The 72,089-nt window shown below is 33.9% G+C and overlaps 5 protein-coding genes across 6 annotated transcripts; 3 read left to right on the top strand and 2 right to left on the bottom strand.

Annotated features, from left to right (window-relative positions):
• Positions 1-4,629: 4,629 nt before the first annotated feature.
• LOC115710593 (uncharacterized) lies at positions 4,630-6,114 on the top strand. The gene has a single exon (XM_030638952.2). The coding sequence runs from the start codon at positions 4,630-4,632 to the stop codon at positions 6,112-6,114; it is 1,485 nt and encodes a 494-aa protein (XP_030494812.2).
• Positions 6,115-21,249: 15,135 nt separating this feature from the next.
• LOC115709697 (uncharacterized) lies at positions 21,250-23,294 on the top strand. 2 transcript variants are annotated; one of them, XM_030637865.2, is made up of 4 exons: positions 21,250-21,460; positions 21,927-21,968; positions 22,064-22,148; positions 22,414-23,294. In XM_030637865.2, exon 4 carries the CDS (start codon positions 22,486-22,488, stop codon positions 23,065-23,067), a length of 582 nt encoding a protein of 193 aa, XP_030493725.1. In that variant the 5' UTR covers positions 21,250-21,460; positions 21,927-21,968; positions 22,064-22,148; positions 22,414-22,485; the 3' UTR covers positions 23,068-23,294. The 2 variants fall into 2 exon arrangements, with proteins under 2 accessions (XP_030493725.1, XP_030493726.1); XM_030637866.2 differs by lacking the exon at positions 21,927-21,968 and having other exon boundaries at positions 21,258-21,460.
• A 15,057-nt stretch (positions 23,295-38,351) lies between these two features.
• Positions 38,352-42,995, top strand: LOC115709687 (serine/threonine-protein kinase ATM). Its single transcript, XM_030637854.2, has 2 exons — positions 38,352-38,701; positions 38,887-42,995. Exon 2 carries the CDS (start codon positions 38,953-38,955, stop codon positions 42,718-42,720), a length of 3,768 nt encoding a protein of 1,255 aa, XP_030493714.2. The 5' UTR covers positions 38,352-38,701; positions 38,887-38,952; the 3' UTR covers positions 42,721-42,995.
• Positions 42,996-43,974: 979 nt separating this feature from the next.
• On the bottom strand, positions 43,975-44,823 carry LOC115709696 (uncharacterized). The gene has a single exon (XM_030637864.2). It carries the CDS (start codon positions 44,698-44,700, stop codon positions 44,080-44,082), a length of 621 nt encoding a protein of 206 aa, XP_030493724.2. The 5' UTR covers positions 44,701-44,823; the 3' UTR covers positions 43,975-44,079.
• Positions 44,824-51,317: 6,494 nt separating this feature from the next.
• LOC115709689 (pantothenate kinase 2) lies at positions 51,318-60,356 on the bottom strand. Its single transcript, XM_030637855.2, has 22 exons — positions 59,583-60,356; positions 58,925-59,137; positions 58,664-58,722; positions 58,026-58,142; positions 57,552-57,671; positions 57,220-57,314; positions 57,041-57,134; positions 56,758-56,889; positions 56,409-56,521; positions 56,086-56,278; positions 54,949-55,157; positions 54,785-54,829; positions 54,594-54,642; positions 54,135-54,217; positions 53,754-53,870; positions 53,412-53,475; positions 53,079-53,225; positions 52,831-52,989; positions 52,409-52,492; positions 51,957-52,154; positions 51,753-51,824; positions 51,318-51,669 (listed from the first exon to the last, which is right to left on the bottom strand). The coding sequence occupies exons 1-22, from the start codon at positions 59,869-59,871 to the stop codon at positions 51,580-51,582; spliced, it is 2,742 nt and encodes a 913-aa protein (XP_030493715.2). The 5' UTR covers positions 59,872-60,356; the 3' UTR covers positions 51,318-51,579.
• Positions 60,357-72,089: the final 11,733 nt, after the last annotated feature.

The following is a 72,089-nucleotide window of genomic DNA, read 5'->3' as shown; positions in this document are numbered from 1 at the left end:
TATTCGAAAAGATATTAACCTAAAAAATATCTAAAATATTCCATTTTAAGTTAATATTCGAAAAGATATTAACTTAAAAAATATCTTAAGAATCTTTAATAACTAATGCCTAGGATTCCTCAACTTAATTTAAAATTTAAATCAAATATTCAAATTTAAGTTAGATAAGAAAAATCAGTTGTTACAACTAATTTATAACTTAAATAGGAATATTTAATTAAATAAGCTCCAGAAAGAATCTTAGTTAGTTAAAATTCTATATTTAATTAAATACAAAAAAAATACAAATAGTTTGTCTAGAAATAATATCTAAAACTAAAAGTGTTTTTCTTAAAATTAACTTTAAAATATTAAAATGAAAATAAATTTTCATATATTTTAAAAGTTAATTATGTTGCTAATTCAATTTTATTAGGTCAAACTAATATAATTAACCTAGTACAGTTATTCAAATCAGGCAAATGGGCCTTCACAATTGGGGTAGTTCATGTGAGGGGGTGTTGGGTTCAGTATGTCGTACCCACTTCTATGGCTCCCAACTCTCACACAAGGCCCAAAAGAGAGGAATTTAACCTTAAAATGAATAACTGTTATTAATTGAATAGGTCCAATAACTAAATGGACCTAAATAAAATCTATCATGGTGTGACATTTTATTTAGCAACAACCTATATGCATCTATATTAAAACAAAATAAACATATAGGCTCACACAGGCACACTTTGGATGGATCCTATCATGTTGCTAGGTCATACACAGATGAAAGAAGATTGTAAAATTTACCTGTTACAAATTATTAACATGACCAAGGGAGCCATCAGATCATTAGATCTGGCAAAAAGTAACCATGGCTATTTGCAATCAAGTAATAATAGGTTTTGAAAACTTACACACAAGCTAAAACCACATACTCCTACAACAAGGTTAGCTGGATAGTTGGAAGTAGGATTTATTTAATTTTAAATAAATAAATTTCGAAATAATTAAATAAAAAAATTTAATTAAAAAAAAATTAATTTTCGAAAATAAAAAAAATAAAATAAATATTTATTTCCGAAATTAAAAAAAATTAATTTAAATTTCGAAATTATTTTTAAAAAAAATATTTAAAATTAAACCTACGATTTTGAAAAATTAAGTTTCAACCAACCTAAATATCATTTCAAAATTTGCTAACTACTTTTAAAATTTAAATGTTATTTTATAAATAAAAATTAAATAAAAATTAGAAAAGATAAATTAAATATCTTTTTCAGATTTTAAATTTAATTTGAATAAATAAAGTAACAAAATTTAAAAGTTAGCAAAATATCTTACATCTATTTAAAATTACATGATTATAATTATCTTATTTTAAATTTAAATAAGGTCAAAATATTTAAAAAAGATTTAATTTAAAAATATTTAAAATCTGACCTTAAATTTAAAAATAAGATAAGATATCATCAAATTTAAAAATAAGATAGATTATTAAGCAAAAAGATAGATATTTACTAATTTTCAATTCAAATTACATTAATATCTTGAATTAAATTTAAAAAATATTATGTTAATTCATAATGATAATTAGAATTGAATTAGGAATAGTAAATCTATTTATACAAAACTACACAAAAAATCGGAAGTTAATTCCATGAAAAAGCATGAAAAAACGAAGAAAAACGAAAAAATTGTGAGTTGTACGGATAGTTTTCGCGATCGCAGGAAAATTTTAGCACAACTCCGATTTTGTCGAATCTTCAAAAAATCATAACTAATTCAAATTAAATCGAAATTGAGTTCGGTAAAAGGGTAACTTCCTTAATTTTTTCCATACTATCCAATAAAAATAATTTCAGAAACAGAATCGCAATTATTTTTCAAGAAAATTTACAAACATCAATCAATCATCAAATAACACTCAATACAACATGATACCATCCAAAAACAAACAAACAATCGTTTTAAAGTCCAAATTTCTTGCAAGTAAATCAATTACCATGGCTCTGATACCAGTTGTTGGAAATTTATTTTACCAGGATCTTAAATCTACTCACAAGTATGTTGTTTAAACACCCTAAATATGAACTTTCTAAAACGATAAATTAAACACATATAAAGTTAAGAAAACCTTACATTGATGCAGCGGAATTAATGTCTCCTTCCACTCAGATCTCTAACCCTTGTATCCTTTCTGTAGCAGAGTATAATCAAGATTTGAGCCCGAATGTCCTTCTTCTTCAAGTTTAATCCTTCACAGTCTTCCAATCTATGATTGAGTTACTGCTTGCTGTGTGTGGGCACTTACTCTCTCACTAGGGTCGAAATTGATGAAGGGAAAAGAAGAGAGAGGGTTTCGGCCAGGTATAGAAAGTGGGGAAGGCTCAGTTTTTCTGAAGAGAGAAATTTCTGTCAGAAGATGATATTCAAAGATGTGTTTTTGACTGAGCCATCACTTTCTATTTATAGGCAACTACTAGGTTTAGGTTAAGAATTATTTGGCATTAAAATAATAAAAATATTAATTTGAAAAACCAACTTAAGTGGCCGGCCATGGTGTTATAGTGGGCCTCACTTGATTTTGCAGTTTTATCAAATTTTATCTCTATTTTCTCAAAAACGCCAATTTTCCAATTCTAACCTTTTAAATGCCAAAACTAATTATTTAATAACTAAAATAGATTATTAAATAATATTGTCATTTAATTTAATTATTAATTAGACATACAAAGTCCATTAATAAATAAATAAACCTAGAAACTCTTTTCTTTACAATTTCACCCCTGCTTAGTGAAAATTCATAAAATTAGACATAGTCTAACTTTAGAATTATAATTGATCAATCACGAATCAATTAACGAGTCTTACAAGGAGAATGTTCTCAACTAGAATGGGGACCATGGATCTATATACTGAGCTTCCAATAAGTGAACCAAATTTACCAAGTAAATTACTACTTATTAATTCTTCGTTGAATCCACTTTTAGAACTTAGAATTGCACTCTCAGACTTATATAGAGCATATTGTATGTTCCACGATATCAATATGCTATCTCATTTAACCATTGTTATAATCTTATTGTGATTTAAAGATCCTCTATATAGATGATCTACATCGAGATGGGATTTCTTTACCGTTCTCACCCCTCAATGTATTTTGCCCCTTAAAACACTTAGCTACCTGTAAATGGTGTTTAGTGATCTAATGATTAGTCAGTTAAATAAGAGCTCATCCATTTACTTCTATTTGCTAAGCTCGAAGGGAATCATCACTTGACTTCTATACACCAGTAGAAGCTATAGATTCCATATTTATGTTCAGCACTCCCACTCAATCATACTATCATGTTCCCAAAATATACGTATCACCCTGACCCAAAAGTAGGCTTAACTAATAAATCTAAGAACATGAATAGCACTCCTGAGTTGAGCCTAAGCATATCAAGATTTAGATTCTTTTAATCTTAAGATCAACTACTGATATTGACTTGGAAAGATATGTATAACGGTAAGTTTGTAATATCTTAACTTAGTTGCAATATCGGTCCAGTCCAATGTATACTCCATACATTCGAAACTAGTATACTTTACTAATGTCCTGGAAAGAACATAACACTTACTCCAAGTGTAAGTACACATCATCGCTGATTATCACATTAGTGTAAACCCAATAACACTGATGAAACAGGGACCAAGTCTTTTGATTCATATGATCACAATCACATTCCACTGTGTTGACGATACTGTAATTGTGAATAAACATATGATCTGGATTTAACTGATTTTGGGTGTGAACATAATAAACATATTAAACCATTAGCATGTCAAATTCATGCAAACATCAATCACTTATAATTTCTTATATTGATAACTAATCAAATTGTAAAGAGTTTTATTTAGGGTATAAAACCCAACACATGAAAGGCACTAAGTTTCCACCTGAGGTTTTAGTGAAAGATAGTCAACTACGAGTGTTCTTGAGCATGAAGGCAATAATGAGTGTGGACAACTTGTTGCCACTATTTGTGACTAAGGTGAAGAAGAATGTGAATTTGGAGCAGACTCCCCGAAATGTAACCCCTAGAAGTGTTGTTGGGACCTTTGTCCCATAAATTGATCTGGGGGTTGGTTTGGACGAGCAAGTTGCCACTAATGTAGATGATGAGAGAGTGGGTATCGAATTTCATCATTCAGATGAGTTCGATGCTCCCTTTTACAACAATGATCCTGTGGTTGATTTGGGTGTGGATGATGATGTGGCTACAGATGTACCTCCCCGGAGGATGGAACTAACTCCAAGCAACCAAGTAGAGCAACAAAGAAGACCCCCCCGTAGTGAGAATCGCCAAACACCAGGAACTAGTAGCAGTCGGCCAGGTCCTTCTGATAGTGCTCCTGTATCTGAATTTGAAGTTTCTACTAAATTCAAACCTCTTGTGTGGACAAGGGAATACATAGAGGAAAATAATGTGTATACAACATCTCTTAGTGGTACGCCTTCAGGGGAGATATATCTTGGCAAGTTGTACAAAAACAAGGAAGAATTGAAGAATGTAGTGGAAAGGTATGCACTGAAAAATAATTTTGAGTGGATGTTAAGTAAGTCTGGCACTGATGTGTTTTACGTTACTTGTAAGATGAAAATTGTAAATGGAGATTAAGGGGAAGAAAGAGGCACTTTGTGACATGTTTGAGGTTACTGTGTTTCACAACGAACACAGATGTAACTTGGATTCTAGACATTCTGATCACCGGCAAGCAGCACCGTGGGTCATTGGTCACATTATTAAGAACAAGTACACATCAGATGGATCTAACTACAAGGCAAAAGACATACAGAGGGATATGTTTGATGAATATGGCATCAAGATGAGTTATGAGAAAGCTTGGAGATGCAGAGAGAAGACAGTTATGTACAAGAGGGGTACTCCAGCAGAATCTTATACGAAGTTATATGGTTACTTCTACATCCTGGAACAGAAGAATCCAGGCACTATTACTGACATCGTCAGCAAGGATAACCGGTTCAAGTACTGTTTCTGGTCACTCGATGCTTGTAGGAAGGGATTTAAGTTTTGTCGTCCTGTGATTAGTATCGACGGAACATTCATGAAGACAAAGTATGGAGGAACATTGTTAGTTGCTGTTGCGTACGATGCAAACAACCAATTGTTTCCGGTAGCCTTTGCAATTGTTGACAGTGAGAATCATGACTCTTGGAAGTATTTCTTGCGAAAGTTGAAGGAAGCCATTGGTGAGGTTGAAAATCTTATGTTCATATCGGATAGGCATCAAAGCATTGAACATGTTGTTGATGTTATTTTCCTAGAAGCATGCCACTGTGCATGCTTCAAGCATATTACTATGAATGTCGTTCACAAGTTTAAGACTGATGTATGCAACCAGCAAATATGGCTTGCAGCTTACGCATGGAACAAGACGGAATGTGATAGGCATTTTAAGGTGCTGAAACAGATGGACCCTGCCATTGCTACATACGTCGAGCAAATAGGGTTTGAAAAGTGGGCTCGTCTTTTTTGTCGAGGCGATCGGTACAACATAATGACAAGCAATGCTGCCGAAAGCTTCAACAAGGTGACAAAAGAATTCAGAAAATATCCAGTAACTATTTTGGCTGACGTCATCAGGTTCACACTTCAAAATTGGTTTGCTTCTTGTCTCGAAAAGGCTAGTAAGTGCGCTACTCCTTTGGCTACTACTTTTGAAAATGATTTAAAGGATCAACACAAAGATGGTATGTTCAGGAGTGTCCTTTGTAATGGTGCCCAATTATTCAACGTCGGTACGAGTCCTCAAGGTGAGAGAGGTGGTGATGTGAACTTAGTGGAGAGAACATGCACTTGCGGACTTTTCCAAACGCTCAAAATCCCTTGTCCCCATGCATGTACCGCAACAGTTAGTCAGAATGTGAGCGTGTACACACTTTGCTCTCCATATTACACTAAAGAAACGTGGAAAAAGATCTACGATGCCACAATTAATATTGTTGGCGAGGAGGATGAGTGGGTACTACCGGAACATATCAAGAACATAAGAATCGGGGTACCAGTGGAGAAAAAACCAGTAGGTCGGCCTAGGAAGAGCAATGCAGGTAGAAGACCGACGAAATTTTGACCGTCTAGTGGTCAGGTGGTAGTGGAACCTCGTCATTGTTTGCTATGTCACAGTTCAGGGCACAGCAGAGCTACATGCAAAGCTCGAGTTTGAACTGTTTCTCTAATATTTAAATGAATATGTGTTGTATTGCTGGTTGTTGTTTAACAGGACTATGGCATGAATATTTAACAATATGTGACATTGTGCGATTTATATGCGATATTGTGCGATTTTCTCCTAGATTAATACTTGTTGGTATGTTTAGCGACTTCTATGCGACATTATGCGATGTTTGTGCGATGTATGACATATGGTATTTTTAGTGCGATTTTAACAATATTATGCGATTACTATGCGATTTTAGTGCGATGTCAACTGACAAGATCTTGATTTTTTAGTTTGTTTTGTTCTGTATTTTTTTGGCGATATTATGCAATTAATGAGCGATTTTTATGCGATTCTTACCAGAATCGTTTTTCAAGATGTAATCATTTCCCATAGTTACCGTTATAACAATAAGACAGTATTTATCAAAAATAAAAAAAAAATAAAGAAATTGATACAAGGAACAATTTAAATAGCTTTAAATTTACTTGATATATATAATTTTGGTGAGATTATAATACAATTACAAAAGTTTGTGTGTATAAGAATAACATTACAAAAACCTACAAAAAAACTACCATGTTAAGTTCTGGTAAAATAAGTCCACACACCACCTATGTCTAAAGGTGAGCATGTTACCATCATTAACATGCTCTAATGACCGGTCCAGCATGCAGTGCTCAATGTACTCCATGGCATACACTCCACAATTGCCACTACAAATAAAAAAATTACTAAATATTAGCAACAGTTAAGTTAAGTAATTCATAATGGAGTGCAAAATTAAATAAATTACTTAAAATAAAAAAAAAAAAGAGATTCACCTGCTCTCCGTTTGTGGTGCAACCTCAAAGGTAGCTCGTCTATAATGCAGGGGTAGCAGCTGACTGAGATCGCCCAAGTCCACCGGATGTACATAATTATTGTATGGAAAATAACTGCTAGCTCGAATTAGATTCCCAAATAGCTCGCTGTAAGGCTTCAAATATGACTTCATGGCTTCCTCAGGGGTGGCACCGATATCAGAATCATATACAATGATCTCCCAGTTGTCAACTACCACCCAGTGGCGCTCTTTGGGAAGGTGCAAGACAAAGTATATGTAATCCTGGTTCTCCCAACATGGCAAGTAGCTGTGCGGTATCCCCTGCACGTAATTCATAACGGCCTCATCCCATTTCATCTTGCTCTTGTCACCCTCATAGAAATTCCAATACATGTCAAATATCTGTGGAGCAGATGTGTCCAAAACTACACCTTTTCGAGTGTAGACTTCTGGGTACAGGGTCCGTCTTCTTCTCAATAAGTGCGCCATGGCATCAAGTTGCTGTGTTCCAAAAGAAAACAGTAAGACAGATATCGCATAAAATTCGCACAAATGTCGCAGGAAATCGCACAAGAAATTACCAAAATTGTTTCAACAATCGCACAAAAATCGCATGTTAATCGCACATAAGTCGCAAAAATAATACATAAATTAATGAATAATCGCACAAACATCGCATATAAATCGCATAAAAGTCGCATATACAGATTTAACAGAAAGTGCAAACATCGCATATAAATCGCATATAAGTCGCACAAACATTTAAAAACACAATAAATTAATTCTGTTAAGAAATAACTTACAGCATCGTCGAGCCATTCGTTCAACACCATCAATTTCACGAACCAGGATCGAGTGGCTACGCCAATGTGAACATCCCTAGGACGGTCGTTGTCCTTAGCATAAGTGATCCACTTCTGGAAAAATTTTAACAGCCGGGAGTCCGCCGGTTTCACTGTGTCTACTACCACGGGCCCACGTCGTTGTTTCTTCTTCCCAGCTGTGTAGTCATTCAAGAAAACTGGCTTCTGCTTTCGCCTAACCCTGCAGAAGTCCACCCCAGCTGGTGGCCCCTGTAACTCTTCCACATCTTGAGATTCTGTATCACCCAGCAAAATGACTGGCTCTGCCGTGTCTGATGGATGTGTCGGTCTGATTGATGTGCCGGCCTTGATGGTTGTGTCGGCTCCGAAGGCTGCTTCTGTAACAAACTTATCACGGTCGCAATTTGATCCATGATAAGATTCTTCATCTCTTTCTGACTTCTCTTGAAGTCAACCTTCATCTCAGTCTGGGCAGTGAGAATCGCAAGTTGTTGCGCTTCTACCTTCTCCAATCTCTTAGCCAACAAGAGGTAGTCGGAGTCATTGGGTGGAGCAGAGCTTGGGGGCACAGTGGCAGATGCTGGGGGCACAGTGGTAGATGTGGATGTTGGAATTTATTTTACCAGGATCTTAGATCTACTCACAAGTATGTTTATTAACATCCTAAATATGAACTATCTAAAACGATGAAATAAACACATATAAAGTTAAAGAAACCTTACATTGGTTGCAGCGGAATTAAATGACTCCTTCCGTTCAGATATCTAGCCCTTGATTCCTTTCTATAGCAGAGCATTATCAATATCTGAACCTGGATCTCTTTCTCTGAATCTTTGATGCTGAAACTCCTTTGCTGATGATCTTTCTTCACGATCTTCCTCACTATGATTGAGGTATCACTTGATGTGTGTGGGCACTACTCATACACTAAGGATTTTGAAATTATCAAGGAAGAAGAGAGAGAGTGGTCAACTAAAGATAGGGAGAGAGAAGGCTCAGTTTTTCTGAATCAGAAGAAGTGTAGAAATTTTAGTGTCAATTTTCTGAAGCCTTCACTATCTATTTATAGCATTCCACTAGGGTTAGGTTTGAATTATTTGGCATTAAAATAATGAAAAAATCAGTTTAAATTTCCTACAAAAGTGGCCAGCCCTATACAAGTGGATTTGGGCCTTACTTTTTGCAATTTTGCAGTTTTATCTTTTACGCATACCGATTTTCTCAAAAACGCCAATTTTCAAATTCAACCATTTAAATGCCAATTCTAACTATTTAATAACTATAAATAATTATTAAATAATATTGTCATTTATCATATTTATTAATTGAACCATACAAAGTATCATAATTAACAAATATGCCCCTATAAACTCTTTCTTTACAATTTCGCCCTTACTTAGTGAAAAATTCACAAATAGACATAGTCTAATTTGAGAATTATAATTGATTAATCAAAACCAATTACATGAGTCTTACAAGCAATATTATCTCAACTAGTGGGGGGACCATGGGTCTATATAACCGAGCTTCCAATAAGTAGATCAAGAATTTAGCACTAAAATTCACTAACTTATTAATTCTTCGTTGAATCCACGCATAGAACTTAGAATTGCACTCTCAGTATATAGAATGCTCTATATGTTCCACCATATAGACACATCATTAGTTATCCATTGTTATAATCCTAATGTGATCAATGATCCTCTATATGAATGATCTACACTGTAAAAGGGATTAAATTACCGTTACACCCTACAATGTATTTATTCCTTAAAACACTTGACCCCGTATAAATGATATTTCAGCTTATGTGAAATGAGTACTCCACCATTTATGTTCGTTTGGTCAAGCTCGAAGGAGATCATCCTTTGCTTACTATTCGCCAGATAGAAGCTATAGATTCCATGTTTATGATAGCACTCCCACTCAATTGCACTACCGTGTTCCCAAAATGTACGTATCACCCTGACCTAAAAGTAGGCTTAACTAACAAATCAAAGAACACGAATAGCCTTTCAAGATTGAGCCTAATCATATTAGGATTAAGATCATTTGATCTAGGATCAACTAGGCGATATTGACTTGAATAGATATTACGGTAAGTTTAATAAATCTAAGTCAAAGTTCAATATCGGTCCCTTCCGATGCATACTCCATGCATCCAACCTGAGCTTTACTTTAACCAATGCTGCGGAAAGAACATAGTATTTCTCCAAATACAAGTAAACTCTTGTTGTAGATTATCATATCAGTAAAACCCTATGTCTGATAAATCTAGGAAACTTTATTCACATAGTCATGTTTACTTTCCAATGTGTTGACGACACAATAAACAGGATCAAGTATGTGAAAAGGGTTTCAGATGAATTTATACATTATGTACATATAATCATGAAATAAATCATGTGAACCATGCAACATTAAATGTTATTTCTGATCTATATTAATAAGTAAATCAGATTATATTGAAATGAGTTTTATTTAGGGCATAAAACCCAACAAACTCCCACTTGCACCAATATAAAACAAAAGGTGCGTTTCAAATAATCTCAACACCTTGATATACAAATCAAGGGTAGTAGTAGTAAACTCCTCGTAATAGGATCTGAAAGGTTAAATTAACCACAACCTTTTCTCCACTATTACTCTTCCTTTAATCACAAAATCATTGATAATGTGAAATTCCTCTCTATATGTCTACTCTCTTGGGATACTGGATTCTATACCTTTGGCAACTACTTTTGGTTAATCAGGAAATTAACACTAGTAGTTTAAGGCAATTTGGAATGGTGCCAAAGATGTATAGAACTTTCCTTAGACTGAATAAGTAACTTTCCTGCTGACTTTAACATTCGGTCTCTCTCGGTAGACTTAGAGAATTCAGATAGGTTTTTACACTTCTCCAAAATCACTATTCCACCCCCAGAGTAACCACCATCTTATCAGAAAGATTTACTAGCACATAGGCAAATTTCGAAATCTGATATGGTGTAGTCTAAGAATTTTAAACACACCCTTATAGACTAACATATAGTTCCTCTTCTTAATCTTAAAATTTACTTGATTGTCTTCCAATGTTCTTCTCCCCGGATTAATCGATACCTACTCATTACTCCCACTCAACGGCGAGATGTCCGGTCTAAGGCATACAAAAGCATATCTAAGACCTCTCACTTTGTTGATATAAGAAATTCTTTCATGGCTTTATCTTTTGGAATAGTTAAGACTTTTCCTTAGATAAATAAAATCTATACCTAAGAAGTTGTGAAGCTTCTATAGATTTCCATTAGAAAGAAAATGCTTGACATTTTACTAAAGTAAGTTGCTTGCATTAGAGTAAGTAATTACCAGGTATACCACAAGCCATAGGTTTAGATAAACTCAAACCTGTAATACTAGGAACAGGAAGTTTTGTTAAGTCCATTGAATAGACTTATAAACGAAAATTTCCTTTTATGTCCTTGTAATAGAAAACTTTAGGTTATTCCATGTGAATGGATTAAACCATAGTTCTATAGGCTTTCTTCTTAGTTTCTTATCTTGACAATCCATTACTTGTTTAAACTCACAATGAATTTTAATCACTAGTGTCTCCCAAGTCATAAGAAGGTGAGTTCCTAGAAACTCTCCCACTACGACAAGGTACCGCGAATTATGTCGAAGAAAACTAAATGGTATTAACCTCTTTGGTTGTGACAAGACAACAGAGGCAGTGGGATCATCATATGTCATATAAGATGATAGAACATTTTTGGAATCAAGAATTAAATATCTCCTTTATTTGCTACTTGTTTTCAGACTTAGTCATTTTCTTAGAAAAGTAGTATTTGTTTGAACAAACACTTTCTTATCTATTGACAATGGGATGGTCCACCCCTAATCACTTAGAAAAGCTAACAAACCATGGTTAACAGTTCTAGCCTTTCTTAAGATTTTGATTAGGTCATCCATGAATCTAGTAATGATTTACATTAAGTATACAACCATTACATCATTCTGAAATTGTATTACCATAGAAGGATTTAGGCAACGACTAGTAACTAATCATCAATATGCAACTCGAAATTTCTGGGGAGGTAAGTTTGGATATAATTCAAAAAATCAATTTAATGATCTTTGAACTGCATATCTACTAACTATTTCTCCACCCCTATCAGTTCGCAAGATCTTTAACCACTTACCTTAATGGTGTTTAACCATTGCTAGAAATTAATGAAATTTTTCAAACATTTCAAATTTCTTTGCATAAGGTATAATCTAGAGTTATCGTTTTAAGAATACAACGAAAAACTCATATCCACCCCTGAATGTACATCCATCTGCGAATGAGATGAACTTACTTTCACTGGATATAGGCATATTAACTCTTTGCAGAGATTGATATTGTCAAATCCACTATGAACAAGATACAAATGCCATAGATTAAAAAAAATGCGGTTATGTCTTTTGATGACATAGGTTTAGTTACATCAAAGAGTTCTTAGAATACTGCAAGTGGATCCTGGTCACAGAATACCTAACTCATATTCCATACAGTTTGAATCCATTAATAGAAGATGGATATTAAACACTTGAGAAAGTGTAACTGTATTGTATCTGGAATTAGAAATATAAAGTAATTTCTGTTTGGATTCTAAAATTAAAGTCAAAGACTTAAATTTATACCAAATATTATGAGTAATTCTATCTTGGACCAGCACTACTAATACAAACTCTAAGTCAGATTTGCCCATACAAGTAGGAGATTTCTAAGATTGAGGATTTATATCAATTGGGAATAGAATTTCGGGATTATAATCATATGCGTCATATAAAATGACATGAAATGATTTATAGACCATTCATCCAATGATATGTTTTTAAAGCTAATTCGAAATGAATAAGCTAAGAGGAATTAGGATAATTTCGTTTAAAATAAGAATCCAACGATGCTTCGATTAGCGAAAGTCAAAGTAATCTTATTTATACAATCTTCTTGTTTCATATCGTAAAAATACTAGTCTAAGGTGTCATCAATTGATGAACAGCTAGATGTCGCATATACAATATTTATCTTTCGAGATCTAACACTATTATGTATGTCTAATGGTGAAAATCCACTAGGGATTTATCTCATTAGATAAACAAGCCAAGTTAGACCAACAATGAAGATTCGAAATTAAACTACAGCTTAATAACAGAAAATAACATGGTTCAATATAAATTCATACACAATTCAGAAATTATAAACATATAGCAAGTAGGAATGACAAGTGAAAATACTAAAACTTACAATCCTAAATAATTTCCAAGGTTTTCAACAAACTGATATCAGTGTCCCGTTTAGGCGAGAGTCAAAGCTACCATTCATTGAATAGAGTTGTCAGCTTGTCTAAAATGTTAAACATTCTAGCAACCTTTTATTCGATCAAGATTGGAATTCAGCGTTGTCCCGTTTAGGCGAGAGTCAAGGCAATTCTATCTTATGAGCTTCCACCATTGTTTCATAATTTGCAAGTCAAGTATGGTCGCCACCATTAGGGTGATCCATACCATACAAAACACTTACAAACTACTTATCATGCGAGGTTAAACGGTGCGAAATTGCTAATGAACGTTCCTCCATTAGGGAGGATTACTCACTAAAACAAACGCGGTGTAAAACCCATAATGGAGATCGAATGTCTCTTGATAATAAAGCTCATTATTTAAAAAGAGTTGTATTTTCTTTTATTCTCTTTATTTATTCTATTTATTTTAAATATATATTTATTTAATTAAAATTTCCAATTTAGAATGAAAAATTCTAAATATAAATTTTAATTTAATATTTATAAATTTTACTTAGATGGATATGAAATAATATGAATTATTTCCATCTTAGTAATAATTTCCAATAAATATTTAGAAAAATATTCAATTTAAGTTGTTACAAAATTAATATAAATTAATTTACAACTCAAATTTAATTTTCTATAAATATATATTGCATTTCGAAAAATTAAAGTATTTAAGAATACAATTTTCGAAAAAATGCATATTAAAATAAAGAATAAATCCTGGAAAAATTATTCTAATTTAATGTTGGCCCAAAATTAATTAATAAAATTAATTTACAACAAAAAATATAATTTTCCTATTTAATTAAATATATAAGAAAAATTACAAATATTTAAGTATGATGATGAAAATCAACTTAAATATTAATTTTCTATTTAATTAAATACACTAGAAAAATACTTCAAGCAAAAATATCACCTATCTAGATTTTCCTTTGACTAATTAATTCAATTTCTAATAATATACTTTAATTCAATTTATTTTAAATTAATCAATAAATGAAAAAATCATTGATTTAAGTTGATCCAAGAATTAATTAAAATAATTAATTTACAACTTAATCTATTTTTCAAGATAAAATTCGAAATTCCAGCATTTAAGAAATGCAATTTCGAAAATTGATTAATAAAATAAAGAAAAAATATATTTTGAAAATTATTTAAATTTAGTTGAAAAAATAAATTTCAACTAAAAATAATTTTCTATTTAATTAAATGTCATGAAAAAGAAATATTTAAGTATGATGATAAAAATCAACTTAGATATTTAATTTTCAAATTAATTAAATGTATTAAATTCAAGAAATAAATAATTAAGTGTAGAGAAGGCTTAATTATTAATCTCTAGTTTAATACTAGGAAAAATATACTTAAAATAAATTGTACCAAAATTAATAATATAAATAATTAATTTCACAATTTATAATATTTTCCTATTTAATATTAGAAATAATAAGTAGTCTAGAAATAACTATCTAGAAAATATCTTATTTGACTAAGTATCTTTTCCACAAAATTTGAAAAAAAAATATCTAATTTAAGTTGTACTAGAAAAAATCTAGAACTTAAATATTTTCAAATTTAAATTTAATTAAATATCAAAAAAATTAAGTTGTAACCACTTAATTTGAAAATATTCCATTTTAAGTTAATATTCGAAAAGATATTAACTTAAAAAATATCTAAAGAATCTTAATAACCAATGCCTAAAATTCCTCAACTTAATTTTAAAATTTTGAAATTCAAAAGATATTCAGATTTAAGTTGGTTAGTTGTAGATAACTAAATATCAACTTAAATAGGAATATTTAATGAAAAATTTAAATTAAGCTCCAGAAAGAATCTAGATGGTTATAATTCTATATTTAATTAAATACAAGAAAATACATATAGTTTAGCTTAGAATAAAAAAATTCTTTAAACTATATTTTTCTTAAATTAATTTCAAAATAAATGAAATTGATTATGTTGCTAATCAATTTTATTAGGTTAAACTAGTGTAATTAACCTAGTACAGTCATTCAAATCAGGCAAATGGGCCTTCACAATTGGGGTGGTTTGTGTGAGGGGTGCCGGGTTCGCATGTCGTACCCACTTCTATGGCTCCCAACTCTCACACAAGGCCCAAAAGAGAGGAATTTAACCTTAATAAGAACAACTGTTATTAATTGAATAAGCCCAATAACTAAATGGGCCTAAATAAATTCTATCAAAAACTATGATAATTTATTTTAGCAACATTAACCTATATGCATCTATAATAAAATTAAACACATAGGCTCATACAGGCACACTTTGGATGGGTCCTATCATGTTGCTAGGTCATACACAGATGAAAGAAGATTGTAAATTATACCTGTTACAAATTATTATCTTGACCAAGGGAGCCATCAGATCATTAGATCTGGCAAAAATTAACCATGGCTATTTGCAATCAAGTAATAATAGGTTTTAAAAACTTACAAACAAGCTAAAACACATACTCCTGCAACAGGGTTAGCTGGATAGTTGGATGTAGGATTTATTTAATTTTAAATTAAATAATTAATTTCGAAAATAATTAAAAAAAAAATTGAAATTTTTTAAAAAAAAATTGAAAAAATTCGAAAATTAAAAAAAAATTTAAAATTAAACCTACAATTTTTGAAAAATTAGGTTTCAACCAACCTAAATATCATTTCAAAAAATTTGCTAACTACTTTTAAATTTTAAATATTATTTTATAAATAAAAATTAAATAAAAAATTAGAAAAGATAAATAAATATCTTTTTCAAATTTTAAATGTAATTTAAATAAATAAAATAACAAAATTTAAAAAATTAGCAAAATATCTTATATCTATTTAAAATTACATGATTATAAATATCTTATTTTAAATTTAAATAAGGTCAAAATATCTAAAAAGATTTAAAAAATCTTAAAAGATAAGATATTTTTAAAATATCTTAAAAGATATTATAAATATCTTTAAAAGATATTATAAATATCTTAAAAGATAAGATATTTTTAAATATCTTAAAAGATATTATAAATATCTTAAAATATCTGACCTTAAATTTAAAAAAAATATAATCAAATTTAAAAATAAGATAGATTTTTAAGCAAAAAGATAAATACTAATTCTATTCAAATTCAAATTACACTAATATCTTGAATTAAATTAAAAAAAAATTAAATTAATTCAAAATGATAATTAGAATTGAATTAAGAATAGTAATAGTATATATACAAAACCATACAAAAAATTGGAAGCTAATTCCATGAAAAAGTATGAAAAATTGAAGAAAAAAGGAAAAATTCGAAACTGTACGGACAGTTACTGATCGCAGTGAAACTATCAAGACAAATTTCGGCCGATTTTGTCAAATCTTCAAAAAATCATAACTAATTCAAATAAAATCCAAATTGATTTCTGTAAAAGGCTAACTTGCTTAATTTTTTCCATACTATCCAATAAAAATAATTCCAGAAATAAAATCGCAATTATTTTTCACGAAAATTTCACAAACATCAATCAATCATCAAATAACACTCAATACAACATGATACCATCCAAAGAACATACAAACAATCGTTTTAAAGTCCAAATTTCTTGCAAGTAAATCAATTACCATGGCTCTGAGGCCAGTTGTTGGAATTTATTTTACCAGGATCTTAGATCTACTCACAAGTATGTTTATTAACATCCTAAATATGAACTATCTAAAACGATGAAATAAACACATATAAAGTTAAAGAAACCTTACATTGGTTGCAGCGGAATTAAATGACTCCTTCCGTTCAGATATCTAGCCCTTGATTCCTTTCTGTAGCAGAGCATTATCAATATCTGAACCTGGATCTCTTTCTCTGAATCTTTGATGCTGAAACTCCTTTGCTGATGATCTTTCTTCACGATCTTCCTCACTATGATTGAGGTATCACTTGATGTGTGTGGGCACTACTCATACACTAAGGATTTTGAAATTATCAAGGAAGAAGAGAGAGAGTGGTCAACTAAAGATAGGGAGAGAGAAGGCTCAGTTTTTCTGAATCAGAAGAAGTGTAGAAATTTTAGTGTCAATTTTCTGAAGCCTTCACTATCTATTTATAGCATTCCACTAGGGTTAGGTTTGAATTATTTGGCATTAAAATAATGAAAAAATCAGTTTAAATTTCCTACAAAAGTGGCCAGCCCTATACAAGTGGATTTGGGCCTTACTTTTTGCAATTTTGCAGTTTTATCTTTTCTGCATCTGATTTTCTCAAAAACGCCAATTTTCAAATTCAACCATTTAAATGCCAATTCTAACTATTTAATAACTATAAATAATTATTAAATAATATTGTCATTTATCATATTTATTAATTGAACCATACAAAGTATCATAATTAACAAATATGCCCCTATAAACTCTTTCTTTACAATTTCGCCCTTACTTAGTGAAAAATTCACAAATAGACATAGTCTAATTTGAGAATTATAATTGATTAATCAAAACCAATTACATGAGTCTTACAAGCAATATTATCTCAACTAGTGGGGGGACCATGGGTCTATATAACCGAGCTTCCAATAAGTAGATCAAGAATTTAGCACTAAAATTCACTAACTTATTAATTCTTCGTTGAATCCACGCATAGAACTTAGAATTGCACTCTCAGTATATAGAATGCTCTATATGTTCCACCATATAGACACATCATTAGTTATCCATTGTTATAATCCTAATGTGATCAATGATCCTCTATATGAATGATCTACACTGTAAAAGGGATTAAATTACCGTTACACCCTACAATGTATTTATTCCTTAAAACACTTGACCCCGTATAAATGATATTTCAGCTTATGTGAAATGAGTACTCCACCATTTATGTTCGTTTGGTCAAGCTCGAAGGAGATCATCCTTTGCTTACTATTCGCCAGATAGAAGCTATAGATTCCATGTTTATGATAGCACTCCCACTCAATTGCACTACCGTGTTCCCAAAATGTACGTATCACCCTGACCTAAAAGTAGGCTTAACTAACAAATCAAAGAACACGAATAGCCTTTCAAGATTGAGCCTAATCATATTAGGATTAAGATCATTTGATCTAGGATCAACTAGGCGATATTGACTTGAATAGATATTACGGTAAGTTTAATAAATCTAAGTCAAAGTTCAATATCGGTCCCTTCCGATGCATACTCCATGCATCCAACCTGAGCTTTACTTTAACCAATGCTCTGGAAAGAACATAGTATTTCTCCAAATACAAGTAAACTCTTGTTGTAGATTATCATATCAGTAAAACCCTATGTCTGATAAATCTAGGAAACTTTATTCACATAGTCATGTTTACTTTCCAATGTGTTGACGACACAATAAACAGGATCAAGTATGTGAAAAGGGTTTCAGATGAATTTATACATTATGTACATATAATCATGAAATAAATCATGTGAACCATGCAACATTAAATGTTATTTCTGATCTATATTAATAAGTAAATCTGATTATATTGAAATGAGTTTTATTTAGGGCATAAAACCCAACAGTGGAGGCGTCTGCTATTTCCTTGGGTGGGGATGGTGGAATAATTTTGGACCTTTTAACATATTCTGCCACCCGTTGGGCTTGGGTCTGGAATGCGGTCGAATCTTGCGTCCCGGCTTGTGTTTCTTCGACCTCATCCAACCCCATTTCCACTGTGGAGACCTCACCCTCACAATTTTCCTTCCAGTAGTCGACCTCCCAATTCCGAGGATACAAAATTTGAAGCACAACCATCTGAAAGAAAGCCAAAAAAACATTTAACAAACAAAATCGCACAGGAATCGCATAAAATCGCAGATACTGACAAATTAACAAGTATTGATAAATCGCACATAACTCGCACAACATCGCATACATATCGCCAAAAATATCAGAATAGCAAAAATCAAGGACAAATCGCACACATATCGCATAAAACTCGCATAACATCGCATAAAATAACTGCTCTAACACTAACATTATACATCGCACAAAAGTTGCCAAAACATCGCATAACATCGTATATGAAAACAGATTAACAAACAAAATCATGCAGAAATCGCATACATATCGCATTAAAATCACTTAAAATCGTATAAAATCACAGTTTCACAATTTAAATACCAAAAAAACAAAGAAAGTAAGATTGACATACCCTTTTCTCAAATAGTGCAGCCACGTCAGGTTACTTCACATCATGTCTCGTAACTGAATCGAGAGTACTCCAATTCAACATTCGAGGGAATCTAGTCCCTCTGCACTGCCTATACTTCTTTCCCAAATCTTGCATCACCTCGAAGGCCCAGTATTGCAGCGCCGGGGCATATCCATAGACATTGTTTTCGCCTCCGGTTGAGTAATTTTTTTCTCCTTCTTCCCTTTCTTCTTCATCTTATCTTTAGTAGAGACCTTATCAATGTAATTCTTCCTCATGTCACTCATACTCTTAGTTGTGGATGACAATAACTTCTGATAAGAAAGGAGGCCCCACGGATACTCGAAGAAGTTTTCTACGTTTTCTACCAACTTCAGCATATCCGTCCAGATATAAACACTCTCAGCCCTTGATAGAAGAACACCCTCAACAAATGCGCACAACCCCAACTTGTACACATCGTCCGCCACATTGCACGCCTCAAAAGCTAGCCAAAGGGTTTTGAAAGTGACCCGTTTGACATTATTGAGGTAGTCCCGCAGTATCCGATCAGACTCACACAGTGTACTCAAATCTTCTGTTGAGGGGCCACCGCTCATCTTTAGTCCGGTGATCAAACCAAACTCAGACCGCCCAAATCTGGCTTCGGTTTTACCCACGTAAAACCAGACTTCATCATTTTTCACCTCAGTGACTTTCGTTTTCCTCAAAAGCAGTTGATGCACAATCACCCCAGAGAATTTCAGATCACTGGCATTCCAAAAAACTCCAAAGGGAGTTTCCTTCACCCTCTCAGTCAAGTTGAAGGCTTCAAACTTAGCCTTTATTGAAGCAAAGTACCCATTTCCTCTGTAGGTGATACGGCCTGGAAAATGCTCAGCCAAGGGCAGAATAAGTTCAGGAGCTAGCTGCATTTACAAAGATTAATTAGACTACATCGCATCATAATCGCACAAACATCGCTTAAAATCGCATAAATTTTACCACAGTGAAGTAGAATCGCATACAAATCGTACATTAATCGCATAATGTCGCCAAAAAATACAGAACAAAACAAACTAAAAAATCAAGATCCTGTCAGTTAACATCTCACTAAAATCGCACAATAATCGCATAATATTGTTAAAATCACATAACCTATACCATATATCATACATCGCCTAATGTCGCCTAAAAGTCGCTAAACATACCAAATAGTATTAACCTAGGAGAAAATCACACAATATCGCATATAAATCGCACAATGTCGCACAATAATCTAAAAACCCATAAAAACCCAGAAAACAACTATTGTTCGGAACCCATATTCATCCCACAGTTTTATTGCACAAATCATCCCAAATAACATACAAAATAACAACTTCCAATTCAATACTAGATTCAACCACGAATGTATGCATTTTAAAGGAGAAATTCAAAGCAAAATTCTACAAAAACTAACCTGGATTGCTGCGATTGGGGTTGGTGGGATTCGACTGGTGTGTGGGTTCGACTGGTGTGGGTGGTCGTCGTGGGTTCGCTCGGGTCGATTGGGTTCATCGTCGTGGGTTCCACTGGTGGCCGTGGGTTCGTGTGTGTGTGGGTTTTGGTGTGTGGGTTCGACTGGTGTGGGTTTTGGTGTGTGGGTTCAACTGGTGTGGGTTCGTTGATTATTGCAGCGTGGGTTTTGGGAGAGGGAAAGAAGAGAGAGAATGTAGAAGAGAGAGAATGGAGTTAGAAGGAATGTGAGAAGTTTGAAAATACAGGGGTATTTTTGGAAGAAAATTGAAAGAATGGTATTTTTTTTATGTGTGATAATTGGGTATAATTAAACATCCTATCTAATGTTTAAGCATAAAATATCAAATTTCCCTTAAATTAATAAGTTATTATGAGATTTGATCAATTTATGCACGCCACCAAATACTAAAAAGGGGCATAGCTTAGAGACCAAATGTGGCAAATACTCTTTAAAAAAAAAAATAAAAATTAAAAACAAACCCTGATATCCTTAGTCTCTTTCTCCTCTCTCCTTCTCGTTTCGTCTCGTCTCTTGATCTCGGCGACGGAAAGCGCCGACACGCAGCGCCAGAGCCAGAGCTAGCGCAGCTCTTCTACTCCCGCCTCCAGCTCTCCTGACGCCGACTTGCACAGGTATTGAGCTTGAGCAGTGAAAAATTGAGAATAATATCCTTATTCTTATGTTGTGGATGTTCCAATGAGAATCAAGAGATAATTTATTTATTGTGCATGTCTATCTATATATGTATGTATGTATGTTTATCCATTTTGTTAATGTATTAATGTTTGCTAGCTTAGATTATTTTTCCCTCTGTTCAATGGGTATTATATCATAAACAGGCCTTGTTGTTCCAATTTGCCGATTGTTCATGTCATTGTTAGGGATTAATAGAAAGCTTTCCTTTTGAATTTTGATGTGAAATGTAAAGTGATATCCTCTTCTCGATTCTTCTTTCACCATTTTGAAAATGTAAATTTACAGTCTTGCTTAAACTATGCTATGCTAATCTCAAGTGAAGTGTTAAATTTGAATTTGGAAATTAAAAGTAAAAATGCATATATCGGTTTGGGCGCTCAAACCATTGGACTATTTGCGCAGGTTAAGTTCTCTACAACCTAACCAACCCGCCAAATGAACAGCGTATGCTATTATGTTTCAATCTATTATTTTTCTCTTTATATTGTTTTAAATACTATCATTTGATCTCTTTGGTGGATTATTTTTGGGTATTTCAGTTCAGACTTTAGCTGGAGATTTTAAGCATTCTTTTTGGGAACTCCGGGACCTATATTTTGCTTTTTTTCAAGTTCACCCGCTACGGTAAGATCTCGATACAAAAAGCCACTTATCTTTAGCTAAAGTTATTAGTTAGTCTGTCATTATGTTGTTGTGTGCGCACCAGTTGTTTGTGTAAATGCTCTGCTGGAAAACGTTTTTAACTTCCATTGAAATGGTGAAGAATTAGTATGTTTATATGAAGGGCTGTTGTTTATTATGTGAATTTCTCTTTGTAAGACAGCAAAATGTTCGATTTATGTTGAGGTTAGTGTGAATAAAGTTGGACCTGCTTGGTTGAAATATGCAGATTCACAATTTTTTCGAAGTAAATCAATTTTCTGCTCAATGACATATTGATTTCGCTCAATTCATCAATACTATGAGGATTGTTGTGCTTGCAAAATCATTTCGTGTTCGTTCCATTCTGAGGGAAATAACTGGGCCTTTGCAGCATCGTTCTTTCCAGCATGATTTTGTTCCCAGGGATCCCAATGTCAAGCCTAAAAAGTATAAATACCCTGCATTTTATGATCCATATGGTCCCAGACCGCCACCCTCGGAAAAAATACTTCAGCTTGCTGAACGAATTGTAGCATTAGCCCCCGAAGAACGGTCTCAAATCGGTCCTGCTCTCACTCTCAAGCTAACGCTTCCAAAACTGGAGAAGATATCAACCGAAGGGATGGACTTGGGTGCACAAGGAGGGTCTGCTGCTGGGGCAAAGGCTGAAGAGAAGAAAGTGGAGAAAACGGCATTTGATGTGAAGTTGGAGAAGTTTGACACAGCTGCAAAGATCAAGGTGATTAAGGAAGTCAGGTCTTTTACTAGTTTGGGTTTGAAGGAAGCTAAAGATTTGGTTGAGAAGGTACCTGTTTTGATTAAACAAGGAGTTACCAAAGAAGAGGCAGCTGAGATTATAGAGAAGTTAAAGGCTGCTGGAGGAGTTGCTACCATGGAGTAGGAGGGTTTATGGGTTGTTATGTATTGCTAAGTCTCTGTATGGGATATTCCCCAGTTTTGTGATGTTGGGAAATTCTTAATCTTTCAAAGCTGTGTTTTTGTGATGTTCTTGAGTTCTCAATGGCCATTAATTAAAGATTATAAAGAATAATGGTTAAAGTGAAGACCTTGAACCAGATTTTGGAGTTGAGACAACAATCTAAGCTTTGCTTTCCTTTTTAGTTCCAATCCGGTCATTGCTTTAATGCATGTAGCTCTATATGTTGAAAAGGGGTGTCCTAGAATTTTTGAGGGGGATATCACTATTTGATAGTACAAGTTTGCATAGCAAGTAATGGATGGGGTTGGTTATTATTATTATCGTTTTGATAAAAACTGGTAACTTTTATTAAAAAATCAATGTACAAAGTAAACAAGTTTACAATGAAGGTACGGTAGAGAACTATTCCAAATGAGCTCACTATTTAATCCTAAGCTTGTTTTAGCACAATTATGAGTAACTCTATTTTGCTCTCTAGGAACATAAACAACCAACAGATCAGGATTGAAGGACAATGATGATCTAATACATTCTAAAACATCATTAAGAACTGAATTATTACAAAAAGAACTATAAAGTTTATCAACAACACTTTTACAATCAGTTTCAAGAATAGAAATAGGAAGCTTGACCAACTGAATCCAATAAAGAGCAAGATGTATGGCCTACATCTGGAGAGGTGCTTCCAACTATTAGTTTGATGAGAATATCTTTGATATTATTACATCCATCTCGAACCACTATCTCGAAGTTGTGTTTCTTCAGTTTATAATCAAATCAATGGCTGCATTTGTGTTTACATTCATCATTCTTGAAGAAACATTAGATGCATAAATGAAATCCTTCTTAACTTGTTTTTGATGGTTGGATGAAGCTTGTTGCGCCTTCTCATAATCATGAAAAAAAAAACTAACAAACCGTTCATATATAGTTAAAGGAGATGAGATGTTCATTGTAAAAGATGATATTTCTTTGATTCCATAAAAATCAAAGGAAACTGAAAAAAAAAATATAAATAAGTTATACTCGTCAAAAGAAAAATACAGAAAATCGTTAATATTATAGTGTTTATATTTAGTATAGTAATCATAGAGGGGAGAATGTTTCCAGGCTTTCTTAGCACTAGAACATTCAATCAAAACATGTTTGATAGACTCTGGTTGAAGATGACAGAGAGAATAAATAGGGGAAGGAATAATATGCCTGAAAAAGAGAGGAAACAACAAGGATGGAGTTAGAGATCACTCTCCATACAAGATGCTTAACCTTAGGTGGAGCATAAGAGTTTCAAAGTTTAGACCAAAACTGCTTTTCATGCTGAAACAAAGAAGAGGAAGGAATATGTCTAGAGGTAAGAGCAAGATGATAAGCTATTTCGATATTAAAAATATTAGAGCTATCTTTTCCCCAAACCAAATCATTTGTACAATTATTACTAGAGATGGGGACATCTAGGATGTTATCTATAACATGGTCATCAAAATAGCTTCGAAATTTTTCTAAGTCCCATTAACCAGAAAGAGTGATAAAAAAAAAGACAAAGTGTGAGATGAAGGCAACTGAGGAAAGTAAAAGGACTTGAATTTATGATTTGGAAGCCAATGATCCTCTAAAGTCCTGATAGCATTTTCATTACCGATTTTTCAAATTAAAACTCTTTTCAAAAGATCTCTTCCCCAAATAATACTTCTCCAAGAGAAAGAAGGATTATGGCCATTAACAACTTTAAGAATTGATGAATTAGGGAAGTAGCGAGCTTTAAAAGTTTGACTAAGTAAAATATTTGGGGTACTTAGGAAGCCTTCAGACATGCTTAGTAAGCATAGCTTGGTTAAAGTGAACCAAAGACCTAAAGCCAAGATCACACTCGAATTTAGATTGACATATGACCTTCCATGTTTTCCAATGCAGTTTTCGAGAATCATCCGTAGAACCCCACTAGAATCTTGACATAAAGCTTCTATTTCTTTACAAATTTTGGTAGGTAAACAGAAACAAGCCATAACATAGGAGGAATGGCCTGTAGGACATCTTTGATAAGAGTTTCTTTACCAGCCTTTGAAAACCATTTATGATGCTAGGAATGGATAATTGAAGCAACTTTATCCTTAAAATGGAAAAAAAAAAAAAAAAGAGTGATACTTGGATCTAGAAATGCATTGGGGTAAACCAAGATACTTACTAATGAAAGGTATGTTCTCTAAAGCAAAGGTTATGAAAAACATGTCTCTAATATTATCACGAGTATTAGGGGAAAATATAATGGAGGATTTGGCAAAATTAATGACCTGACTAGAAGTTTTGGAATAAATGCTAAGAGCATCATTGAGAGTGACACAAGAATTTTGGTCAGCATAACAAAAAATAATGTTGTCATCAACAAAAAAAAATATGGGTTATAGAAGGAGCTCTTTTGGAAATAGAAATACCCTTAAAAAGACCCCTATGTTGATGATCCCTGAGAATAGCAGAAAGTCCTTTAAAACAAAGAATGAGTAAATAAGGGGATAAGGGATCCCCTAGCCTAAAACCTCTAGTAGGTTTAACACTGTCCTTGACCTGACCATTAATAGAGAGATAGTAGTAGTAGAAAGACATTTCATAACTAGAGAGACAAAGCTAACTAGGAAGTTGAAATGAAACATCATATTTTTAAGGAAATTCCATTTGACTCTATTAAAAGCCTTAGCCATGTCTAATTTTAAAGCAGCCCAGCCCCTCTTACTAATCCTTTTATTATTAATGGCATGAATAAGCACATTAGCAATAAAGATGTTATCATAGATAACCCTACCAAAAATAAAAAGCACTTTGAAAAGGAGATAATCTTGGCCAGAACCATCTTAAGCCTATTAGCTAAAATTTTTTTAGATAACTTTATAAAAAGTGGTACAAAGACTAATAGGCCTAAAATCTTTCAGGGTATTAGCATGTTATTTTTTTTTTGGAAATGATAACAATTAAAGTCGAATTAACATCTAAAAAATCAATACCCTTATTAAGACAATTTGAAATTGCATTAGCAAAATCAACCCCTAAGACAAACTAATTCTTTTGATAAAAAAAAAAAGGCTTTTAAAGCATCTAAACCAATTGCCTTATCCTCAGACAACAGAGAAATAGTCTGCCTAACCTCATTAGCAGTAAAAGCCTGGGCAAGGAGGCTGATATACAGGTCCTCAAGATCAGGACCCAAAGAAGAGAAAATCGAAGCAAAAGCATCAACATCACAACCTTAAGAGGAAAAAAAATTAGAGAAATAAATAGTAATAAAAGTGACAATACCATCATGATGATCAACAATATTACATCATCTTTTAAATACTTAATAGTATTATTTTTCTTCCTATACATAGAATACTTACGGAAATATTTAGTATTTTTATTCTCAGCTTTAAGCTATTTTATTCTACCACGCTGCCCCTAATAGACTTCTTCTTTATATAACAGAGTATCTAACATGGACTGGAGCTTAGTAAGTTTGTTATTATCTTCTTTATTAAGAGGTACCCTAATCTATAAATTAGCAATTTCCTGAGTGAGGTAATTAATTCGAGTTTTTAAGAGGTGATCATTACTAACATTCCAAGTTTTAAGGGAAGAAATACAAAACCTTTTCTAAGAAATTAACTTATGAAAGTTATTATTCACATTATCACAATCAAAAGTACTAGAATAAGCATCCTTAAATAAGGAAAAAAATTAGAATCTTCAAGCTAAGTATTTTTAAACCAGTCAAACTAAACCTTTCCAATAGAAAAAAAAAAAGCATCTGTTGTCTTGTCGAATGACATGGTTGGCCTATTTTGATTATTCTGTATGTCCTGGTTTGTTTGTTTTACATTAAATCTGTTAGTTTGGCGTTTTGGTGTTTCTTTTGTCTTCTCTGTCGGGTGATTCTTGGAATTTAATTGATCAATATGGAAGATCAATATGAGGCATTTACGATACATGATGATGATGAGGAGGGGCTTATTTTCGAAGCAGGGGCTGATGGATTGGCTAAGATTGATGATCGTTGGCTATTGGTAGGTCGATTTCTCACTAATCGGGCTATCGACTTCCAGGCGATGCAAAACAAAATTGCCACTCTTTGGCAGCCGGGTAGAGGTTTGTATGTGAAGGAACTAGACCCAAATCTTTTTCTATTTCAATTTTACCATGAAGTTGATATAGAACGAGTAATCGAGGAGAGTCCGTGGACGTTCGATCGTGCACCTCTTATCTTTGAAAGAGTGAAACAGGGAGAGAATCCTAGGCACATACCACTGGTGAAGCTTGATCTATGGGTTCAATTGCATAACATGACAGTTGGTTTTATGTCTGACAAAATTTTACAGGGGATGGGCAATTACATTGGCACTTTTATCAAATCTGACCCAAACAATTTTTCTGGTGTTTGGCGAGATTATTTACGTATACGAGTGAAGATTAGAGTGGACATGCCATTGAAAAAAAAAGAAGAAGCTTGAAATAGTGGGAGGTCTGAAATGTAATGTTTTGTTTAAGTATGAAGACTTGCCAACCTTTTGCTTCCTTTGTGGTGTTCTTGGACACTCTGAGAAGTTCTGCGAAAAGCTTTTTGACACACCAAAGGATCAACTCGTTCAAGAATATAGCCTTGAGTTAAAAGCGGCACCGAGAAGAAGAAACTACGCTGATGGCTCACGGTGGTTGAAGTCAGGTCTGGCAGTTAAGAACCTCTCCGGGGCAAGCAGTTCACAAGGTGGTGGCCGTAGCAACCAAATTCCATCATTCCGAGAGAATCAAGGAAGAGCTACAAATCAGGTATCTCCATTAATGTCCCATGATTCACGTACTGTCAATGTTAATGTAGTGTTGGAAAAATCCCATGATTTAAGGAAGGATAATGGGAATGAGGTGGTGGCGCCAACTGGGGTAGATTTGAATTCAGGTTTGACTTTTATTGATAATAAAAGAAGGAGAATGGACTTGGAAAAGGAAATTGGGCTTACTGAGACACATGAGAATGAGTTGGGCCGTGTGGGGATTAGTAATAGTCAAGGAGTCAAAAATATGGATATTTCTAACTTGGATGACAATGATACTACAGCCCCTGATACGGTTTCAAAAAACATGCTCGAGGCGGGTGCTGGTTTCCAGGCCCGCCAAGAATTATGAATGTGTTGAGTTGGAATTGTCGGGGGCTTGGGAACCAACAGACTATTCAATTCCTTAAGGAACTTGTTTTTCAAAAGAGACCCGATTTTATTTTCTTGTGTGAAACTAAATGTCATAAGTCAAAAGTGGTGGGCTTGGCCCAATCTTTACAATTTGAAGGTGTCTTTGTGGTTGATGCTATTGGGGCTTCGGGTAGGATTGCTTTTCTTTGGAAAAATAAGGATAATGGTACTTTGTTGGGTTACTCTAATAATCATATTGATCTTCAAATATCAATATCTTCTACAACTCCGGATTGGCGACTCACTGGTTTTTATGGAGAACCAAATCGTAATAAAAGAAGTGAATCTTGGGCATTGCTTCAAAGCCTCAAAGACCGGTCTCCACTCCCTTGGTGTGTTATAGGGGATATCAATAATATTGTTCGTCAAGAAGACAAGAGGGGTGGGCGTCCTTACCCCCATTGGCTGTTAACTGGGTTCCAACAAACTCTGTTGCATTGCGGATTGGAAGATCTTGAGCTGCAAGGTCATCAGTTCACTTGGGAAAAAGGTAGAGCCACAAATGCATGGATTGAGGTACGTCTTGATAGAGCATTAGTTTCTAATTCTTGGAGTCAGATTTTTCATTCGGTTGTGCTCTCTAATTTGGGATTTGCTACTTCGGATCATTCTCCTTTGTTTCTTGAACCCGTTGCGATTAATAATTTTACTCCTAATCATCGATTTCGGTTCGAAAATTCATGGTTAAAAGAGCCTTTCTATTTGGAAATTGTGCGTGATGTTTGGTCTCAAGAACAAAATGAAAGCATCTCTCATAAACTCAAGCTTTGTGCCGAGAGACTATCTACTTGGGGTAAGGAATTAACAGGTTCTCTCAATCAACGAATAAAGCGTCACAAGGCTGATTTGAAGAAACTCCATGGCTTACGGGACTCCATTTCAGTTCAGAGGTATGCCGAGATTAAAAAGAAGCTTTATGAAGCTCTTGACCAAAGAGAAAGTTATTGGAAGCAAAGGGCTAAACAGTTTTGGTTAAGGGAGGGTGATCAAAATAGCAATTATTTTCATAAGGCTGCTAGTAATAGAAAGAGGAATAATCAGTTGAATGAGCTTCGCGATGCTAATGGAAATTGGGTTTCATCGGATTCGGGTTTGCAATCTATTGTAGCCGACTATTTCAACAATTTATTCACATCTTCGGGTAGCGTTTGTGCAGAAGTGGTCGATTGTGTGTCTACTACAGTGTCAGATGTTGTTAATATGGAACTTTGTCAAGCAGTTTCAGAAGAGGAGGTTCGAAAAGCAGTCTTCCAAATGCACCCTGATAAGAGCCCGGGACCTAACAGGATGACTCCTGCTTTCTTTCAAAAGTGCTGGCCGATCGTGGGAGATAAAGTTGTGGAAAATGTGCGTTGCTTCTTTGAACATGGAACTCTTGCTGATCATTGTGGGGATGCTAATGTTGTTCTTATTCCAAAGACGAGAAACCCAGAGCGTATGTCTGATCTTCGGCCTATTGCCTTATGTAATGTCTTGTTCAAGATCATCACAAAAGTCATGGTTAATAGAATGAAACCGTTCATGGATTCCATCATCTCTGAAAATCAAAGTGCCTTTATCCCAGGTAGATTAATCTCCGACAACATTCTTGTTTCTTTTCAGATTTTACACTATCTAAAGAGGAAACGTAAAGGTAAGGAAGGTTTCATGGCTCTAAAACTTGACATGAGTAAGGCGTACGATCGAATCGAATGGGATTTTCTTGAGGCAATGCTTCGAAAGCTCGGCTTTATTGAGAATTGGATTCAGCTTGTCATGAAGTGTGTGAAATCGGCTAACTATTGTGTGACTCATGGTAATAATGAAGTTGGCCCAATCATTCCTACAAGAGGTATAAGGCAGTGTGACCCTTTATCCCCATATCTATTTATCCTTTGTGCTGAAGGTTTTACAGCTTTACTGAGGAAATACGAACAAAATGGTTGGCTTCATGGGTGTAAAGTGGGGAATGGTGCTCCTAGAGTATCCCATATGCTTTTTGCAAACGATAGCTACCTATACTGCAAGGCTACTAAAACTGAGGCACAGCGGATTATTGAAGTGCTATCCAAGTTTGAACTTGCTTCTGGTCAGAAGGTGAATCTAGCTAAATGTTCAATCTTTTATAGTGCTAATACTTTGAATTCTATGAAAGATCGAATCAATTCCATCTTGGGTATGGTCACGGCTACTGAAGGAAGCTTGTACTTGGGTTTACCTAGCTCTATGGGAAGAAAGAAGTCGGCAGCCTTGGGATTTTTGAAAAACAAAGTGAAGAGTAGACTCCTAGGTTATGGTACAAAGTTCCTTTCAAGGGCAGGGAAAGAAATTTTGATCAAAACGGTTGCACAAGCTCTCCCAAGCTATGCCATGAGTGTGTTTTTGATCCCGCAAGAGGTCACACGAGATATGGAAAGCTTGATGTCCAAGTTCTGGTGGCAATCATCAAACAATTCTCCATCAGGTATTCATTGGATGTCATGGAAAAAGCTTTGCAAACATAAAACTAAAGGAGGCATGGGGTTTCAGAATTTGAGAAGTTTTAACTTGGCTCTTTTGGGAAAGCAAGGGTGGCATTTGCTCACTAAACCAGAAACTCTTGTTTCAAGAATTTTTAAAGCAAGGTATTATCCTCGTGGTACTTTTTTCACTGCTGAAATTGGAAATAACCCAAGTTATGTTTGGCGTAGTGTTCTTGAAGCTCGTCAACTTTTGACTCATGGGGTTTGTTGGTCAATTGGTAATGGCACTTCTATTTCAGTTCTTGGTGAACCGTGGCTTCCAGACTCTCAAAACCCATTTGTGTCCTCTTCACATCCTGCTCTTCAAAGTGCCAAAGTTTGTAATTTAATGGCAATGGATGGCTCGGGTTGGGAAGAAGAAATAGTAGCAGATTTGTTTCTCGAGCGAGACCAAAATCTGATCTTGTCCATTCCTCTTCAGTTTGGTCATGACCGAGATCACCTTACATGGAAGGGTGAGATTTCTGGGTGGTATACTGTTAAAAGTGCCTATAGATTTGCTCAAGAGATTAATGGGGAAGATGTTCAAGATGGTGATGTTGCTGCAACTTCTTGGAAAAAATTTTGGGCAGTGAAGTCACCTCCGAAGATGAAAAACATGGTGTGGAAGGCCTGCCAAGGTTGTCTTCCAACCATGACTCAGTTGCGAATGAGGCGTGTGGATGTGTCTCTGGTCTGCCCTGTTTGTAACAACCAGAAGGAGACAACATTTCATGCTCTTGTGTCTTGTCTAGCGGCTGCTCTTTGCTGGAACAGAGTCGGCATTGGTACAGTGATGCACCGGCAGCAGGACAATTTTTTCGACTGGTGCTCTTCGAATTTTCTGGTGTTAGATGCAGATCAGAGGAAACTTTTGATTGCTCTTTGTTGGTCCCTTTGGAATGCAAGGAACAACAGAGTGTGGAATAACAAATTGGTGAGTGTGGAAAGTATAGTGTTGTCGGCAAGAACTTACCTTAATCAATGGCAAACTGCTCAGAGTTTAAATGTTACATACCCGAGTCCTGGTCTAATACCAGGTGACGGTGCTGAACAGTGGCAGCCACCACATGGAGATAGTATTAAGGTTAATGTCGATGCCGCTATATTTGCAAATACAACTCAGTTTGGTTTCGCTTTTGTTGTTCGTAATTCACAAGGTCTATTTGTGGAAGGGGTTACCAAATGTTTCAATGGTTCGGCTACACCAGAATTTGTCGAAGCATTGGGAGTCAAGGAAGCCTTAAGTTGGATCAAGCGCAATCAACCAACTCAAGCTATCCTCGAAACCGACTGCTTAGTGTTTGTTCAAGCCTTGCGTAGTTCAATTGATATGATTTTCATGTTTTGTCAAGTGGTTAATGATTGTAAGGCATTACTTAAAGAACTTCAAAATGTTTCTATCTTTTTTATTAAGCGATCAGCTAATAAAGTGGCTCATAACTTTGCTCGAGCTTCTTTATTCTATCCTGATTGCACCTTCAATTTGGGGTCTGTCCCAGTTGATTTGTTACCTACTTTGGTAGCTGAATTCAATGGTTAATAAAATGTTGATTTTCCATTAAAAAAAAAGTATTTTTAAACCGAAATCTTTTATCAACAAAATTAGTAGGATTATTATTATTATTATTATTATTATTATTATTATTATTATTAAGGACTAGCTTAATAACCCTATGATTTGAGCCATAGAACCCTAAGTGATGCAAAATATTATTTGGAAAAAGATCATACCAAGAATCTAAGAAAACAGCACAGTCAAGCCTCTCACTTATAGATTTATTAGTCTAGGTAAACTTATTACCAACATAAAGCAAATGAAATAACTCAAATTTATTCAAAAAATTAGAGAAAAAAGACATATTAGAAGAATTGGAAACACAACCACCACTTGTATCACTATTTAACTTGTAATTATTAAAATCTTCCATAATGAGCCACAAAAGATTATGAGCATTATAAAATATCTTATGTAAGAGTTCACAAGTTAGATGCTTAAGATGATGAAAGTGGGACATGTGACCTATAAAAACAAGTAATATGCCATATCTTATTGTCATTAAAATATATATTATAGTTTATATGACAAAGCACGCTAGAAATACTCGTGTTGATTTGTAGCGTTAGTCATCATTTCAGAAAGTAGCCAGAGTGACGTACTCGTGTACAAGAGCCATTATTCTGTAGGTGTAAGAACCTAATGGAGGCTTGAAGCGGGGGATGTTATAAAATAGTATCAGAGCCTTGATGTGACAGTCAAAGCCCCATGATCCAAAGGGAAAAGACTGGGAGTTGTGCAAGCCCACATCGCCTGGGGAAGGTCATGTGTGATGATTTTAAGACTGTGTAGGTATGGGACTACATAGTTGCAGAGGGCTTAAATGGATTGATTGGTACTACCTATATCAACAAGGTGCATCTTGTTTTTTGGTAGCCCATCACGAAAGAACTCTACAGTTAAGCGTGCTCAACCTGGGATAATTTCAGAATGGGTAACCTCTTGGGAAGTTTTTCCAAGAAGTGTGCAACTGAGGATAAAGCACGCTAAAAATAATCGTGTTGGTTTGTAGGGTCAGTCATTATTCCATGAAGCAGCCAAAGTGACGTACTCATGTATAAGAGCCATCATTCCAAGGGTGTAAGGGCCCAATGGAGGCTTGAAGCGGGGGACATTACAAATGGTATTAGAGCCTTGACCTAGCCAGAAATGTGGTCGATGAACGTTAGACCCCCAAAAGGGGGGGTGATTGTGACAGTCAGAACCCCGTGATCCGAAGGGGAAAGATTGGGAGCTGTGCAATCCCATATCGCCTGGGGAAGGTCATGTGTGATGATTCTGAGACTGTGTAGATATGTGATTACATAGTTGAAGAGGGCTTAAATAGATTGGTTAGTACTACCTATATCAATAGGTGCATCTTGTTTTTCAGTAGCCCATCACAAAAGAACTCTACGGTTAAGCGTGTTTGACCTGGGATAATTTCAGGATGGGTGACCTCCTAGAAAATTTTTCCAGGAAGTGTGCGAGTGAGGAAAAGTACGCTGGAAACACTCGTGGTGGTTTGTGTTGGGAATTATTTTACCAGGATCTAGACTTACTAACATGTATGTTGTTTAACACCCTAAATATGAAATTCTCTAAAACAATGGAAAACACATATAAATAACACCCTAAATATATGAAATTCTCTAAAACAATGGAAAACACATATAGAGTTAAGAAACCTTACATTGATGGCAGCAGAATAATATTTCTCATTCCACTTAGATCTCTAACCCTTGTTCTTTTCTGCCACATAGTATTATCAAGATCTGAGCTCGATACTCCTTTAGGTATTAGATTTTTCACAGTCTTACACACTATGATTGAGTACGTGACTTGGGCATGTAGTCTTTCACTATAAGGCTCAAAATTATGAAGAAGGAGATAGGGAGATTTGATGTAACACCCTAACTAACAAAGGCGTATTACGTGATTTTTAAACATGTTGTGCAGCTCGTTGCTAATCAACGAGGTTTATGGAAAACGTGATTAATTAAAATTTTTGCTTTTTAATTAAACTTGTAAAATATTTATACAAAAGACTCGGGATCGCGATTACAAAATCATTTACAAAAGTTTACTGTTTATACAAAATATTTGTCGCCTAGCGACTAGTTACAAAAATAGCCTTGCTGTCCCGATGATCGTACGCTCCAGGCCTAACCGCCCCAACATGTACAATCTTCATAGGCTCGTTCACGGTCCATCAGCTCTTTACATACACATAAACATAGCACTGTGAGTCGACAGACTCAGTAAGAAAAGCATAATAATACTCATACATAAATCCCGGTCATGATCAGACGCCCATACCCCTGATCATAACCCTAACTGCCGTGTCCAACACGATACTGAGTCCCCCTAACTGCCGTGTCCAACACGGTGCATCGAGTTCCGAACGTTCATAGGGACGGTACTATTGACAAGTAACGACTGATCGGTCGAACCGGTCATACTCCGGCTGCTGGTCATACTCCAGCCTGTACCGACATGTTACAGTATCAGCCTGATCGGTCGAACCGGTCATACTCCGGCTGCTGGTCATACTCCAGCCTATACCGACGTGATACGTCAAATAGTACGGAACCACCAACCTAAGTATCAGCCTAATCGGTCGAACCAGTCATACTCCGGCTGCTGGTCATACTCCAGCCTGTACCGATGTGATACAGTGTCAGCCTAATCGCTCGAACCAGTCATACTCCGGTTGCTGGTCATACTCCAGCCTGTACCGACGTGACACAGTTGGATGGTTCGAAGCCAACATACATATCTAATGTAATCTAACAGGCTTCCTACATGCACGCTAAACATGTAATCTACATATGCATACTGTTATACTAATCTTACCTGGATTCTAAATTCAGGTGTGCCGGTCAACCTGACTGGAACTATATGCGCGGCGGATTACAGGCTCCTAAACCATAAAAATCACAACACTATAAGTGATACGCTAAATCACTTCCCGAGGACTTAAACTAGGAACTAAAAGTTTCCCTATCGATAAAAAGCATGGAAATACCCCAAAAACATAAAATCGAGGAAAACTAGGGTTCCTGAATTTTCCCCAACCGGTAGACCGGTTGCCCAACCGGAATTCCGGTTCTGGAAAATTTCAGAACCCCATTCGGAATTCCGGATGCACAAGCGGAATTCCGGTTCCTCGCAGGCAGAACTTCAAAAATTCACACAATGCTCAAATCAACTCCAAACCAAACCAAAACTTCCAGACCTGTTCTAAACATCCTATAGAACAAATCTAAAGCATCAAACTCACCCAGAAAGCACATAAACAAAAATCACCATTAAAGCTCAAGCTTTGAGTTCTAAACTCAAACTTGGTTAAACCTAGATAACATGCAACCAAACTAGCTTAAATCTACTTAATCAAGCATAAAATAACCTCTGAAAATAGAAGCAAACATCAACAGCAAGTATACTACAGATTCAAGACATTTCTTTGAAAAATTATATTTTTGAGCTAAAAAAATTCCAAGCTTGAAACAAAGCAAATATCATGCATTACTAACAGCTTAAATAACTTCAAATTATCATGCTTACATCTCTGAAAATATCAACAAAATACAGCAGCAACAACATCCAAAATATCAAGCATGCAACACACTAAATTCAACAAAATTCAACAAATTTTTAAGAAGAAGAGATGAGGAGCTAACCTAGCTTAGATTGAACACAAAAGAGGATGAAATCACAAGAAAAAATCCAATTCCTTTGCTGCACCATGAGGCCGAAAGAGAGAGGAAAAGAGAGAGAGAGTTTTCCAAATTTTTCTATTTTCTCTAACTTTGAAATTTTGAAAAGTAAAATGAAATAAAATAAGGGATTCTAACTATTCTTTTCAGCCAACAAATAATTAAAATAAACACATAAAATTCATTTACTAAGTCCACTAAAGGACAAATTATCATTGGGGCAAAAAGACCATTTTGCCACTCCTCATTAAAATAACATAAATAACACTAAAGGGGTATTTTTGGGAAATTCTAAATTCCCGGCCATTCCCGACATTCCCAATGTCTAATAAACCGTCCCAAACTACTAACATACTAAGTTGTGATTTTACTGAGCCAAACACCGAGTTCCATGATACCGGGCACCGGAATGCAAAATTATGGAAACTACTACATGACATAAAAATGCATCTCTGAATTCAATAATAACAGTATAATAAATTATTTAAATAGCTATAAATAATTTCATAATTAAACGTGATTAACTGCTAATTTCCAAATTAAACTAAGCGGTCTTTACATTTGAATTCTATAGAAGGAGGTTCTCAAGTCTCTAGTTGTCTGACAAAGAATGAAAACTAGAATGACTTTGGTTGGATGAGAATGAGAACCATCTTATTCCTTATATAGGATTTCTCCTAGGGTTAGATTTAAATTATATGGCATTAAAAAATTGATAAAAATTGGCTAAAATTACTCTTAAGTGGTCGGGCATAAGATGGGCCCCACTAAAGTAGAATTTTACCATTTTATTCAACACTTAATCCTTTCTTTCACAAATGCCATATTTTCTAACTTCAATCCTTTAAATTTCAAAACTATTTATTTAATAATTATAATTAATTATCAAATAAAATTATCATTTAATTTATTTATTTATTTATTAATTAGACTTAATAAAGTCTCTCAATTAACAAATAAACCTTAAAATCTCTTTTCTTTACAATTAAGTCATTGCTTAGTGAAAATTCATAAATAAGAGATAGTCTAATTTTAAAATTATAATTGATTAATTAAAACCAATTCACTGAGTCTTACAAGTAGTATTATCTCAACTAGTGTGAGAACCATGTGCCTATATAACCAAGCTTCTAATAAGTAGATCTAGAACTTACCAAGTAAATTTTCTAACTTAGTAATTCCTCCTTGCGCCACTATAGATTCAGAATTGTACTCTTAATTATATAGAACGCTCTATATATTCTACAATATAGATACGCTATGAATTATCCATTGTTCTAATCCAAATAATCAAAAATTATCTATAGATGATTTACATAAAGTAGGGACAAATTTATCGTTCCACCCCTCAACGTACTTTATCCTTAAAATATTTAGCTTTCGATAAATAATATTTTGGTAAACTAATATAATTACTGAAATAAGAGCTCTTCCATTTATCTCTATTAAGCCAAGCTCTTCCTGTATCTATGATTAGCGCTCTCACTCAATTGTGCTATCATGTTCCCAAGAAGTGTGCAAGTGAGGACAAAGCATGCTGGAAACACTCGTGTTGGTTTGTAGGGTCAGTCATCATTCTATGAAGTTGCCAAAGTGACGTACTCGTGTGTAAGAGTCATCATTCCTGGGTGTAAGGGCCCAATGGAGGCTTGAAGCGGGGACGTTACAAATGGTATTAGAGCCTTGAACCAACTAAAAGTGTGATCGACGAGGATGTCAAACCCTTAAAGAGGGGGTGATTGTGACAGTCAGAGTCCCGTGATTCGAAGGGAAAAGACCGGGAGTTGTGCAATCCCACATCTCTTGGGGAAGCTCATGTGTGATGATTTCTGAAACTGTGTAGGTATGAGACTACATAGTTAAATATGGCTTAAATGGATCGATTGGTACTACGTATATCAATAAGGTGCATTTTGTTTTTCGGTAGCCCATCACGAAATACCTCCACGGTTAAACGTGCTTGACCTGTGATAATTTCAAGATAGGTGATCTCTTAGAAAGTTTTCTCAGGAAGTGTGCGAATAAGGACAAAGCACGCTGGAAACACTCGTATTGGTTTGTAGGGCCAGTCATTATTTTATGAAGCAGTCAAAGTGACATACTCGTATATAAGAGTCATCATTTTGTAAGTGTAAACTTCAATGAAAGCTTATAACGGAGTCATTACAACTTATTTCTTCTAAGTTAAAGATGCTATTCATAAAAAAAAAAAAAAAAAAAGGGGGTTAAAAATGACCTTTTGGTACACTATCTGCTAATAAAACGCAACAAACACAAGAAAAGATGCCAACACAACATCAAATTATTCTTATTGAAAAAAATAAAAATAAATAAGCCATATATGATATGTGACATGACAGTGATCCTTTTTAGGCGAGTAACTGAGCTTTTGGAAGACAGAAAAGTGGCATTTAATCGTATGCTAAAATAGTCACACACTACTCACTGTGTACTATCCTTATTTAATCTCACTAACCACACTTTCTTTCTCAACTCTCTCTCTCCAAACGGCATAAAATGATAAAAGTCTAATTGTTATTATATATTTCTGTGAAATAAATAAAAGAAGCAAGCTTCTTGAACTGGGCTACTTGTTAGATCACAAAGATTCCTCTCACTACCATTCAACTTCTCCTTATCTATCTCTCTACTCAGGTATTTTTTTATTACATTTTATATTTATTTATTTTTAATTTTGTGTTTCAGTTTCAGCCATATTTTTTTTTTTTTTTTTTTGCCTCAAGTCAAAATTTTTTCTTTTTGATTGTTGGATTTTTGTGTGAATAGAACAGGAAAAATAAAAAAGTGTTTTTTTTCCCTTCTGTTTCTCTTTTTATCAGCTTTGAAGTAATGAAGATTATGAAGATGTTACAGAAATAAGTGAACTTTCTGGGCATTGTCGAAAAATGGAGAACCCCAAAACCCTAGAATCTGAAAGCCCAGATGATAAAACCGCGAAAGAGACTTCTGGGTTTTCTGAGTCGAGGGAGTTGGGTGAAAAAAACAATGGGTTAGCTTCCTGTTCCGACATTTCCATTGCAGTGGATGAAACAAAGGTTTTCACAAATAATGATTTGGGGGTTGAAAATGTTGAAGTTGCAACTCAGCTAGTAAAAGCTGAAAATGTTGGTGGTGTGAAGGGAGATGAAAAAGAGGCAGGTTTGGGTTTAATTGGGTCTACATTTGACAAGAAAAATGAGGCTGAAATGGGTTTGTTAAAGTCACAATCAGATGAGGGGAGGAATGAAGATAAACCACTTGTATCAACAGAGATAGCAGTTTCAAGTGGCGGTATATCTCTCTTTGTGGACTTTAGTGGCTCTGCTGGAAATTACATGCACAAGGATGTTAATGTAGAAAATTCTTCTTCTTTGGAAGAGAGCAAAAAGGATATAAAATATGAAAATGGAGAGCAAGGAGCTAGTATTGATAATCAAGACTTGAACTTTTCCGTGGGTGATATTGTATGGGTCCAAACCAAAAATCAAACGTGGTGGCCAGCAAAGATTTGTAATCCTGTGGATGCACCAAAACATGCTGCAAGGACTGGTGAGGGGGACCAGTTTCTAGTGGGGTATTATGGGATCAACCACTTTGCTTGGTGCTGTCCATCTCAGTTAAAGCCATTTCATGAGAACTTTGAGCAAATGAAAAGGGAAACCAAAGCTAGTAGAATCTTTGTTGGAGCTGTGGAGAAAGCTGTTGATGAGTTTGGTGGGCATGTAAAGTTGGAGATGATTTGCTCCTGTGCTTTGTCACGCAATCAACTCACAGCAGCTGAGGAGGGATCATTTGCCAAAGGAGTTGTGAAGTCCAAGCAGAAATCTACTAGACTTGGTGAATTTTCAGTCTCTAAGTTTGAACCTGTAATGTTCCTTGATTGCCTCAAGTATCTTGCAAAAGTTGTTTCGTTGCCTCGCACCTCGCTTGATTTCGCCGTCACACATAATCGGCTTTCGGCCTTCAATCTTTATAATGGCCATACTCAATTGCCTATGCATCTACTTACAGAAAGGGCCAGTGTTGTAGAAGATAAAGTTTCAGTTAAAGACAAAAAAGTTTTCCACGGGATTAGAAGATGCAATAATGCAGAAGAAGGTTCTTGTGATTTAAGTGAAGCCAAGAAGAAAAAGATGAAGAAAAAGTCAGCTGTCAAAGTTGAAGATGGCAAGGGTAAAAAGGAAGACCTGGTTGTTTTATGCAAATCTACACCAACAAAGGGAACTGAAGGGAGCATAGGAGATGTTAGTGGGAAAAAGAGAATGATTGAAAAAGGATTTGATTCAAGAGAACGAAAGAAGAGCAGATACTTGTCTTATCCTTATGTAAGCTGGGAGAAGAAAGACTCATCAACTGGAACAAAAGATCCTCCAGAAGAAAATGTTGGTGATGACCAAAATATGGTGTCTCCTTTGAATTTAAAATGCAGTGGGGAGAAGTTCTGGAAGAAATGGTACAGGGGTTTTTCTGGTGAGGGTAACATACCTGGCAGTTCAGAGTTAATAAGTGTAGCCCCAGCTGAGTTGCTATGTGAAATTCGTTCTGCTGCTGTGGATTGCTTACATCCAAATGGTAGTAATAAGTTTAATCTCATTGGTTGGACTTTTTCTAGGTTCAGGACTTCTGTGTATCATGATGAAGTTGCTGATGAAATATGTACAAAAAATGTAATCGGTCGAAATGAGTTGAATGCTGCTGAAGCCTGCTTGTCTGCAAATAATGTAGAGGAGGGAAAGTGTTTGTCCAAGACAAAGAGAACCAAGAAAAAAGAAGCTTCTAAGCATTCTGTCTGTTCGCCAGATGCGATTGGGAGTGCAGAAATTAATGTAGAGGAGGACAAGCGAAATTCCAAACCGAAGAGAACCAAGAGAAAAGAAGCATCTAAGCATTCTACTGTCTGCTTGCCAGATGCGATTGGGAGTGCAGAAAATAATGTAGAGGAGGACAAGTGTAATTCCAAACCGAAGAGAACCAAGAGAAAAGAAGCTTCTAAGCATTCTACTGTTTGCTCGCCAGACAAGATTGGAAGTGCAGAAAATAATTTAGAGGAGGACAAGTCTAATTCCAAGCCAAAGAGAACCGCGAAAAAAGAAGCTCCTAAACATTCTGTCTGCTCGCTTGATGTGATTGGAAATGCAGAAAATAGTGTGCAGGATGTAAAGGAGAATGAGAGCCTCGATCTGTCATCAAAGGAAAATTTGAAAACAACTCCTGTTTCTGGGCTGTTAGATGTGAATACAAGCGTTGCCACAGATAGCGTGTCGGTAAAAGATGCCTTGGAGATGGGCTCCTACAATAAAGTCAAGCGGAGGAGAAAGAAGAAAGTGGAAGAAGTGCATTTGGAGCATCATCAGACAAATCAAACAACTGGTATACCTGATTTGAATGGAAACATTGTATCAAGTGTTATGGTTGATGGTCCACAGGTTATGAACAGTGTTGTAACAAGCAGTGTGGTTGAGGATCCACATGTTAAGAACACTGTTGTATCAAGTGGTATGGTTGATGATCCACAGGTTACGAACACTGTTGTATCAAGTGGTATGGTTGATAATCCACAGGTTACGAACACTGTTGTATCAAGTGTTATGGTTGATTATCCACAGGTTAAGAACACTGTTGTATCAAGTGTTATGGTTAATAATCCAAAGGTTATGGGCAGTGTGGCTAAAGAAAGTAACCTGGAGCTGCTGATGAAAATGGAGAAAGGTGCTCTTTTAGGGAATTCAAATGCTAATGTCACTCTTAACTTGATGGATATGCATAGAAACAATGCTCAACCTGGTACCCTGGTGGTTGATCTGAGGGTTCCTGTTGCAGCACCCATTCAACAAGATTTTACTTCACATAATGGCCCTCCTAGGTTTGGACTGTTGGACAAAGATGGAAAAATTATTGATTCACTTTCTGAACAAGGTAAATCTGCACCGAAAAAGAGAAAGAAAAGGGAGAAAGCAGCTCCAAAAATTATTCCAGATTTAAATGGAACAAACAGCGAATCCAACTCACTGGGCAAGGATTCACAGGCGGTTCTGATTAATGGCGTCACAGTTCCTTCAAAACCTGAGCGGAAAAAGAGAAGAAAACTACAAGCTGCTTTCGAGCCACCAAAAAATATTTCTTTAACTGGAAGACCAGACACTAATGCAAGTTACAATAAAAAAGAAAGTAATGGAAAGACAAAAGGTGCTGCTGCTCTTCTCTTGACTTTCGCTGCTGGAGTTCCAGTGCCTTCAAGAGAAGATTTGATCTCAACATTTTGCAAGTATGGACCATTGAAAGAATCAGGAACTATGTTGTTAAAAGACCCGGGTAGTGCTCAAATTGTGTTCACCAGAAGTATTGATGCTAGAGGAGCATTGCAGAGTATAGAGAAAAACAACCCTTTTGGTTCAACCCTGATTAACTACCGGCTCCATGATCTTTCTGCCGCTTTCAAAGTAGCGAAACCCGGTCAAGCTTCTACCGCAACAACTATAGCAACATCTTCAGTAATGGAGGGATCTCAAGCACAAGCACCTGGATCAGTTCCTCTTGACTTTATAAGACAGAATCTTCAGATGATGACATCAATGCTGGAGAAATCAGGGAACAATCTTTCTCCAGAGATGAGAACCAAGTTAGAGGGTGAAATAAAAGGCCTCCTGAATAAGGTGAGCTCCATTTCTGGTTAGCTTGGATGGAGTTTAAATGCTTTTTCTTAGGGTAGTTTTGTTCTTGGGTTTTGTAATAAAACTATTTCTTTGTTAGCTATAGCTACCGCTGTTTTGCCCCCTGTTTACTTGGGCTCTCTCCATCTTGATATTTAGTTAGAATTGGTATGTTTTTTTTTAATAACTGATTCCTCCTTCATTTGAGAGAGCACATAAGTCATAAGCGATGGCTCTTAAACTAAAGGATGTTGTTGTAACACCTTGCAGTTTGGTTAATGTTTAACTTATTAATCTTATCATGTGTTCTTTTCTTATATAATTTATGTTTATGGTAATTATTATTATATTATTTTCTTAGTTCTTGAAGTTGACTAGAGCACACCTTTGGTGATTCTGTGACACTATCATTCATTTTCATGAGTCATTTTCCATTAAGATACTCAATTTTGTTTAAGGACTTGAATATTTTTAATTATAGTACATTCAAAGTCAATTTTTTGAATTTTAAGTTGTGTTGATAAGAGCAAAGACAAGCTTAAAGCTTATATTTGTAATGTAATATAATGTAATAATAACTAAATGGTAGTGTCTCCTCCTGCAGTGGTTTTTGCAGCAGCCATTGGAGTGTGGTGTTTGTTGTTGTTTTGTTGGTTTTTTTTTTTTTTTTTGAATAAAGTTTATCTTTTTTTTAAAAAAAAAAAAAAAATCAATTTTTTTTTTTAAAATTATAATAAGTTAAGGACAAATTCCAAATCTAAAATTCAAAAATGTATTCTCTTTCACTTTTTTTTTTTTCAAAGGTTTAAGGTAATTAAAATTTGTTATTGATTATTTGTTCCTTAGATTAGGACATTTAAATTAAAAAAAACTCAAAAAATAGTCTTTTAGAATCTAAAAACAAATATAATTGGCTCGACACTAAAAAGTAAAGTTGTGTTGAAATTTAAGAGTGAAAAAGTAATGTGCCAAAATTTAATTGAAGACTATGGTAGGATTTATATCCAAAACTCACATAATTATGTATAACTCAAGTGGGTGTGTAAAGATAACCATATATTTATATGGGTGCCCTATTAACTACTTAAGGAACTATAATGAGATGGTTAATTAACCAATAAGCTTGAGTCGCATGAATGCACTCTCTACTAATCACCATTCACTAGTATTGTTGTTGGTTTAGTTTGGTTTATTGTTTGCTTTCCTTTTTTTTTTTTTTCTTTTGATTGTGTTGTGACAAGTTCTAAGACCAAGAAGATGAATCTAACACACAATGGATAATCAAGATGTAATGATTTTTCTTATTATCAATTAAAAGAGCATTTGATTGTATTAATTAAATACATCACACAATCTAAACTAAACACACTTATTTTTGAAAAACTAACAAATTTCCCTAAGTTTCTTATACTCCTCAAAACCCAGTAAAGAATCCTTGACTTTGAGCCAATCGGCCGGTTTTGGCATCATAATGGCTATATAGCCCTCTCTTTCCGCCGATGAATTAAGCAACTGTGGCTGCTTTATCAGTCTATCGTTTACTTCCAACAGAGACCCTTTCACGCAACACCTCACAATGTAAGACCCTTCGTTGGTGCAAACTTTGCAAAGAGCCGAATTCGGCTCTAAAATTTGAGCGTTCCTCTTGCGTTTTCCGGTGACCTTCATCTCGCTTCGATTAGATTTGCCGACATTGAAATCTACGGCCGTGATGCCTCCTCCACCTCCTCCTTCTTGGTCCTTAAAAGCCAGATGCGTCGAAGCCAAACCGATCACGCATAATCCGTTTGCGTGACGATAAACGTACTGATCGTGCCCTGGCTTCAAGAAATCTGGGGCGAAATAGGAGATGAAGTTGGATTGAACAGCCGATGGAGGAGTAGGAGGAAGGTCCCCCACGTTAGGGAGGAGAATCTTATAAATATCTTCTTCTTCTTCTTCTGTGGTTTGATGGTGCTTCACCATTGTAGACTCTGGTAAAGCTGACTGGGTTTCAAACTCCATTGTGTGAAGCTAGGAAGGAAGGAAGGACTAGGAGAGAAATGGGATGCTATAATCAACAATCAATGTACATGTATATACTTTCTAGGTTTATACTATTTTTAACCTAATTCAATAATAAATTTTTTTTAGAAGTGAATAGAATGTATCATTTTATTAATATTAATTTTCCAATTATTGGAGCAATTAATACTCTATTAAGAAATAACCTTATAAAAAAAGTATACCTCTATATATGAATAATTATATCTTAATAAAATATATACATATATTTTGTAAATTTATTTATGTAAAATTAAAAATTTTATTTCAAATTATAATACGGGTATGAACATTATATTTACTCTAAAATAATGTTAATATAATATAGTATTAATGATTATTTATTGTTGTTATTATTACATTGATATTTTTTAGTTTTTTAATTTTTTTTTTCTAGTGTAATTTTATTGAGTTATAACTTCTCAATTAGAATATAATTTATTTAGTCTCAAGTGTATTCTTGGATAGAGATTCTACGGTATTATCAAAGGATACCAAATGAATATGTTCCAAGAATTAGAAACATTATGTATTTAAATTTATTTTTAAAATTAAGCAACTAAGTTCGCGGTGTAGTCCAATTTTTTGTAAATTATATATATATATATATATATATATTATATTTATTAAGTGATATAATTTAAAATATAACATTTTAATGTCTGTATTATAAACAAAATCTTAATATTGAAATTAAAAATATAATCTTAAAATACATAAAAAAGATAATAATTTTGTGACTAATATTAAATAGTAGAATTAACAAAGAAATCGCATGTGCTTTTATAATAAAATAAAGAAAAAAGATAATAGCTTCTTAATTTAATAAACTGAGCTTGTGACTGATGATGTATTTGAGTTGCTCTGTTAGTACTTAGTTGCTATATGGGTTGCTATGTGAATTTTCGTAAAAGTACCAAAAAAAAACTGATTTGAAATGTAAAAATGAAAAAACCCCTAATAATAAAGCATGGATAATAAATATTAAATTGATAAACAACAGTGTAGCCAATACAATAAAAATATTTAAGAGCACTCATAATATTAGATGAGCTATATTAGTAAAAAATAGAGAAGAGAAAAGTAAAAATATGACAAAAAAAAATAGTTTAAATTAGGGGTACACATCGGTCGGTTTAGTTGGGTTATAGTGTATTTTACCAACCTAATACAAATATCAGGTTGTAAATATCTAATTGTAACCCGTCCAATGAAAAAATTAAAAAAGTGTAACTCGCCCAATATTTTTTGTCGGTTTGGTCGGGTTAACCCGTTTAAATCGGTCTTTATTTTTATTTTTTAATTGTTGTTAGTTTTTTGTGTTTAAATAATTGATTTGAAAAAATAAATGTATAGTATATGCCTTTCAAAATTAAAATAGTTATAGTTTAAATTAATGTTAAAAAATAAATATGAATTGAATAAACGTTAAAGTATTAAATAATATTTTTCAAAAAATAGAATAAAAAAATATACTCATATGTAAATTCTAAATTTCAATTTCAATATTCAAATACAATCAAAATTATCAACTATAAATTCTGAATTTTAAAGTAAACACTGTAAAATACAGATTTTAAATGTAAAATAGTTTAACTATTAAACGTAATTTATATATTATGTTATAAATAATTTTAGTAAAAAATATGTAAATCGATTTATTCAGTTTACTTGGGTTATTTGGGCGGGTTAGAATAATATTCAACTCGCCCAATATATTCATTGGACGGTTTGATTTTTTCGTAAAGTTATTCGGATTATATTTTTTGTCAGTTTATTCGATTTGGTTTGGACGGTTTGTTAATTTTTTTGAACAACACTAGTTCTATTAAGTTATTTTAGCTCAAATTTTAAAGAATGCTATAATACTTTCTCTACATGTAGAGAAACACTATTTATTTTTGGGAAATTTGATTTTCTATACTTAGAAAATCAAAAAATTTGATTTCTAAACCAATAATTTAAACCCTAAAAAAACTATACTTTTTTTTTCAAAACCCCAAAAATACCCCCAAACTAAAACTATCTCTCTTTCTCTCTCTATCTAGCCGGTCCCAAGAATCCCACACCCAGGTCCGATGGTCGGACCATGGGGTCCGATGGGGTCCGACCAATCGGACCCAGCGGACCCCAAGGGCCGACCATCGGACCACTCTCTTCCCCTCTCTCTCAAATCGCGGGAAAAAAAAAAAAAAAAAATTAAAGCCGGTCGGACCGTCTGGTCCGACCATCGGACCCTTTCTTCCTCTCTCTCCAAAATCGCAGAAAAAAAAAAAATTAAAAAGACGGTCGGACCTTGGGGGTCCGATGGGTCCGACCATCGGACCCCCAAGGTCCGACCATCGGACCTTTGTCTTCTTCCCTCTCTCAAATCGCAGGAAAAAAAAAAAAGTTTCAGAGACTGGGGTTGCTCTTTCGGGTTGGGGTTGGGGTCGGAGGGGTTGGGGTCGTGGTCGACGGGGGTGAGGGTGGTGATCGGCGTTGGGGTTGACGTGGGTGGGTGAGGGTGGTTCGGGTGAGGGTGGGCGGTTGGGGTGAGATAGAGGGAGAGAGAGATGATGCAGAGAGAGAGAATATTGTGAGGGGGGTATTTTTGGGGTTTTGAAAAAAAAGGAATAGTTTTTTTAGGTTTTAAATTTTTGGTTTAGGGAAAATTTTTTTTGATTTTCTAAGTATAGAAAATCAAATTTCCCTTATTTTTTAAACAATATTTTAATAATATTTTATTATTATGTACTTTATATATATACGGATATTTAAATGAATGTATAAAAAAAATAAAAAATTGATGTATAATGTAATGTGAAAGTTTAAGATAAAATAATAAAAAAATAGAGTTTTGGTGAGCTATTTTAGAAAATAGAGTACATAAGCTGATGTGATTGCTCTAAGCTTTTATCATCAAACTAAATTCTTCAATTGAAATTGAAAGAAACCTAAATTTATAAATTCAAAATTAATTTTACATTACTTCAAAATAATTTATAACACCTTAATATTACTTCAAAATAATTTACAACCCACAACACCTTAATCAAGGCCTAAAAAATTAAATTTCTAAAAACTAATCTAATCTTTAAAAAAAAGTCATTCTAAAATTATTTCTAATCTCTCTATCTGTAATCTATTTCTTTACTTATTTTTCCTAACCGATAAAAAATAATGCGGTAGTCATTTTTATAAAAATAAGTAGTTAACTCTTGATTTATTTTATGTACAAAAAGTAAATCTATTAGAGGACAATAGTCACAATTATAAGCGAAATACGGTGATTACAACTAGTGTGATACAATTAAATAATATAACTTTAATTTGTTATATACTGAAATAATATTTTTTGAGTTATTATTTATTATATTAATAATTTTTTATATTTTTAATTACTGTATTAAAAAGATTAAAATAGTCGCGCGAAGACAACTATATTGCCTTAATTATATATGTATTATATAAATTTATCAATTATTATATTATACATATATATTTTGAGTTCTAATTTAATTTATTTATTTTGAAAAACTGGTATATTTATAATAAATAAATTAATTCAAAGTTCTAATTTATTAGATTTAAATAATTTGTATGATATTAATTTTTGTATTATTAAAATGAAAATAAAAATAAAAATTTACTAGAATAGTTATTTATATTATTAAAAAAATATATCAAAATTTTAAATTTGATAGGATTTTATGAATAAAATTATCATTAAACAAAATACAACCGCATGAGAAGCGCGATTTGTTTCCTAGTTTGTTTAAATGAGAGTTTCAACTCTTATTGTAATACCCAAAGATTAAGGAATCAGATTAGCGAACCCTAACTAGTTAAAAGTGTATTAATGTGGAATTATATTATGATATAATTTAATATATGTGAATTAAACAAATTAATGACATGTTAAGACCCTGTTGGTGAGCTAGGGGAATTTTTGTAATTTTGACCCGGAAAGGGTAAAATTGTAATTTTAATATTATGGCGTGTTTATGGACTATATTATTATATAGTATACTCGCTTTGTCATTTTTCAGGTATTTTCTGACAAGTCGGCGCGGCATAGTCACAATCGGGTATTTCGGGCCGAACCGGGTTCTGGGCCATAGGCAAAAAATTTTTTGGGCCCTTACTATAAAGATACATGGTGTTTTTAAAAATTTCAAAAAAATATGTATATTTTTTAAAAAGAATTTTTTTATTTGGGTCCCTAAAATGAGTGGGTCTTAGACATGGGCCTAGCCCGCCTATGCCTAGGTCTGGCCCTGATAATAACTCAATACACTCTTAAGTATCTTTTTGTCTTTGTATGCCTGCCCTTTTTCAATCTCTGGGTGGTAAATATCTGTAATGTTTATCTCTGGTTCGTTTTTTACATTTATTTTATAGTTGTTCTACCATTTCTTTAACAACTAAATTTGCATAGTCAACAATGTCAAATGGGTTGTTGTTACCTTCTTCTTCTTCTTCTTCTTCTTCTTTTGGTTCTTGTCCATTTGTGTTTGTTTGGCTTGTTAGTGGCACATTTTCAAGCATTGGCAAATATCGCTCAACAGTTGTTGTTCTTGATGTGAAGAATGGTGTGGTAGTAGTTGTTGTGGTGTTGTTGTGTGTGTTGACGCATAATGGGTATGTGGTAAAATCTGTTTCTTTGATCTTTAGTTGCAAGTAAAAGAATAGACTGATATCATTCAATTTTTTAATTGGTAGTATTCTATCTTTGGCTTAGTACTGTATTTGTAGGGTTGTTGTTGTGGGTTCGCATCCCAACAATACCAGTAGCATTTACACCAATTGTTCATACTTGCAATCTGTGGGTATGAATTCTCCATTCGCTTCATAATCAACATAACTCTTTTCTTTTTCCTAGTCTCGTTGCTCTTTATGAAAACTGGTATAGATTTCATGCCCTATAACAATTTCTTAATACAGTAACAATTCAATGACACAATTCAAACAAAAACAATAATAGAACTACTACAAAACAATCATATATAGTGTTATTTTTTTAAAAATCACCCCATGTTTCTCTAGAATGCCTCATTGTCATTGTTGTTATGTGTTTATCGTGAAAATCTGTTCATTAACCCCGAACAACACTAGAACAACGTTGATCTTAAGAAATTTTAATAGAAGAATTATAATAGCTACAATTTGTGCATGATTTTAGTAAAACCCAATTTTAAAATTATAATTGATATATTAATATATCATATTTTCATATATCATATTATCATATGTTCATAATTTTAGTAAGAATTATATATCATATTTTCATTGATTCACTTTGTTTTTAGAATTGATTTCATATATCAATTGGATATCATGCTTAATCGTTCATCTATTTAGATAGATTTTTGTGTGTTTCAGTTACTTACTCATTTTTTTCTTTGATTTATGAGTATTCTTGATTTCCTTTGTTGTTGATTCAAGTTAACTTCGAAGGCTTCTAGTTTGTATCACCGAAAAGTATGATTATTTTCTGGCTGTTCCTTGGTTGATTAATGCTTGCTAATTGTGATTGCTGAGTTTTAGGAGATTTTGGTTTTGTTTGGCTAAAACACAATATATAAGTTATAAATCAAATTTGGACAGTATAGATGCAAAATATACTGTCCCATTATTTATGTAAAGTTCGACCATTTTTAATTATTTGTGTAAGTTTTCCTAAAACAAATGACTTCAAATAAAATTAAGAGGATCAATGTAACTTCGCAATTCATTATAACCACTATTACACACACATATATATAATTACATATATTAATTAGTTGCCATAACATAATTTTTACATATTTGGACTCTAAACTCAGTCCGAATTAGTTGCCATAACATAATTTCTTACATATTTGGACTTTAAACTCAGTCCGAACCAAAATATTCAATTGTAACTATAGCACTCCAACTTATCTTTTTTTTTTTTTTTTCTCATATTAGGGTAAATACTATTTTGGACCCTGTGTTTTGCAAAAGTTACTAATTGAACTCTCTGTTTTGTTAAATGACAAAATAGACTCTGTATTTATGTTAAATGACCCTGAACTGATTTTTTGTCAAAATAAACTAATCTAAAGATGTTATAACAAAATTAGTTACATTTTCTGTATCTGTTCGTATTAGAAATTTTCTTAAAGTTGGTTATATTCAAAAATAAAATTGTTAAAAATTAAGCTAAGGGTTCTATTTTTAACATTTTAGAAAATATAAGGTTCATTTTGTCATTTAACAAAACAAAAAGTCCTTTTAGTAACTTTACAAAAGTCAGAATCCAAAATAGTATTTATTCTTATAAATACCCCATCAAATAATGCTATGTTGGAAGGAGTTACCCTATTTTCTATCATTTATTCAAAATCACAACAAAAAAAAAATGACTAAGCATGTTCACATTACATTTTATGTTTCGACGTGTAAATATAATAATTTATTATTTTTATATAAGAAAACCACATAAATTTCTAAGAACTTTTTCTCTTTTAATTTTTTGAAATTAAGAACTTTTAAATAATTTATCATGCTGAAAACATATTCAACTAACTTGATGCACGCATTTTTTTTTCTTTTTAATATGTGTTAAATTCAACTATTTGAATCATTTGTGCTTTATTATCTAAAAAAAAAATCGTGATCTCATTCATTACTCTATTCTCTTACCAAACAATTGAAATAACTTATCATAGTTACACTTACCAAGTCCTTGAGATTAGAGATTATTGGTTTAGCTACCGTGCCAAGTGCCACATTATTACTATTATTATTATTATTATTATCATTATTTGCAGAAACATGTGTTTACAAAGAATTTCCTTTGAGAAATTTTGTACTAACCAAAACTCTTTCCTAATTTTAACTTGCTGGTTCATATCGGCATACACAGTCGTATATGTTCCCATTGATAAGGTTTTTAGCCAGCCTATGATTCTTCACCATTGCAAGCTGCAACCAAATTGTTCTTGTTAATTTCCATTTACCAAAGTACCCAAAGGCATCAAGCAAATAATATGACAGTGAAATCTCACCTTCAGGGCATCGCATTTAAACCGCGCGTTAAAGTTGGTATGCAAAGATCTGCCCATCCCTTCCAAGATAATCTGCAATATCACATTTTATGTATCATGCCATTACACTTAGCTGTTCTGTCCTCATTTTTGCTTGTGTCTTAATTTGAAGTTGACCCCAAACATAATAATAATAATAATCAATAAGTAAAACAAGCATCATACCAAATCAGCATCTTTTGCTGCAGCAGCTAACTCAGAGCTGACCTGCCTCAAATCTATGCAAGGACCACCGCAACCATTCTCGACAACCATCAATGGAACAACCGGAGATGAATTTTCTTTAGGACCATCTAGACCACTCACCATTGCATCTACAAGTAGGCCTCCTGCTTCTGCAGCACTGCGGAGAATGTCACAGTGCTGCAAACAAGAAGAATCAGATCAATTTTGTTTTTGATTAATTATTTCCATAGCAGCATATATATGCATTTGAATTCATGGAGGTAAATATATTTTGTATCAACTGAATAAGAAAGAAAAAAGCTGTGAAAAATGAGAAAATAATGAAGGTAACAGCAAACAAAGTAATGGAAATCCACTCAAATTGTCTTTCTTTTCAATCACAATGACATTGAGTGCATCGTTGTGTGCCCAAAAAGAAAAAAAAAAATTACCTTGGCAGCTTCAGCTACAATTGCAGGAAGCTCCATAGCAGTAATATCATTTAGAGCCGGGAGTGAGTTCGCAACCAAAACAACCTGCAGAAGTTCATAATATAACTTCAATAGATGTTAAGACAGGTGTTACTGCAGGAGAAACCGTGTCTTTTCTACCAATTAGCAATTATGCTAATGGCTACCTAAAACATTCACAAGAAAAAGAGAGACTAAAAAATGGAAAACATGAAAACTCAATCACATCACAGTCAGCTCATCCGAAAAAAGCCGACTTTTGGGAAATTCATCTTTCTTGTCCTTGTTTTATTTTGAAATACAATATGTTAAAACAGCTATGTTTCCAGCAGAGGCCATAGTCATTTTCCAATAACTTAACAGGGCTTTATTAGGCATAACTCGAAATATTTATAGAATCTAACCTCAGTTCCACGCCGAAGGAGTTCACGTGCTAAAGGAAGCATCCCTAGAACAACATCAGCACCTGAATTATCCACAAAGAGCAAAGCTCTTTTATGTGGGGGAGGCTTCTCGTCTCCAGACCCCAACATTCTTTCTTTGAAGACATCAAAATCATCCACCTAATAACAGAAAACAAAGACTAGTACTGGCTAACAAGAATTCTAGGTGAAGGAAAACAAATCATTTCTTGTTGCTTTGCTCCCCTTACCCGCCAAGGTCTTTGCATCTTATCACGACTCATTCTATAAATTTCAATTATCGTTCCTTTATGATAGAGATCCACACAGGCACGGGATCCCCAGTCAAAGATATTAGCAGCAAGAACACCTTCAATGAGGGTCACTAGTCTCACTTCCTGGGGACATTAACAGAATTTCAATTATTGGAAACACAGTAAAGAATCAGGTGGAGTAGCTTTAAGATTAAAATATGAACCATAAAACATTCCACTAGTCAATGATTAATAAAAAAAGAACATGTAGTTGTATTAAACTATAGGTAAGGTAAGATAAATTATACATCATCTCATATTTCGACGTACCTCTCTCATACCATCAAGCTCTGTCAACAGGTCAGATAAAACAGCAAGTGATGCCTCATTTTCCCTGTTACATTCAGGAAAAAAAAATTATGAGAAGAACAAAAATATAAAAGATTGAAAAGGTATTAAACATTGCAAAAATACTCAAATAAAAAGAAAATATATTTTATTTCACTCTCAACAAAAGACCTGTTTATAGAAACTACAATTTCAAAAGAACACTCGCAAGTGATCTCTACTTGTTCGTGGAAATGTAATACATGTAGCACAATATGACCGCTTTGCAAATCAGCAACTTTAATTGGAAAGGGAATGAAAAAAGACAAGAGGCTTATTGTTTACCTTTGTTTTATACTCCTATAGGCATCGACAAATTGGAACTCTCTCAAGCAGTCTTCCCTTAGTTCTAATAGATTGGCCAACCCCAACTTTCCATATGCAGCAGGGTCTTCAATCAACCTATAAAATGTTGTCAGGAAAGAGGATATCACAAATGGGAACTATATCTACCTTTCATATTAAGCTGAACAACAGTTATGCAACAAATTTTATTGATTTATAATAATAAAAAAAGAAACAAAACTTTCATAAAAATGAATGACGAACGTAAGAGTATAAGAGGATAGCTGTCTCAAAACCAGCACATAAAAGCACATACAATACAACCTGAAAAGCAAAACCAACAAATAAAAGAATAATAATCATGCAAACTAGTGAAGTCACCGAGCCAAGTGAGCTGAAAAGGCATGAGCAAAGGCATCACCCCTTCTTTTAGCATCATCAGTTCCACCTTCGCTTGCCACTGCCTACCATAATACACATCAACTTCTCAAAATCATTTAACAGTTTGGATCTTTTTTTTACAGCTCAAATAAACAAATAAAAGTAATTTTTTTTTAAAAAAAAAAAACTAATGTGAAGTTCTGCAATATGCATTCAATATATCCAGATTAACATAACCAAATCCATAAAAGACCTTTCTGTATACAGCATTGATCAAACTCATCATGACTTATGGAATGGAAAATAAATTCGTAGAGTCAGTGCTTTAAAACAAGTGAATTTACATATGAAAGCATCGAATAGAGAATCTCTACTTAGTTTCTACAAGAGTATTTTGTTAAATACACTATTAAGAAATGTTCTTGGATTAAGAAGTTTCACTTCAATGGTTTTACTTACAATATCAACAAGGTTTGGAAGATGCTCAGATAGCACAGTAATCCAATACCTAAAGCAAAAAGAATAACCAAAGTAAGCTAAAATGGAAAACCAATGATGTATGGAAATCTTAGATGCAATATGTTATTCTTTTTTCAATATTTTAAAAGAAACAGAAATATTTTCAATTTCTATTTAAATATGATACTCACTCCAATTCACTGGGATCTGTGAGATCAATCGTGTTTGGCTCATATCTGCGGGCATATAATTCAATATATATGTGAATGTCAGAAAGAATTAATAGAACTGGTATCATAACAAAAAGAGCATGGTATCAATCCACTAAAGTCGCATCAATAGTTTAACAGCTCACGTTTTTGCATCCGCCAATAATGGAAACACCTCCAACGTTGGCACAAGATGAAGTACCCCAATATTTAAAGTGCTGGCATCAGAACGCAGAGTACCTCCTTTGGATGAAGGAACTTCAAAGCCTCCAAGTCCAGTAGTTCCATGTGGAGCCATTGGCACTGGAGCAATAATCTCAGTTCCCTTCTGCACAAACTTCTCCATCCAGGAAATCTGCACAAGGAGTGCAACGGGATCAAAATCAAACAGAGGTTTACAAGAAACCCAACATTTGATGTGATAATTTATTCCTCTTCCACTCCTTTGCTTTTTAAATCAATACAGATCCAAAACGTTCTCAAATTTCAAAGAACTTGTAAGAGGCCATGCTCCACAAAGACATATTATAGATCTAGGGTTGGAAAACAAATAAACTAGGTTTCAGTCCTTGGAAGGAGACGAAACAGCTCCAAATGAGTGCATAAAAACATTAGTCAGCTAAAAAGGTGACTAAATTGATTGCTGAACCTTCAGCCAAATAGAACAAATGCAGGATATAAACTAGATCGGTCTTTAGTACAACTTCTTATTGTCTTGCCCTTTAGAACCAGCCAATTTGATATTAAAAAACAAACTTTAACGGGATGTATTTCTATTCTATCTGCTTGTTTCAAGAATCTAATTCTGTCACGTATCTAGTACACAGAAGATTCTACAATTGAATATTGCCAAACTAAGTGCAGAATTTGAGTTTGGAACTATGGCGCACCTCTTCTCCTATGCTAACTACCCCCTCAACTACATTCTACTAGATATAAACACTAAGTCATATACACAATAAATCTTAAACTAAAATGCATGATATATACCCTTTGGACCGACTCATCCTATATATGAGAATACGTAACATCTTTGCACCCGATTGAGTGAGTTCAGAAGATTTGACAATTAACAGGGCTTGTTATTTGCATATTTGTTTATGTGAGTAGAACCTGTATATTTTTGTACATTTGTCTTTGGTTCAGTTAACTCCCTTGTATATTTAGTCCTTGTACTAATTCACAGAAATGCAGGATAAAATAATTTCCCCCTTCAACTTAGTAACATGGTCAAGCAAAAATTTGACAAGAGGGATCAGGGTAGGTTTGCAAACTGTACTTGCCTTCTCATTTAAATCCCCAAGGGGAGGACCGTGAATATTTCCTCCAGTATATGGTGCACCCATTGGGAACCTTTCAACTAACTGATGAACCATCAAGTCATCAAGGCCATGCTTTTCATAGCTCATAAATGCACCTAATGCTCCAAGAAACCCTTCATGTCTTAAGAACATGGCTTGTGCCTCCCCCTGAGACCTAACAAATAAATAAAATATAAATATAAAAATGTGTGATAGTGCCTAAATGAACAAAAACATCAGATGTCATTGGCCTAGAGAAAAGGAGAAATAGCTAGATGATACAATCTAAATAATGTAATACTCACCAGAACTGAACTGCAAACGAGATGGTATCCATGGTATAAGCATGACCCCTTATGAAAAATCCTCCAAAAAATATTCGCTTAAGACCAAATCTCAGAGCATTCAAATATGCTATCTGTAAATCAAAAGGATTATCAGACAGACCTAATATCATCCAGCCCCTCTATTGGATTAGTTAATTGGTTCTTAGACAAGAAGATGACTAAGTAGGAATACACCATAAACAATTGTACCAACAAAACATGATGAAAGATCTTTAATAAACATTGGTATTATTTGAGATACTTCATGATAGCATGATTAAAGCTTTTGTGATGCAGCATAACACAACTTCGTCAATGCTCAAGTTACCTGTCCAATATTGTAGGAAATCATCCTTAAAAGAGAAAGGGAAATATCTTCAGGTCTGTAGTCATCAAGTTCCTTATTTTCGGAAATAGCTTTGCCAAAACTAGAAGCAATGGTTGAGGCAGAGAGACCAATCTGCAATATGATATCATGGTTAATTGAGGCCTATCCATCCCAATGATTTAAAGAAGCACAATTCAGGCCGGTATAGCATATCAAAAAGTCCACCAGTTTATACATTTCCAAGTGTTTTCTAACAGCAAGCAGATATGGAAAAAGAGATTACCTTTGAGTAATCCATCCCCCCATAAATGTCCCCAACAAGCATATCTATTGTCCTATTATCTCCACGTTGACTCAGTTCTAACAATTCATCAAAACTGGAAGAAAGTCAAATTAGCATAAGATACTAACATGAGAACAGTAGAATATTAAGGAAGTGTAAATTTTGAATATAATTAAAACCTTTTGCACTTTGTTAATAGCCTTCCCAAGCCCCAGTAAGTGCCACCACCAACATTTGTACCACTAATTCGCTGAAATTGTCCATCTCCATCAACCTACACCAGCCTTTAGTTAGTTAGAACCTGTTGAGTTTTATTTTATTTTTTCTTTGCAATTATTTTTGTTTTATGATATTTTTCATTGTTACCACGGTCTTCCTACGCCAAAAGTGAGGTTTTTCAATAAATTAGAGTGGGGTTCGGTCTAACACGAGTGGCCCCTATCTCCTTTCCGAGAAAAGAACCAAAGTTGTGACAATCAAGAGAAAAGGGGAGAAGAAAGAGCAATTTTACCTTAATCATACTAACACCAGATCCAATGTTGACAAGGAGATAGGGAAACAATTCATTCGGGTCGATCTGCACAAATTTCTTCTGACCCTCCATGTGTGTGAAAGCTTCATGTCGAATTGCCTACTACACAAATCATGTTAGAATATCTAATCAACTCTTTTTTTTTTGGGGGGGTGGGGGGGAACTTTCGGAGAGGAAAAAAAATGCTACAAATCAATTCAAGAATGAAAGCCAGTGTCATTGAAAATAAAGTTTTATCTTCAACTTTGTAAATTCCTAGTTTTCCCTCAACTACCAAAGCAAACACCACAGGAGATAAATTAAAGTTTCGTATTGAAACCGGCATAGAAATTATAAAGAACAAGAGATAAACTATTATATTGATTAAGGACAAAGAATACAGATTACATTAAAAACACCAATGATGGAGAAAGCCCATTATGTGATAAAATGCAATATATAAGGAACTTCCACCTTTAGCAAAAAATTTGCTCCTGCAACTAGGCAATCCATTTCATCTTCTTTGTCAAGAGTAACACCAAGCCTTTGCTTGAAGAGGTCAGTATACTTGTATGCCCCCCCACCTGTGGCCTTTTCACAAGGATCAACTTGTCATTACTTAATCGACACATTAAAAGGGTATAAGTATAAGCTGACAAAGCAAAACCGAATAACTTAACCATTAACTTATCACTTAAGAATCAACCCATTAATGGTTTGTTAACATTGAAAATTTGACTTATTAATTTGCCATAAAATATCCACTTATATAACAGTTTAAATAGAATATAAGTACATTTATAAAAGGTTGGACTAAATAGTAGATTAGGATCACAAAAAGGGGCAAGAACACAAACAACTGAATAGATAGGGCTATCTGTTATGATGTATTCTCGATATATTCCATTCAAAGTAAAAGATAAATGGCCAGATGGAGATAACAATGCTAAAATTATTTCATTTCTCATTTCTTTATTTACCATTTTTTGGAGGGATTTTAGAAAAATAAATGTTTAATTATTTGCATAGTCAATCTAATTCTTTCAGAAAAGAATACACATATATACCATTAAAAATCAAGTTACAACAGAACAATCATTGACACAAAATACCTTAATTATGGCATTTTCATTGGGTGGAGCATCAGGAAGCCAAGATTGTGAATCAATTCCTGTCCAGGAGAAATACGACGAACATAAATAAAAAGTAAGGAAATAAATAATGATAATGAAAGGAAAATTCGCCCAGAAATTGATGAAACTACATAAACTGGTCTTTTCACATGAATTGACATAGTAAGCTGGTCATTTATTTTATGCTATATTCTGATTTTAAAAAAAAAAAATAGACCAGAGGGCACTAGGAGAAAATACCACCACGGTGAAGCTGCTTGGAATAGATAAAGTCTAAGCACTCATTAATCTTGTGTGTCTCAAACTTAACAAAATGTAGTCTTCCCCCAAGAATGGGGTAGTTTCTCCTGTTACCATTGGAAATTCCCAATCTCTCCTTCACACTCTTCTTCCTCTCATCATCAATAGAGTATTGCTCGTGTCTTGAAAAGTAGACCAACTTGATAAGGGATCCTGCCAATGTTCTCACATCAGCTTCCATATGATTATAATAGTCCTCAAAGCCATTAAAATATCGAATAAGAAAGAAGACAAAAAAAAATATCAAGAAATATTATATACAAATATTCCAAGAGAGAGCAGTGAGTAGTGACATTGCTTTTGGAACCATGGAATACATAGGTTTAGTTGAAAACCAAATAGAAAAGGGAAAAATAAAGTGATGCAAATAAGCAGCTAAGCAACAACAAACAAAATAAAACAAAAAACAAATTACACAGCAATTAGCATCATTGTTAAAAGTGAAGTATGTTTATTGATACTGGCACATATTCTATACAATCCCCTTTATTGAATGTTCCAAGAACCAATCATTTTCTTCAATTTAATACATCAAAAACATCAACAGAAAGTAAGAGACATAAACAACATGGATAAAGATGATGATTATGATGCATACCTCCAATGTCCAAAGACAGATGAGAAGAGATATCATCAGACTGGTTAGGGAGCAGAATGGTGGGATCTCTCTCCTCAGAATTGCCTTGAATAGCAGCTTTGCTAAGGTCTAATTGGGGACGTGAACCAGATCGATGGATGGAAGTGGTAGAAGGATGAGGAGGAGGAGCCATATCTCTCTCACTCTCAACACCCTTATCTTCAGCCTTAGTATTGACCTCAGTGCCCAGTTCCTTCTCCCTTTTTATACCGTCAATTCCAAGAACTGGGTCTTCTCTTAGACCAGCCATTATTCAAACCAAACCAAACCAAACCAAAATTTCCTCACTCCTAAGCTACCAACCAACCCACAACCCAAGCAAGCCACCACAATTATTGGTAAATCTTATACTCTACTATAGCCAATCCAATACCATTTAAGACAAATATTTAGCACAACAAAACATTTTATGAAGAGGACTATATCATATTATATTGAACTAAAATTGGTCATCGCTTACATATAATTCTTCTTCTTATCATTATTATTAAAAGGAAAAAAAAATAAAAAGCTTTACTTTAATTTGAAGCTCGATTTACAATTAAAAAAAAAAACAAAAAAGGGGTGAATTATCATACAAAAATGTGAACTTTATAATAGTACAGTAAAATAATGGCTGACATTAAATTATTACGGCAAACCATAAATTAAAAGATAAATATCTCATCATGAGTCATGGTCAACAATCAAACAATTGAGAGAGAATGGTTTTGGCAAGTGAAAATGACAGCTTTGAACTTAAAAAATATACATAGCTACAAATGAAATCAAAATAAATCAATAAATATATAGAGAAGGAGAGAGATCAGATTTTTTAGGATTCTAGCTAAATATTTAATAATAGAAATAAAAAATATATATTTTTATATATTAAAAGTGTCTATCTAACGGCAATTCTTGGTTTAACGATTCTTGATTTAACGATTATTTTTTTTATACAGAAAAATAGACGGAAGGTTAACCTCCGTTAACTTTCTAAAATTTTTCTGTTGTCACTCTCCCGATCGCAATGGAGTCGAATTATTAACATTTGCGATTGGGAGAGTTTGGCTTTGTTCTTCAATAACAACAAAGAAGAATATCTCAAGGATATTTGAATCTGTTGAGACTTTGGTGGAATCGATTCCTCCTTCAATGCGATTCAAACCAAGATACATATTGTGATTCCTCTTTCTTCTCACAAAAACAAATTGCGATTTTCAGTACCAGCAATTCTCCATTCCCACAAAAAATCAAAAATGGTATATTCTTCATCCCCATTTATTGTGACTCTTCTTTTTTCTCTCAAACCCATATTTCGAAAATCTTTACGAGAGAACGATTAGTTATCTCCATTTATATTCTTTCCACTCCATTACATTTCCTCTCAAGAGAACCACTCTAATAGTTTGCCTCATCAACATTGTAGTTGCTTTTTTCGTTCTGGGCTCTCTCTACGCTTCTCTATACATCTATTCTGATCCCTATTCACGTCCAAGTATGTCTAATCCAATCTTCCTTTTCTTCTTTTGCTTCCTAATTATGAACACATTTCTCTGTTTGTGTAAAGGAATTTTCTTTAACGAATTTTAAGGCAGATTTTGTCAATGCTTTTCTTTTTCTTTCTCTTTCGATAGCCCACTTGTACTTTTCGGGTTAATGAATGATCTTCGATTAAGGGGTTTTTTTTCTTTGCTATTTTCAGTTGTTAATTACACCCTGGATCAGATTAGGATGATGGACAAATTAATTCAAATTCGAAGAGCAACCGAACCATTGGAGCTTCTTAAATTGGTAAGCTTTAATCTAGGATTTTAGGGAAATGATTGGGATGGATCTGTATTTTATTGAGCTTTTTGCAATAGGTGTACTTTGAGACGTTGTTACTATTTTTAGTTTTATATATTGACTAACACATTGTAATGGGCAAAAGGTGAAGAAAGTTAAAAATGAGCTTTCCAGTGAAGTGATGATTACTGAACTCCCCCAACATTTGCAGCAGAGTATAGCTGACGAGGTTATTCAGAGATTGAAAACATTGGGTGCCAGAGCGAATATTAGTGAGCAGGGAGGTAAGTGTTTTTATTACTTTCTGTGTAATTTTTGTAAATGACTTTCATTTGTCTATATATTTTCTCATCTCCTGCACTGTCATTTATTCTCGATCTCGCATAAGGTCATGTTTTTCTCAGATTAAATGCTCACATTTTCCTGTGGTATGTTCTCATCTCACATGAAATCTATGAAGCATGAAATTAGTTTTACGTAAGTCTTTATTTTTTTTTTTTTGGTCACATGGGCAATTGAAATTGAGTAATCTCAATTTTTTTATCACAGCAGCCAAACAGTTTGTGAGTTGCCTCTTTGTACCTGTTCTCGTCTCCGTCGAGTTATAGAAAAGTACATCTGAGGTCTCTGTACTTTCTTTTCTTTTAATATATTTTTATATGATTTGTAGCTTGAATAAAGAATAAGTGTTCGAATAGTTTTTTGGGTGGTGGGTTTGGGATTGTAGAGAGGACGAGATTATTGCCTGTAATGCTTCACCAATGTCTGTTGTGTTCTTGGCATGTCATAGAGTTCTTAAGGAGGTAATTTCTTTTAAAACTAAATATTACCCATACGGGTTTTCATAAAAAATCAAGTTATGTTGTCAATACTTATTTTGGTTCATTGTTGATATGATACATATGTAATATTTGTTGGTTCTTAAAGAACTCAGAAACTACAAACTACAAACTGGATACAGTAGTAGAAACTGAAACTAAAATTGATCTGATTTGTTTGATAAGAACAAATACATGTAAGGATAGACTTACTCTTTAATAATATATTTTACCTGAACAAAATCACTTCTGTTGTCTATTTGATCAATGTTTCAATAAGAAAAATATAGAATACTACGATCAACTTACGAAGAATCAATAGCTAGAATTTGTAATTTATTTGATTGATTTTTTGCAAGCCTACACTAGCATTATGAAAATAACTAATAATATTTTTCCCCTTTTCTCAGATCTGTCAACTGACTGAGTTGAATTCAAATTCAATATTTCTTAAGGTCAACTATGAGGAGCTCAAACCTATTTCAAAAAGGTTAGATGAAAGTGAGCTTTTGAAATTGGCTACCATATTGGAGAAATAACTATAAACTCGCCATTACCATTTGCCATCATGAAATTGGCTACCATATTGGAGAAATAACTATAAACTCGCCATTACCATTTGCCATCATGAAAGAAAGAATGGAGGATTTAGTCATGGGAAACATTAACTTTTCTGATGTTTGGAACAATACAGATAACAAAAAAGAAGAGTTTGCAATATAGAATTATATAAAATTTGTCTTAGGCTTTTCTGAAATTTGTAGTGGAGTAAAGATGCTCCATTATCACTATTATTGTATTTTTTTTTTCTATTAACTAAATATTGTTTTTTGTTTATCAAATTTTAAGTCCTGCACCCTTCGAAAATTACATTTTATTTGCCATCTATGTGAAGGTACATAATTATTATTTGGACTGAATTACAGTAATTTGGTTTGTGTTATGTAAAATTGGAGTATTTGTGATGTAACATGTAGAACTATCTAAATTTGGAAGATGTCAGTGCATGTTTTTTTTTTTTTTTTTTTGGTAAGTTATTATTATTTTAATTTTGGGTTTTCTTTTTTGTTTTGCTCATTGAATTTCTACTACTTCTTCACAAGGCGGTGAATCTGAATACCGACAAGTGAGGCATGGTCCAAAATATGTGACATAAGTCGGAGAGAGTTTGATAGAGTCTACCAAAGTCTTGGTGTGAATTTGGAAGAAAACGTACTTAGTTTATAGCTTAAATTCTGCTACTTGAAGATGAAGTTTTAGATTTTGTCATCATTGATTTTTGTTTCTTTCACGGGGAGAAAGCTTTTACAATCCACATATTCCCAGAGTCATAAGAGAATTGAGGGAGCTAGAATTAGTTGAGGAAAGTGAGGGTGCTTGTGTGATCTCTATTGAAGGGGTTATATCATTCCCCCTCAATGTGGTGAAGAGTGGTGATGGTTTCAACTGATCTCACGACTCTGTGGTTTGTTGTTATTTTATATGATGTTTTCATGTATTATTATTAGTCCAAATACCCTTTAATCATTCACTTTGCTTCACTTAATCTAAGTATCTATTTAGTGTATTTTCACAGTCATGCTATTTGATTATGGATGTACTTGTTAGACCCCAAGAGTAGAATATGGTAAAAGAAAGTAAATAAATGAGTAGATGAGTTATTATGGTGAATGATAGTATTAATAGGTGAATATAGGAAGAGTGAGAGTTACTCAATGAACTGAGTATTTTATAATTGTATCATGGAGAGTCTAGGCCTCTCGAAGGTGAATATAGGCATGTGATGTTCCTCTGTATAATTTTTTTTTTTTTTGCAATATCAATTCAGATACTATTTCTTTGGTGTTCTTTACTTGTTCTTACTACTGTTATTACCTTTAATATTAAGTGTGATCCATTAGGCTATATCAGTATTTTGATGAAATTAAGCTATTGCTTCTTGCAATGCATAGGTATCGACTTAACAAAGAGAAAACAGAGTGTGTATGTCACTGATGTTGATTAGCAGCAACACTTTGATATGTTATTCAAGGGATGTTACGTACATACATAGTCAAAATTTACCTAAAATATAATGGATTAATTTATAGCCTAAAATAAAACTAATCATACGTGACTTGGCACGTAACATTCACCTTCCATTGAATAAAACCAAAAGGAAATAGTATCAACCAATTATAATAGCACAAATATTAATTTGATAAAACAAACCATTCCTATGATTATACCTTCACATACAATCTAAATAAGAAGAAATAAAAAAAAAATTAAACTTTACCTAAAACTAATATTTACGTGCCTTGGCACGTAACTCCTACCTAGTATATAAATAAGAGCTTCTGCTACGATGCATAATAACTAAATATATATAATATAATATTTTTTAGCAAAAAAATATAATATAAATTTTATAAATATAATATAATATGTACGTATTATTATTTTTATACGCTTAATTCTTTTATTTTTATAAATATATATTTTTAGATATGTATATGGGAAGATTATAATAAATATTGTAAGCATTTTTAAATATTAGAATTATTTTTTAAAATATAGAATTTTTATTAATTTATCAAATCAATTAAAAAATAAAATTGTACCTAAATAGGATCATCACTTTTATTAAACACTCGATTTGAAAAAGAACAAGATACTCTAGTAAGACTATGAGCAACCATGTTAGCAGGTCATTTAATAAAAAAAACAAAGAAATATTGTTTAAAGATGTAAGGAGTTTACAACAATCTTCTATAATAACCCTAAAAGAAGAAAGCATAGATAATGAATTTCGAATAGCTTGTACTACTACCAAGCAATCTGACTCCAGCTCCACTTTCTGTCATGATTGAATTTTAATCCAGCTTAGCGCTTCCTTTATACCAATTGCTTCAGCCAAATCAAAAGCACCTATACCAGCAAAATTGTCTGACTGAGCCATCACTAATTCCCCTTGAGAGTCCCGATCGACTATGTCATAATCAAACGCAGCTCGATCACAAAAAATTGCAACATCAATAGTTACCTTACTTGTATTCTCTTGCGGCTAAACCCAAAATTCAACTCCATCACCAGTTTCAAAAACTGAAAAAGAAGCATTTGAACCTCTATTTTGGGTTGACTTTCATTGTACAAGACAATTTGTAGATGAGATAAGAACACCATCCACCGTAGCATACTTTTGGTTTCAAACCAAATCGTTTCGAGCCTTCCACAACCCCCAGCACAACAAACAACCTCCCCACACTTTCTATTACTACACCTTTGCAAAATTTGATCAAGCCATCTTCAAAAATCAGCAGCAACAATCGGCCTAACCCCAGCCAAAAGCCTCTGCCAGCATTGAGCAGCGAACGAACAGGAAATAAGCGCATGAAAAATAGTTGCTCACCCCTTTGACAAATTGGACACATAATTTGAATTAGGACCCTCTTACCACTTAATTGAGTCAAGGTGGGCAAACAATTTGAAGCATTCTGCCATACCAAATTGAGAACTTTTGGTAGTACCTTCAATTTCTTGAGCTTGTGCTAGAACCCAGAAGACTCGGCTGCAATCCAACTTTCTTTATGAGCTTGTATTAACTCGTATGCGCTACGCACCAAGTAGAAACCATGATGCTCCTTACACCAGAAAAAACGATCCTTAACTACATTTGGACCAATGGAACCGCTGAAATATGTTGTTGATCACACTCATTAAGAAGTTCTTTAATAATATCTAAATCTCATTCCCTCTTATCAGTACACATCAACGAGCTCACTGCATGGCCCACCAAAGCTTGGGTATCAGAAGTAACAAAAGGACACGCATCATCCAGAAGCATGGCTGATGCAACATACCAACCTTCCCACCAGAACCTATTGCCCAACGAACCCCAGACTTAAGAAGCTCATGTGATTCAAAGACACACTTCCACAAAAAACTTGGATTATTCCCAAGGGATGCTGAAAGAAAATTACCCTTGAGAAAATAATGAGCCTTAGATAACCTACTCACCAAAGAGTTTGGTTATGTCAGTAAACGCCACCTTGCTTTCCCAACATTGCCAAATTGAAGTCATGAAGATTACAAAAGCTCATTCTACCTATATTTTTATATCTACTCATTCTTTCCCAACTCATCCAATGAATACCATCACCGTGAGAAGAATTTGAATACCACCAAAACTTACTCATAATTTTCTCCAAATCTTTAGACATATCAATTGGGAGCAAGAAAACACCCATGACATACGTAGGCAATGATTGAGCAACCGTTTTAATCAGAACCTCTTTCCCAGCATAAGAAAGAAGCTTCCCATCCCAATCTTGAACCCTTTTCCGAATTCTATCCTTCAAGAATCCTAGAATCACAGACTTAGACCGACCCAAGATATTAGGCAAACCAATATAATGTTGGAAATCTTTTTACCAGGATCTAGATTTACTACCAAGTATGTTTTATTAACATCCTAATATGAATTCTAAAACAATGAAAATAAACACATAAGAGTTTAAGAAAACCTTACATTGGGTGCAGCGGAATATTATAACTCCTTCCATTCAGATCTCTAGCCCTTGATTCCTTTCTGTAGCAGAGCATTATCAAGATCTGAATCTGGATCTCTTTCTCTCCTTCTTTGATGCTGATTCTCCTTCTTGTTGGTTGATTTTCCACAGTCTTACATACTATGATTGAGGTACCACTTGATGTGTGTGGGCACTACTCATTCACTCAAGGGAATTTCGAAAGTTTAAAGAGGAAAAGAGAGAGAGGGGTGGCATAGCTTTTCTCTAAAGGAAACAATGTGCAAAGTCATGAGTTTCCTGAAGCCAACACTTTCTATTTATAGAATGCCCTCTAGGTTTAGGTTAGAATTGTATGACATTAAAATAATGGAAAATTAAAATGGTAAAAGCCTATGCATAGTGGGCGGCCCATAAAAGGAAATTGGGCATCACTTTGCAACTTTCCCATTTTGTTATTTCTCATTCCCATTTTCTCAAAAATGCGAATTTTCTAATTTAACCATTTAAATGCCAATTCTAATTATTTAATAACTAAAGATTAATTATTAAATAATATTGTCATTTAATATATTTATTAATTTAGACATATAAAGTATCTTAATTAATAAATAAATCTAGAATCTCTTTTCTTTACAATTTCACCCTTGCTTAGTGAAAATTCATAAAGTAGACATAGTCTAACTTTAGAATTATAATTGATTAATTAAAATCAATTAACTGAGTCTTACAAGCAGTATGGTCTCAACTAGTATGGGGACCATGGGTCTATATAACCGAGCTTCCAATAAGTCGAACCGAATTTACCAAGTAAATTCCCTAACTTATTAATTCCTTATTGAATCCACTCTTAGAACTTGGAATTGCACTCTCAGTCATATAGAACGCTCTATATGTTCCACGATATAGATACGTCATTAGTTATCCATTGTTATAATCCTAATTTGATCAATGATCCTCTATATAGATGATCTACACTGTAAATGGATTATATTACCGTAACACCTTACAATGTATTTTATCCTTAAAACACTTAACCATGTATAAATGATATTTCAGCTAAGTGAAATGAGTACTCCACCATTTATTTTCGTTTGGTTAAGCTCGAAGGAAATCATCCTTTACTTTCTATTCGCCAGATAGAAGCTATAGATTCCATATTTATGTTAGCGCTCCCAGTCAATTGCACTACCGTGTTCTCAAAATGTACGTATCACCCTGACCCAAAAGTAGGCTTAACTAACAAATCAAAGAACACGAATAACACTCTTGAGATTGAACCTAATCATATCAGGATTAAGATCATTTGATCTAGGATCAACATGTGATATTGAATTGAATAGATATTACAGTAAATTCTAATATATCTAATCAAAGTTCAATATCGGTCCCTTCCGATGTATACTCCATACATCCGATATTGGTAAACTTTGCCAATATCTTGGAAAGGACATAACACTTTTCCAAGGTGTAAGAATACCTATCGCTGATTATACCATGTCAGTCTAAATCCAGTGTTCAGACAAATCAGAGAATAAACTTTCGAACATATAATTAAGATTATATTCCACTGTGCTGACAACACTATAATCATTAACAAATTCATATGTTCTAGACTTAAATAGAATTCATACATTATATATATAATCATGAAATAAATCATGTGAACCATGCAACATAAAATGTTATTTCTGATCTTTATTAATAAGTAAATCTGATTATATTGAATTGGGTTTTATTTAGGGCACAAAACCCAACATATAAGTACCGTGTTTAGAAGCTCCTGCTATTTGTAAAATATTGCAAAGATCCAATCGACTTGTCCCCGCCACATTGGCACTAAAAAAGACATTAGATTTTTCCAAATTAACTTGCGGACTTGATGCCTCCTCAAACTTATGAAGCAAATCTAAAACTCTCGTAGAATCTTCAAGGAAAGCTTTACAAAGATATAACTATCATAAGTAAAAAAAAAACATATGAGAGATAATAGGATCTTACCTACAAACTTTGATTCCTCTAATCTACATCTGAGATTCATAGACTCGAATCAATGAGGAAAGACCCTCGACGCATATTATAAATAAATATGGAGACAATGAATCTCCTTTTTAGAAGCCATCAGTTGGAAAGATAGGCATCATCTCTCTACCACCGTGTACAATAGTATCAGAAACTTAAGTGACACGAGTAAGAATCAAATCAACCCATCTCCCCGTGAATCCCATTTGAAGCAAAATTACACAAAGATAACCTCAATCCACCCTGTTATAATCCTTACTCATATCCAACTTAAGAACCATACTACTCTCCCGACCTCTTCTTTTTCTTTTCAACTAGTGCATGACCGATAACTCTTGCGTAAAGAGTTATTTGATATTATTTTAAGCTTATTTTTTATGTAATTTGTGTTTCATTTCAGTTATTTTGTTTTTTAATTGGTGAAATTTTTAGTATTTTATGCTTATATGTGTATTTTGAAGCTGTTAGTAAGAAATTAACAAATTTTGTTTATAAAATGGCAAGAAAAGAGCAAGTTATTCAAGTTGTTAATTTTGCTGAAATTCTATGAACTTTTTGCTGCATCAAATGTAGCGATATCTGATTGTTAAAGTACATGAACAAAAGACGAGGTGTCTCTTCATTAAATGAGGTGGCAATTTTGGGGATGGCGTGGCATTCTAGGAATGGTGGTTGGAGCAAATACTTGGAGAGACTAGATCCATGCCATGTGTAGGATTTATTTTGGGTAAAGGGTACAAATAAAGACCTTCTTTTGTACAAGACAACCTCCATCAAAAAAATAGGAGAAGAACAATTTCTGCCATAGAACCTATGTTCGTACAAAGCAAGAAAGAGAGAAAAAGGAAGAAAAAGGAAGAGAAAAGAGGAGAAGGACAAGAAGATTTCATCATCTACCTTTTGAAAACTTCTCCTCCATTGTTGTTTGTTATTTTTTTCTTTTTTTTCTCCTCTCTAACTCTAGCATTCAAACTCCATGGCTGAATTTTACATTGTAATGATGGTTTATAAGTTAGCTATGAGCTAAACTTTTTATGGTTTGAATTGTTGAAGAACCCTATGTTTTAGTTTAGTAATTTTCTTATGTTAATATTTAGTAAAAATTCTCATGTTCATTCAAGTGTGCTTTATGTTAATTTCTTGTTATTGATTGGCCACCAATAGCTTGATGTTGAATTATACTTAATTTTGGAAAGGGTAAATGTAATGGACTTAACTTGGATGACACAAGTTCTTAATCTTGTTGTATTAGATTAGAGATAACATAGGAGTATGTTATGTGTCCTTGTGTAACATTTGAGAACTGTGCTTGGAAATGGTATTCTTGAGCTTGATTGGCATAGGAATATGTTTGATTAGGTTCAAAGATTGATAACATAAAATTTGGAAGAGTTTTATGCACTTTAATGGAGTTCTTGTTAACTTGAGATTTTTTCTAAGGTTTTGCTAACGTTTTGCTGCAGCAAAACGCACAGTTTCTCCTAAACATAGGGGGATTCAATAGTTCAGGCCTTTCACATTTTAACAGTTTACAGTTCATTTTATTTTCATTGTGCAACCACTTTTGATTTAATTTACTTTCTTTCTAGTTTATTTAGTTAAAGCATTCATCATTCCAATTTGGTTTTTAGGCATTTTGCTTGGTAATTAACTTTTGTAATAGAAATTTTATTTTTACAGTTCTTGTGGACACGATACTCGTTACTTATCATTGTATTACTTGTTTGTGACTACGTGCACTTGCGTATATAAATTTAGCACAACAATGACTTCAAAAGAGACCATGATATTGTCGAAGATTAGATGACCCGAAATAAATGCATTTTGAGTATCAAACACGACAACATCCAATAACCCTTTCATTCTATTAGCAATCACCTTAGCAATCACTTTGACCAACACATCGCATAATGAAATAGGTTGCAAGTCCCCCATCACAGAAGGGTTCTTCTTCTTGAGAATGAGAACCACATTAGTTTCATTAATACCCTCTAGGAGAACATCACAATTAAAAAAATCCTGAACCATACTTACCATATCATGGACAACTATCTACCAATGTTTTTGGAAAAATAGGAGTCATACCATCCGATATTGGGCTCTTGTCTTGGTGCATTTAGAACAAAGCATGCTTCACTTCTTCTTTCAACACAGGCTTGAGCAACTCCGAATTCTGAGTAGCCGAAACAGTACTCAGAACACACTGAACCACCTCGCTCTAGTTAGCATTAGAAGCCTAAAATAAATTAGAAAAATATTTTACAACCAACTCATGAAGGTTGTTGTCCCACTCCACCCAATCACCTTGATCAGTTTTCAGCTTATGAATGTGATTGGTACGATGCTGAGAACTTGCTTTCGCATGGATTTTTTTTTATTTTGATCTTCGGATTGTAGCCACAATTGCTTTGACCACTAACGCCGATAAATCTTCTTCTGATCAAGAATAGTAAATAGTTTCTTCTGAATTAACTAGAATCGTTGGCTCAAAATCAAATCGTTCTTATTGCGAAGCTTTTTAAGTTCGACTTTACAAGATTTTATCATTTTCCCAAACTTCATTGTAATATCTCTCCCCCAAACTCATAGCTTATCACCACACACCCGCACCTTCTGCTGAATATTCATCAAAGAACTTCCTTCCCAACTCTCCTTGACTAGTTGAAAACACATTAACTCTACCAACCAAGCATTCTCAAATTTAAACTGCCTCCCATTTACTGACGATGCAAAATCTTTTTGGTTCTTACAAAATGGGACTATATCTGAAGATGAGTCTTACAAATTATAAGTCATGCCATATCAAACAAAGAAAGTCAAGCTAACGTAGCTAAAGCCTGATCAATATGAATTTCCATAAACTCAAAAGTATTTCTACTACACTCCTAAGTAACCAGATGATTAAACAATTCCATATCTCTCAACCCCACATCTTCAAGACCTTTATTAAACCCGTCCACCATCCACCCAAGATACGGTGCTCTTCCCCACTTATCTACCTGATCCACCATATTATTCAAGTCTACAATCACACACGCCAAGGCAAGCTAGTATTATGCACCAAAGTCTGAAGATAATCCCAAGTCTTCCCACGTTGTGCTCTATCAGGCTAACCATAAAGCCCAGTTAACCTCCAAGCCTCCATACCATCAACCTTTGTAATAACATCAATATGGTTTTGAGAAAAACCAATTAAGTTTGTCTGATCTTCCTCACTCTACAACATTGCTACACCCCCACTCCTACCTCTCAGCTCCACCACAAACATTCCTTCAAACTCTAATTGTCTATGAATCCATTCCATTTTATCTTTCTTGCATAAAGTTTTAAAAAGAAAAATAAAAACAAGCTTC

Source organism: Cannabis sativa, chromosome 3 (genome assembly GCF_029168945.1).
Source record: "Cannabis sativa cultivar Pink pepper isolate KNU-18-1 chromosome 3, ASM2916894v1, whole genome shotgun sequence".
Lineage (NCBI taxonomy): Eukaryota > Viridiplantae > Streptophyta > Magnoliopsida > Rosales > Cannabaceae > Cannabis > Cannabis sativa.
The sequence above is the reverse complement of the archived record's forward strand: the minus strand, read 5'-3'. Positions and strand labels throughout refer to the sequence as shown.

Bases quoted from the DNA above. Each gene is read 5' to 3' on its own strand.
- LOC115710593 (XM_030638952.2), top strand. From the start codon at position 4,630: ATGGAGATTAAGGGGAAGAAAGAGGCACTTTGTGACATGTTTGAGGTT.
- LOC115709697 (XM_030637865.2), top strand. From the start codon at position 22,486: ATGAGGATTGTTGTGCTTGCAAAATCATTTCGTGTTCGTTCCATTCTG.
- LOC115709687 (XM_030637854.2), top strand. From the start codon at position 38,953: ATGGAGAACCCCAAAACCCTAGAATCTGAAAGCCCAGATGATAAAACC.
- LOC115709696 (XM_030637864.2), bottom strand. From the start codon at position 44,700: ATGGAGTTTGAAACCCAGTCAGCTTTACCAGAGTCTACAATGGTGAAG.
- LOC115709689 (XM_030637855.2), bottom strand. From the start codon at position 59,871: ATGGCTGGTCTAAGAGAAGACCCAGTTCTTGGAATTGACGGTATAAAA. The intron at 59,138-59,582 runs GTATGCATCATA...GAACATTGGCAG, and splicing joins TCTGTCTTTGGACATTGGAG to GATCCCTTATCAAGTTGGTC. The intron at 56,522-56,757 runs GTAACTTGAGCA...TTTGATTTACAG, and splicing joins TTTCCTACAATATTGGACAG to ATAGCATATTTGAATGCTCT.